A 72089-nucleotide genomic window follows, 5' to 3' on the forward strand; every position below is an offset into this window, starting at 1 on the left:
TGCCTATGATTTGGGAGGCGACGTTATGGTTATGCTTTTGGAAACTTGTCATGTTTAAGCTTTTGCTTTTGTGGTTTTGTTATGCTTACAATTTTGCTAATCTATACTCACTTGCTCTTTAGTGTAAACTGTAGGTGGAGTGTGATTGCTTGTGCACTATTCCTTTGGGTAGAGAGGGATGTTCCCTGGTGCTGCAATACATGCAATATCAGTTCCCAGCTGAGTGCATATACTGCCGTGTGTTTCATTGCCTGTTTCGACGGTGACTATACCGGTGCCTATATCGATGGTACGATGCCGACGGTTATTCCGATGCTTATTCCAAGGCTTTCTACTTTTAAAACAAGCTTTGGGTCGTGGGTATCCGCGTCATTTTCACGCGGCGTGTTGTAGTGATGGTTGCTATGCCCACGATGGATATGATGCACTTGTGAAGAACGATACTTGGTCTTTATGTGACTTGCCTCCTAGTAAGAAGCCCATTGGTACAAAGTGTGTTTATAAGTTGAAACACAAGCTTGATGTTTGTATCCCATTTGTATTGATCGTTACAAAGCAAGGCTTGTTTCAAAAGGTTATGGTCAGCAAAAGAGCATTTATTTATGAAGAAACTTTTGCTCCTACTTGTCATAAGACTACTATTTGTTCATTTGTGCATGAGCAGCTTGCTTTGGATGGAATCTATATCAATCACACATTAATATTTCTTTCTTGAATGGTGACATGTATGAGGAAGTGTATGCAATGCAACTTTGTGGTGTTGTCAAGAAAGGGCATGGAAGAAAGTGTGTAGATGTAATAAAGCATTGTATGGTCTAAAGCAGTCTTCTTGTGACTGGTATGTGGACAACCATTTGACTGCATGTGGCTTTCGAAATAGTCCAATTGAGAGCAGTGTTTATGTAAAAAGTGTCGATGGTGTGTATCTTATCGTCGTTGTATATGTGGATGATGTAATGCTTACTGGTTTGAATGCGACACATTTTGCTGAATTTAAAGCTAATTTGAATGCCACATTTGAGATGCCAAATTTGGGGCTTTTGCATCATTATTTGGGCATTTGCTTTAATCATTGTGATGAGGGTATTGCATTATGTTAGGCAAAGTATGTGCAAAATGTGCTAAGTAGATATGGACTAGAAAATGGCAAGCCACTTGCCACTCCTATGAAGACAAGTTTGAAGTTGAGTCCATATGAAGCTGGAGATCCTACAGATGGTACCCTCTACCAGACAATTGTTGGTTGCCTCATTTATGTATGCAATACAAGGTTGGACATTCAATTTGCAGTCTCGCAAGTGAGCAAATTTATGCATAACTGAGGGTCTAAGCATTGATAGGCATTTAAGAGGATCTTTTGCTACTTGGATGGCGCTAGATACATCTTGAATTGTTTTATCCCAAGTAGGGATCGTTGCCGCCATATTTACATGCTTTCTTTAACTCGGAATTCGCTGGTTTCTGTGACACACAAGTATCTACGAGTGGTTTTTGTTTCATGCTGGGTAGTTCTAGCATATGGGTTGAGCAAGAAGCAACATACTGTGTCCATCTCAAGTTGTGAGGCCGAGTACAGTGTAGCTTTCAAACCTACTGTTGACCTCATGTAGCTTAGATGCCTTATGGCTGATTTGAGAGTTGAACAAGATTCTAACACTCTAATCTACACTGACAATCAGAACACGCATTATCTATGTCAAGGAGAGACTCTCAACTAGAGAGATGATTAGCTTGGCCTATGTGCCAACACATGACAACCTTGTAGATCTATACATAAAAGCATTGCTTTGCGAGAAGTTCAAAGCTTTGGCTTGTTTCCTTTTGTGGATTGATCATATCCATAGGTCATGGCACTACCTTATACTCTATGTGCTAACTTTCATTCACCGCATCATTTTCAGGGGGGTCTGTTGTCATGTATACGGTAGTGATGTATGTGAACATCCTTCAGACTATCAAGGACACTTTTTTCTTCCTCATTAGGAGGTTTTTTCCCAGTGTTTTGTATATACCCCCATCACTTTAAAGCTATTTTATCTTGTATTTGCACACTTGGTAATTGACTCTCCTTTTGTGTGCCTTGAGATTCTTCTCCATCTCCAAGCTATGTGTGCATTTCTACAACCCCCACTCCAATAACAACATACACAACTCCCTTGATTTCTTGCACATACTGGCTCAATTCTTATATAATTATTTCTTTATAATAAGATGCCGCCAAAATTTGAATCCCATCATCTCCTTCCAAGGATCACCTTACCATCCTTCCTACCATAAAAAAATAGCTACGGATTCGAACTTGATCCTGTTCACAAACATGATTCTCATAACCACTCTAGCTACCACATCAATCTACAAGGGTCTGCAATCCTTAACACTAAAAAAATAATGCTCACACGGTTCCACGACCTTTGTGCCTGCCAGCTCCTCGACAACTCCAAGGCACCTTGATAGACAATCCCCCCCCCCCCCCCCCCCAACGGAGTCTACGCACCCCTGCTACTCTTTTCCCTACTTACTCAGCACATCTCACTTTATTCACATTTTTTTCCCCAATAAAACTCAGCCGGTACCCCTTACTTGGTCACCCTTACCCTCCCAAGGTGGGGGCGTTGTCCAACTGTGTTGCACCCCACACGACCATGCCCCCCCCCCCCCCCCCCCCCCCCCCCCCCCCAACGGAGTCTACGCACCCCTGCTACTCTTTTCCCTGCTTACTCAGCACATCTCACTTTATTCACATTTTTTCCCCCAATAAAACTCAGCCGGTACCCCTTACTTGGTCACCCTTACCCTCCCAAGGTGGGGGCGTTGTCCAATTGTGTTGCACCCCACACGACCATGCGCTCACACCATTTCCAGGTTGAAGCCCTTTGTCTCGTGTGTGTGCACCTGCATAGCCAAAAGTTTGCACCTCTGGCCTTAGCCACCTTTAATTGTGGCTACAACGTAGCCTCATCCTCACTATCTAGCATTGCCCACCATCTTTGTTGGCCCCTTTCTTGCAAACTCCTCTCCAACAACCCCTTGGCATACTTCGTTATACAATACGAATCCCACAAGATCGGACTTGACCAAGCCCTGTCGGTCACAACCCACCTGCACCCACCTCTGCATGTAACCTCGGCCTGTAGAGCCCTACGAAAACCCTCCACAATGCACAATGTTTCCATCGCAAACCCTCCGTATTGGATGTCTTGGGCGCACTGCCTACCTACTAGCGGACCTAGATGTTGGAACCATAGAGAGAGGTCTCTTCACACACACACACACACACACACACACACACACACACACACACACACACACACACACACACACACACACACACAGAGAGAGAGAGAGAGAGAGAGAGAGAGAGAGAGAGAGAGAGAGAGAGAGAGAGATAGATAGATTTTATTATCGTCCTCGGAGGTCAAATATGACCTATGGGACCAAAGTTACATGTGATGTAGTATGTGTATGGCTGATGAGTGACTCTCGATGCTCCAAAATTGTAGTGATGAGAGTCGCAATGGAGAGCCCACTTTTTGGCTGGGAGAGGAAAGTGTGTAGGTCTAAGTTATGGCTGAAAATGTGAGAGAAGCAAGTTCGGATGTGATCAAAAGCTGAGCACTCTAGTAGTGTGTGGTACTCAGACTCTCGAACTTGCAGTGAGCATAATGTGCACAATCGATTTGACTCTTCTCCATTGCCCCAACGCCCTATCTCGCATCGAAGGAAATGGGAGCTAAGCCGAATTGCTGCGATAGTGCGTATCGCGGACAAGGGAATAGGCTCAAGCATGTAAGTGTGAGTACGGTTTCCTCTCTCAGCGAAGAACATGGTTTTGTAGTTGGGGGCAATATAGGTGGTGTAATGTATGAAGCGTGACCCACCGGATTTCTCCCAAGCCGTAATACATTGGCGTTGTAGAAAAGCTTCATTCACTTGAGAGTCAATTGAAGCATCATGTAGCAAGTGTAATGCATCCCATCTCCCAAACCACTTCTTTATGTCTTGCATCCATCCCGTGCTCAAGATCTTGCTTTTATGCGTCTTTTGAACTTTTTTGCTTGCTTCCCATGCAATTGTAGGAAGTCGATGTGAGGGGTTTTGACGCATCTTTATCATGTACTCCACAACCCTTTCCATGTCCATAACCTCAATTGGAAGAGATCCCGACTCAAGAAGTAGGAGCATATATGGTGTTTGTGTCTTAACTTGGAGAAAGTTTGTAAGAAAACGCTTTTGGACATTCTCAAACTCTTTCCAAGTAGACTTTGAGATGCTCCCGCCCCACACTTCAACTCCATAAAGAAGAACCGGTGTCACCAATGCATCAAAAAGATACTTCTTGAGAACCCAACACTTGATGTTTCCCGCATTACACATGTTCTCAAATGCATAATATGCTCTCTTTCCCGTTTCCAAACGACGCATAGCACATTCATGCCACTTGTGATTGGATGGAACCTCAAGGCCAAGGTACTTAAAGCTCTCAACAACTTCAAGTGTCTCGTTGTTGTACACAATGCATGGCTTCTCCTTATGGTTGGTTTTCACAAGCATAACCTTTGTTTTGGATTCATTTACAATCAGCCCACTATGCAAGCAAAAGTTCTCAAGGACAACCATAAGCTTTTGTGCATCTTCTAAAGTGTGTGCTAGAAGCACTACATCATCCGCATACAACAAAAGCATGATTACCGCATTGCAAATAGTGACCTCTTCAATGCCTTCTTCTTACATAAAGTCAAGTACCATTTGTTCCAATTGATGGATGCATAGACCAAAGAGAGTTGGTGACAATGGACATCCTTGTTTAACCCCAATAGTGCTTACAAAAATTTCTGAAATTTCTCTTCCCATGCGCAATTGACAAATCACCTTCTCATAGATTCGAGAAACCGCAAGCATAAACTCACTTGGCACTTGGAGTTCTTCCATCCTTCTCCACAAATTGTTACGTGGAATCATATCAAAGGCTTTCTTAAAGTCCACAAAACAACAATACAATCTCTTGCCTTTCAACTGACTTTCCTCCATGAGAACACGAAGAGTGACAAGATGATCAATGGTGCTATGGCATCGACGAAAACCCGCTTGTCCCTTTGCACGCTTGTCATTCTCTTCAGCCCAATCACTCAATTTCATCTCCATTATGCACCCAAACAACTTTGCCATAAGAGACCCAATCATTATAGTCCGATAGTTGCTTACATTCTTTACATCCCCTCCTTTATGCAAAGGCTTAACCCAATTAGTACTCCAATCATAAGGCATACCATGTTGAAGTGCAAGGTTGAACATATCACACATCCACTCATTGGTAAAATCTCCCGTCCATTTGATCATCTCCGGCTTGATACCTTGAAGATCTCCCGCTTTGTGAGTGGCCAACTTTTCAAGCCCACCGCATACATCCTCAATAGTAAAAAAAGACGGCATACATGGGAGTGAACCATAAAATGACATTTTTTCAGTATTTTCTTGCTCATATAGATGCCTACAATGTGTGTACATATCCACTAGACTCAAGTTACCAAAATTCTCAACCCGCTTGCCTCTTAAGTTTCTCCAAAATCTTCCACATGCATGTGCCTTTTCTTGCACTTGAAATTCTTGTACTTCCCATCTTCTTCTCTTCTTTTGAATCAATGCCTTGTATGTATGCAAATGACTTTGATAGTTGTCTTTGTCCATAGTTGCATCAAGCTTTATCAAGGACTTTCGAGCATCTTGACATTCTTTATCAAACCACCTTTTGCGTGATCTATCTTTGTTGATACCATGGAGATGCTTTATGGCAAAGCATTCTTCCACACAAGAACAAATAGCTTTCTTGAAAGCTTCCCATTTAGTTTCCAATGGTGCATCACATTGAAGCTTTGTCATCCATAATTTTTGCTCAACCATTTCAATGTACATTGGTGCCCGTTTGAAATCCATACATAGTGATAACTTCTCTTTCTTTTGGCTGAGATTATCATGCTTAGTTGCTTCTCCACATGAAAGGTCAATACATAAGGTGCGATGGTCGGATTCCGGGGTCCATTGACCAAACATAAAACTCTTTATGTGATACATGATGGCTTCAGAGAGTAGCATATAGTCAATCACACTATCCCCATTATGTCTCCTACATGTAAATCCATTGGTTCCACTCCACAAAGATACACCATTGGCAATGAGCATACCCGTGCTATTACACATGTGTAAAAGTAACTTTCCATAGTGATCCGGCTCTTTCTCATCCATTGAAGTACGATCATACAAGTGAACTTCCTCCAACTCCCTTGAAATGTATGGCATATCAAATTGTTGAGTATCATGTTGCAATGTTTTTGTGCGAGCATTCATATCCCCAAATACAATAACATCACCTTCACCTTTGAAATAAGCAATGTCCTCTTCCAAATCAGAAAATGGTTGATCTCTATCCATGCAAGCATAAAAGGGAGAATCATGATGAGGAATGTAGCAACCGGCTACAAAAATGGGTGCTCTTTTTGGTGTCATAATTTTCAGCCATACATAACGTTTGTACTTGTCATCTTTCACAATTGATACAAAATCTTCCAATCCTTTCTTAACCATACATGCTAACCCTCGTTGTCCTCTTCGTTGCTTGAGATTCTTTGACCACATCAATGAATGTACATTGTAATCCTCCAAGCCGTTAATCCTTTGTGTATCATGCTCCCAAGTTTCAACAAGAAGTACAAGATCGGCTTTGCTTGTTAGTTCATCAATGCCAACCCCCGCATTCCATGGGTATCCATTACAATTCCAAAAGCATATTTTCAATTGTAACTCGGTCTCATAGGTCACACATCCCTATTTGCTTGAGAGACTTGCCTCCTCCTTGGGCACATTTTCTTCATGAGAGATCTCCTTGTTTTTATTATTCTTTTCCTCATATGCCTTGCGACGCATATTTTGTTGCTTAATAGTGCGATCTTCACATACAAAACATTTTGTATCCCTCAAATAGATCCAACTATTATCAAGGATAATCTTTCGCTTGGTCTCATCCGGCATGGTGCATACAATTGGCCGTTCTCCCGAGCGAGGAGCTCCTTGCTTCCCCACTCTATGTGCTCCATAGACCATAACTCCGGACATGCCAAAGTGGGTTTTGAAGAAATCTTCAATAACAATGGCAAGAGAAGGAGGTGTCTCTAACTTCTCTTCGGGAATTCCACGAATAACAATGTTCTTGGAACGTCGCTCCCGTTCCTTCAACTCCTCCACATCCACATTCTCAACATTCTTTGTTTGAATCATAGCTTGCATGAGTGAGGAATTAGAAACCACATTGCTACCACATACATCAGCCCAAGACTTGTTTGTGCATACATTTTTCATGTCGCATACATCCCGGCTCATAGTGTCAAATTTCTCCTCTTTCAATACATGGTCATGCTCTACTTTGCTCATCCGCTCCTTCAAAGCATTCAAGTCCACAAGAGAGCGTTTACATTCCTTGACTTCCTCTTCAAGTTGCATCAAACGTGTTGTTTGCATCTCAAGTGTCCTCTTGAGATTCTCATTCTCAACCACAAGTACCCTTAGTGTGCCATTCTCCATTGCAAGTGCTCGTAAGTCTTCGCCTTGTTTGTTTACGGTCTCTTGCAACGATACCAAGTACGCCATGATCATGGTTTCCGATGTTGTTGGTTGGGTGGTTGTGTTGCTATCTCCACACTTAGGAGATTTTGGATCATTTTCCACAATGGTTGTGGACCTTGTTGAAGAAGAAGAACCCTTGCGAGTGCCGGAAGACATTGTATGTAAGATAGGAGATGAGAATCAATTTTGTTGAACCTATTCACTTCGGAAATGCTACTACAGAAATGCCTTCCAGAACTCTGAAAATTTCTGTCTTTACATCAATGCGTAGAGGACTTCGTGCTCTTCGATTGAGGCTATAGATCACCCAAATCGGAGTTCGGATGAAGAAGTTATGATCAAAAGAGTGGACTGCTGTCTACTAGGTCAAAAAACGGCTGCACTGAGAGAGAGAGAGAGAGAGAGAGAGAGAGAGAGAGAGGGAGAGAGAGAGCTCAATCTGCCGTTTCGAATTTGGCAGGCCAGTGTAACCTTCCCCTTTTCTACCCTTCCACTAACGTTTTCTTTTTGCCACCCTTTCACTAATGAGATATTTTTTGGATATTTTATAGCTAATACCTAATGGCTCTACTGTTATTAAAATACAATAACTAGGAATATTCTGTGTCCCCCACCTTTGGTTGTGTCACCTCCTACAACAGACTCGTTGTGCAACAAGTTTCTCCTCCTTCACCATGCATTTGCCATATGACATCCCATATGAGAGAGAGAGAGAGAGAGAGAGAGAGAGAGAGAGAGAGAGAGAGAGAGAGAGAGAGTCGCATGCACATCCTCCCACTGATCAGCCTTCTTCATCTAAATCTCCTCCCAACATAGTTCACCTTCTCCATCTCCTCAACCCCTCGCCATCTTTCATGTCTACCACCAACTGAAGGCCCACCTAGAGTCACAACCCCAATCCCTCTGTTCTCAAGCCTCCCATGCCTCCAGTCTACTACAATTTTTTGAGAAAGGCACATGCTGGCTCTCCTCACTTTCTTTTCCTCTCTAGCAAGCTTTTCCTGACGCAGCATACCATGATTCCCCTCTCATGCAAGCCTTCCCTCACATAGGCCTCTCACTGGACTTCCCTTTCGGGTCTCGTGAAAGCAGCAATACTCAGCCGCAAATTTGCATTGGTAGAGAGAGAGAGAGAGAGAGAGAGAGAGAGAGAGAGAGAGAGAGAGAGAGAGAGAAGAAGAAGAAGAAGAAGAAGAGTATTTTAATGCCGTAGGAAACTATCCCAAGAGACCTTAAAGATCTATCCGACGAGGAGAGTTGAACTCAAGACTTGTTATTCAAGAGGAAAATGGCATAACCAATCTACGACACTTGGGTGATAGAAAGGTTATACCATTTTCCTCTTTTTAGTAGCGCACACACACACACCCGAGAAGAAGAGTATTTTAATGTCGTAGGAAACTATCCCAAGAGACCTTAAAGATCTATCCGACGAGGAGAGTTGAACTCGAGATCTGTTATGAGAGAGAGAGAGAGAGAGAGAGAGAGAGAGAGAGAGAGAGAGTTCATGTTGCATTTTAAGTGATGTTTCATTTTGCTGGCGGGAGGGAGAGGGAGAGGGGGACAGAGAGAGAGAGAGAGAGAGAGAGAGAGAATCTGCGTTGATTCTATGCTCTTTTTCTTTTTCAAAATGGAAAACACCCGTGATCTTTACCTTGTTCAGCATGCCAAAAATATGGATCTTTGCAGGCACTTCAAATCCTCCAAACGGTAGGCCTCAACAAACAAGCTGCATTATCATGATTAAGGGGAACGAATGCTTTCCTGGAGCTGCAACAGGGCCGCGGTGAGGGTGCCCGCATGGTTGGAGGCGTCCTCAGCTGGCAAGCATCAGCTGGAGTCGCTGAGCGGTCACCTGCCTCGGATTTCGCAGGGCAAGCTGCTAAGGGAGGTGAGCAGTTGGGGCGTTGGCGGTCCTGCTAAACTCTTCTGCGAAGTGCACCACGAGTTACAGCTTGCCTCTGCCTTAAGGTCCCTTTTTGAGCAAAATGCATGCCTTCATTTAACTTTCACTTCAAGGTTTCCATGGATAGGGTATTGTAATAAGCAAAGCATACCCTTTCTTGTTTTTCTGCAGCTATTGCAATGAGCAAAGCATACCCTTTCTTGTTATTGGCAAAGGCTCCAATTGCCTCTTCGATGATAGAGGTTTTGATGGCTGCATCATTCTCAATCGGCTTTCTTTTCTCAAAAGGCTTGCCTCTGGTGTATACCAAGTGGGGAGTGGTTACCCCTTCAATGTTTTGGGAGTGCAAACCGCTAATGATGGATTCACAGGGCTTGAGTTTGCCTCTGGTATACCTGGAACTGTCGGCGGAGCAGTCTATATGAATGCAGGTGCTGATGGTCAGGTAGAGTGGTGTCAATTGCTTCCATTAGTGCCTTCTCTTCACCTTGAATATCTATGTTACCTAGTTTGTTCAGTGGTTGCTATCTTTAATGCAAAAACCCAACCAAAACTTTGGTTGATTCGGAGCAGGCTTTTTCTGATTCCCTATGAGGAAATAAGGTTTGAGTTGGAGGTTGATTGTAAAGCAATCTTAGCTGCCAACACTCGGCCTTGAAAAGACAGCAAACCTTGTGTCAAAATACTAGTGCCCGAGAATTATATGGCAATTTACTACTGATACAAACACATGGCTTTAATCATGGCAAGATGAAAACTATTGCTGGTGGTTATTGCGGAAATAGCCAAGACCAACGGCTTCCGGGACAAAGCTTCTGCCACCAAGTTCTTATGTCCCTGTACATGGACAACCTGAAAGTGAAACTCTGACAAGATGTTAGCCCACCGCTTTTGCTTTTCCGATAGCTGCTTCTGTGACAAGAAGTAACGTAAACTCTGATGATTAGTGAAGACTATAAAATCGGCCCCGAGTAGGTAATGTCTCCACTGAGTAAGAGCATGGATAACTGCCAAAAGCTCTTTCTCATATATCTGTGCTGTCAATTTTGGCCTTGAAAACAATCAGCTCTCATAGGCATTAAGACCGCACCCAAACTACGACCACAAGCATCACAATATACTTCGAATGACTTTTGCAAATCCGGCAAAGTCAAAACTGATCCTGTAGTCAATTTCTCTTTCAAAGTTTGAATGGCAGTTACCTCTGGGGGTTCACGAGAAAGGGACTCCTTTCTGTGTCAAGATATGTAAAGAGGAAATCTCTGCAAATTTTCTAATGAACCGCCGGTAATGAGAACATAAGCCCAAGAAGCTTCTAACTTCATGGACATTCTTCAAATCGGGCCAATGACGTATAATCTCAATCTTGGCCGGGTCCATATGCACTCCTGCTGGCTGAGACAATGTGTCCCAAAAAGTGTGTCTCTGATAAGAAAAATTCACTTTTCTTTGCATTGATCACCAACTTGTGATCTCGCAATGCCTGAAAGACCTGTAGCAAATGTTCTCTATGTTTTGCCTCATCCTTGGAGAAGACAATAATGTCATCAAAGAAAGTGCCAACAAAAAGATTTGTACTCTGAAAATCCTGTCCACCATCATTCGGTTAAAGGTCACTGGAGCGTTGGTAAGGCCAAAAGGCATCACCAAAAATTCAAATAAACCGAAGGTCATCCAAAAAGCTGTCTTGTAGACATCTCCCGGCGCGATTCGGATCTGATGATATCCGCTTTTCAAATCGATCCTGCTGAAACAAGAGGATCCCTGTAATCTGTCAAGAATATCATCGATCCCCGGAATCAGAAATATATTCTTGATGGTAATTTTTTTGAAAGCTCTATAATCAATGCACATTCTTCAAGATCCGTCTTTCTTCAAAACCAACACCACCGGAGAGCAGTAAGGTGAAGTACTCGGCTGGATAAGACCCTTTTCCAAGAGGTCTTTCACTTGGTTCATAATCTCTTCATTCTGGGCTCTCGGCTCACACGATAAGGTGGCCGGTTCGGTGGTGTGCTTCTAGGTATCAGATCAATGGTATGATCCTCAGGACGAGTTGGTGGGAACTCGCGTGGCAGGCCCTCAAAAAAGCAATTGGCATGAGTGAGGAGAAAATCTGGGCGTTCTTTATCAAGTCAGACATATTTGTCCTATGGTCATCATTCAACTCTTTCAAAAAGATCAAGTAAACAAACAGACTGGATTTCATTAATTTCGAAACGGCCGAAGCCGATACAATAGGGATAGACTTGCCCTTCAATTTCACATCAAGTACAATGTTGCGGCCCTTTCAGTAGTCAATGTCGCTTTCTTCGCCCTATAATCGACCACGCCGTTGTTCTTATGGTACCAAGGGACTCCCAAGAGGACATCACAACCTTCCAAGGGCATTATGTAAAAGTCCTCGTGCCCCAAATACCCCTGACAATGCAATCAAAGTTTGCCAATGACAGGTGTAATGGCCACGTCCCTGCCGGGTGCCGTTAGAACTGCCTCTGCTTGTGGTCCCATCCGATCGGGTGTAATCTCGAGCCGTGCCGCCAATTTAGGTGAAATGAAGTTGGCCTTGGCTCCTCCATCAAAGAAAATCAAGGCTTCTTGATCTTTCACTTTGCTCCTCCATCAATCGTGCTTGGGTCAGTACCCATGCAATCTGGAACCAGTCCTGCTTTCATCTGGCCTTTTCGTCCACGTTCCTTAGCTTCTTTCGAACTCTTCGTGAGAATCTTCTTCGTAATCTCTTCCCGCATCCCCAGATGCAGGAGTCGACTGTTCTATGTTGGAATCCATAAGTGTGGCGAGAGAAGGATCGGATTTCTCGGTAGAAGATTGGACACTCCAAGTCAAGATTTACCGCGACACAATAGAGATTCACTTCATAACAATTCACAATTCGCACTTGATTCAACACGGCCCGGCGTAGTTCCGTGCCTAGAGATATTGGCCCCAAAGACTTGCGCCCCTTCAATATTTCTTTTCTTATTAATCTGTGTTCAAAGTACAAGAGAGTGGGTAGGTGCTCACTCTCAGACTCTGTGTCCAGATGCTCTGAGAAGTGAGGGCTTGACCCACGTGAGGCTGTCACAAAGTGATGACGTGGCGGACAGCAGAAACCCTAATTTCTGCCAGAAACCCTAAAATTCTTGCAAACCCTAATTTTTGCCAAAAACCCTAATTTCCGGAAATCGCGAAGGCTAAAAATAAAAATTATTATTATTATTATTATTATTTTTTGGAAATGATGAGCGACGCGAATTTTGCTTTTTTTTATATAAAAAAAGAAAAGACTCTCTAAAGAGAGAGAGAGGACTACTGCTTTTGATTTTAAAAGCTTTTGGGGCTCTGCTTTTGGGCATCCCTTGTAACCTTTAAATTAGTGGTGAGGGCCTCACTTCTCAGAGCGTCTGGACGCAGAGTCTGAGAGTGAAACCCTAACCGCTCTCTTGTACTTTGATGATTGATTAATACAAAAAGAAATACCGAAAGGGGCGCTAGTCTTTGGGGCCAATATCTCTAGGCACGGAACTCCGTCGGGCCAGTGCAAATCTATTGTGATCTGTGAATTGTTTTGAAGTGGTTATTTGGTGCTGTCGCGGTTGATTCTTGACTTGGAGTGTCCAAGTCTGTTATAGTGGTATCAGAGCACGGCCGATTTCTCTTCTACGGGAAATCCGATCCCCGAATTTTTTTTCCGCGGCACCTATGGCTTCAGGCAATGATCAGTCGACTCCCTCTGCATCTGGAGATGCGGGCTGGGATCACAACGAAGATTCCGGCAGAGAGTATGGCCCGCCTTGGCCTACTCAAGCGGAGTGGCGAGAGATGGAGCGTCGCCAGTTGATCGGCGATGCAACAAAGATGATGCTCAATTTTGCCAAGGATCGGAAGATGGCAAAATATATGAACCAGACCTCTTTGGAAGATGGCAAAATATATGAACCAGACCTCTTTGGAAGAGGTACAGACGGAGTGGCAGAGAACCACAACACCACTCCCGAAACCCGCTCTCAAGAAACCTTCTGCCTCCAAGAAATATACGGAGAAGGAACTGGAGAACGTGGTTGATGCACGGATTGCTCAGCTTTTCGACGTGCAAAAGAAGGACAAAAAGCACGGCAAAAAGCAGAAGAAAGGCACTGACTTCCCGGGATATTTGGGTCGTCAATCGACTTTTGACAAGGCAAAGAAATTGAAGAAGCGCGTCAAGTTTGAAGACCTACCCAGTTCTTCTTCTTCTTCTTCTTCTGATAGTTCTTCTAGCTCCTCGGATTCGAGCGAAGAAGACAGAAAAGGTAAAAAGAGAAGCAAGAAACAAAGCTTCGGAAAGGGCAAGAAAAAGGCAAAGAAGGCTATATCTCGCCCAGAGACTGACAGTTCTATTGAGGACTCGTCTACAGACAACTCAGATTCCGATGATGGAAACTTTTATGCGAACAAGAAGAATTTTTTTACAAAGCCAACCAGTATGACTTTCTCGAAGATGAAAGCAAGAAAGTCCGACAGTTTAAGGAAGGTGGCTACTCGATCAAGTTTGATACTTTTTCAGGATACTTAGATGCTTTGAAGGCTTTGTCTTTTATACGACAGTTTGACATCGCTTTCGCGGGAGGACGCTATTCAGAGCACTCCAAGATTCGGAGAGCGACCTCTTACCTTAAGGGGAATGCTCGTACTTGGTGGTCCACGCTTCTTTTAAACAAGAGTGCGCCAGTTAAATGGCTGAAATTTGAAAAGCTTTTTATTTCTTCTTGGTTGACGCAAGAATATGAACGAGATATACGAGTTGCTTGGAACCATCTGCGGATGACCAAGAAAGATACAATCAATGCTTATTGTGAAAGATTCTGGAGCTCTTTTCTACCCGTCTCTTCATTCAAGAAGATCTCGTACAGAGAACAGATTGAGCGGTTTACCTTGGGTCTACCTACAGAGATTCGAGATCACTGCTTGGAACAAAAGTCAGCTTCTATTCAGGAGTTGACGAGTCATGCGAAGCGGGGCTTTGCCATTCACTCTGGCAATTTGACCTACCCCACAAATAAGGCCATGACACAACGAGCCGAACAGACTTCTGGGAATGAAAGTAGAAAGAAAAAGAGCAACCCAGAGAAAAAGTATGCACGACCCAAGCTTACTCCTGAGGAGAGAGCTCGCTTCATCAAAGAGGGGAAGTGCTTTGGATGCAGGCAACTTGGACATATCTCCGCGAAGTGCCCTAATAAGGCACAAAAAGAACAGAATGATAAAGACGACGACAGGCCTGAGAGTTTGAGAGCAGCTGATGAATGTGGCAGAAAAGGCAGATAGAAAAGCAGAACTGGTACCACATGGCGTGGGACCTGCACCGAATCTAATGAATGAAAGTACAAACTTTGCCGCTTTTGGGGCAAAGTGAAGGATCAGGAAGCTCTTTTGAAGGAGCCAAGGCCAACTTCTTTTCACTTGTAATTGGCGGCTCGATTTGGAAATTACGCCCAACAGACTGACGCCATAGGCGGAGGTAGTTCGATTGGCACCTGGATGGGATGTTGCCATTACACCGAGCATTGGCAAACTTTGTTTGCAATGACAGGGGTGTTCAGGACACGCGAGTGACGTTCTACTCGGGATCCCTTGGTACCACAAGAACTACGCCGTGGTTGACTACCGGGCCGAGAAAGCGACTTTGATAAATGAAGGGCTTAGAGATTGTACTTGATGAACTTCAGTTTCTTACTCATTCTTTGGGAGAGAACTGAACGTTGGATAAAGGTTGAATATGTTTTGACCTGATCAAAAGAACGCCAAGATTTTTCTCCACACTCATGCCGATTGCTTTTCAGAGGGCCTGAAGATCAAACCATTGATCTGATACCTGGAAGCACGCCACCGAATCGGCCACCTTACCGTGTGAGCTGAGTACAAAATGAAAAGATTATGAGCCCGGTGAAAGACCTCTTGGAAAAGGGTTTTGTCCAGCCTAGTACTTCACCGTATTGCTCTCCAGTGTTGTTGGTTTTGAAGAAAGACGGATCTTGGAGAATGTGCATCGATTATAGCACTCTCAACGAAATCACCATCAAGAACTGATTTCCGATCCCCACGATCGATGATATACTCGACAGGTTACAGGGATCCTCGTGCTTTAGGAGGATTGACTTGAAGAGTGGATATCATCAGATCAGGATAGCGCCAGTAGATGTCTACAAGACAACTTTTCGGACGACTTTTGGGTTATTTGAGTTTTTAGTGATGCCTTTTGGCTTAACCAATGCTCCTGCGACATTTAACCGGATGATGGACAGGATTTTTCGAGAGTACATGCTATTTGTTGGCACTTTCTTTGACGACATTATTGTTTTCTCCAAGAATGAGGCAGAACACAGAGATAATCTGCTTCAAGTCTTTCAGGCATTACGAGATCACACGTTAGTGATTAATGCAAAGAAAAGTGAATTTTTCCTACCAGAGATACACTTTTTGGGACACATTGTGTCAGCAGCAGGAGTGCAAATGGACCCGGCCAAGATAGAGACTATCCGTGATTGGCCCGATTTGAGGAATGTCCATGAAGTTAGAAGCTTCTTGGGACTGTGTTCGTACTATAGGCGGTTCATACGAAAGTTTGCAGAGGTTGCTTCCCCTTTGCATACCTTGACACAGAAAGGAGTACCTTTTTCGTGGGGACCCACAGAGGTGACTGCCTTTCGGACATTGAAAGAGAAATTGACTACGGGACCTATTTCGACTTTGCCGGACTTGCAGAAGTCATTTGAAGTATACTGTGATGCTTGTGGTCGTAGTCTGGGTGCGGTCTTGATGCAAGAAGGCCATGTCATAGCTTACGAGAGCCGTTTGTTCTCTAGGCCGGAGATGACAACACAGATTTATGAGAAAGAGCTTTTGGTGGTTATCCATGCTCTTACTCAGTGGCGGCATTACCTACTTGGAGCGGATTTTACTGTCTTTACAGACCATCAGAGTTTGCGCTACTTCTTGTCACAGAAGCAGCTTTCGGAAAAGCAGATGCGGTGGGCGAACATGTCGTCACAGTTCCACTTCCAGATTGTCCATGTGCAGGGACAGAAGAATGTGGTAGCAGATGCTTTGTCTCGGAAACCGTTGGTTCTGGCTATTTCCGCGATACATCATAGGAGCTTCGAGGATATGGTCGATCAGTATGCCACAGATACAGATTTTGCAGATATTTTCACACGGATACGGGATGGGGAGACAATAGCTCGATACTCCCTTCGGGAAGGCTACTTGATGCGAAAGACTATGTTGTGCGTTACACAGCTGTTGAGGGATAAGGTTATGACTGAATGCCACTGTCCACCTTTTACGGGTCACCGCGGCATTGCTACCACCATGAAAGGGATAGAGAGATATTTCTTTTGGTCGAGACTCAAGAAAGATGTGGAAGAGTTTGTGCGCACTTGCTTGGTATGCCAGAAGGTCAAGTTTGACAGGCATAAAGCACAGGGATTGTTACAGCCTTTACCCATACCCACCCGCCTCTGGAAAAGTATTGAAATGGATTTCATTTTTGATCTCCCGAGAACACTGAATGATCACGATGATTTTCCGATTACATGGCACGTCTGAGACGATTGTCTCCGACAGAGACCCCAGATTTATGAGTTTGTTTGGAAGGCAATTTGGGAGAACATTGGCACGCAGTTGCAATTCTCCTCATCGTTCCACTTGCAGACTGACGGGCAATTTGAGATTGCCAATTCAGTGGTTTTAGATTTTTATTGAAGTCTTGTATCTCGGATGAGAAGACTCAATGGGAAAAGAACTTACCTTTGGTGGAATTTGCCTACAATAACACGATACACTCTTCGACGGGGAAGACGCCATGTGAGATTGTTGAAAGTGCTACGAAGGTTCCATCCTTCCTGAGCACGAAAGATTAGATATTTGAAGCGGATGAATATTCGCGAGATTTGGATACGGCTTTTGCCAAGGTTCGCGAGACTTTGCAGGAGTCTCAAGAACGACTGAAAAAGGCAGCGGATCGCCATCGTCGCGACTTGAAACTGAAGGAGGATGATTAGGTGCTCTTACTTTTGAGAAGGCACGCCTAAGAAAGAAAAAGGGAAAGGAGAGGCTTTTTCCAAAGCTTAGTATGTGATACTACGGACCTTTCTAGATCACCGACAAGATACATGATGTCTCCTTCCGATTGAAACTGCCAAATACTTGGAGGATTCATAATGCATTGCATGTGAATCTCTTGAACCCTGTTAAGGGTGATGTGCCTGATGATGGGGAGCCTGATGAGCAACCCGAAGTGGAAGAAAACGAGGAGATCCTTGTTCCTGAACAGATTTTGGCACATAACGATACGAAGAAAGGTAAAGTCCGAAGGCGGTTCTTGGTTTAGTTCAAGAACTTTCCCAAGGTAGGATCCGTACGTACGTACAGATCCATACGGTACCGTACGTACGTCCATACAGTACGGTACGGTACGGTACCGTACTGTTACAAAAAAAAAAAAGAATTTCTCCTTCGCGTTTTCGGATTTAATTTCGCCTCTGTTTTGGGGGTTTGGCCACCTGGTTATTGAGACAGAGTGAGTTTGGGCGCCTGTTTATTGCAAACTATTGACTACAGAGTACTACAGAGAGAGTTTGGGCGCCTGTTTATTGCAGACAGAGCTCTGCAAACTCACCTGCAGAGCAACCTTGTGCGCGGTAAAGATAAGTGCTCATGATTCATCTTGGTATTTTGATGAGATTACGGTCTACCATCTATGATTCTGTGTCATTTCAGTACTTTATGAATTGTATTGCCTCTCAAGTTTCAAGTCTCGTTTGTCGAATACTATACAGTGTGCAAATCATGATGAATATGAAGTTCTCTGTAGTTTGAAGTTTGAAGTTTGTTGAAGTATATTTGAGAGAGAATTGAAGCTTTGAATTGTATTTGTTTGTGAATATTGAATGTCGAGAAAGTGGTCATGACTCGCCTTGGATTGTCTATTTATGACAGCCTTGGATAGTAGAACAGTGAGCTAATATCCTAGAAGTGATACTTATGAATTTATTATCAAGTACGGACCGTATTGTAGGTTTTTGAGGTTTTCGAAAAAAAACGTACCTTACCACTCAATCCATTCGGTACTACGTACAGTACGTACCGAACACGTACCGTACCTTACGTACCTTTCCACCTTGAACTTTCTTGCATTTGATGCAAAGTGGATGGAGGAGGAGGACCTAGCAGATACTCCTCGGATTGTGAGACTTTACCTCGATGTTTTGGTTTAGCATAGTCTACTCCAAACGGAACCCAGAAACTCAGCTTGGCCGAAGATCTGGTGCAGTGGGATGCACAAGAGGGGAGTTACTCCGCTCCTTTGTCAACAGATGCCTTGATTTTGATACTAAAGTCACTGATGTCTCTATGAGCTTCAGGGATACTGAGAGCTGACAGTATTCTATTGGATGACTTTATGAAATGGAATTCCTGATAATGATACTGATTTGTTCTTGACTTCTTGTGAGTGCAGGAACTGATAGACGAAATGACTACAGCATTTTGGTTTGATTGATCTCGAATAGACATGGTTGCAATAGGGGTTAGTCAATCGGACATCGATGAGGTCCCGATTGGACCTAGATGTGATTGCTAGCTACATTGCCGATAAATCATGGTCTAAGATCCGAATGAATGTTGAATGTCATGTGATGTCCTGTGATGTCGTGTGATGTGACTGTCGATTTTGTACATGTGCTAGATGTGTGTTCCTAGTATGTAGGTACTAACAGTTAGTGTCTGCTAAGACGGTTTATGGCTTTTGTCGGTTTTGCAAGCGTAATCGCGGTCGATTACAATGCTTTCAAGAGGGGGGTATGTCACAAAGTGATGACGTGGCGGACAACAGAAACCCTAATTTCTGCCAGAAACCCTAAAATTCCTACAAACCCTAATTTCTGCCAAAAACCCTAATTTCCGGAAATCGTGGAGGCTTTTTTTTTTGGAAATGATGAGCGACGCGAATTTTGCTTTTTTTTATATAAAAAAAGAAAAGACTCTCTAAAGAGAGAGAGAGGACTACTGCTTTTGATTTTAAAAGCTTTTGGGGCTCTGCTTTTGGGCATCCCTTGTAACCTTTAAATTAGTGGTGAGGGCCTCACTTCTCAGAGCATCTGGACGCAGAGTCTGAGAGTGAAACCCTAACCGCTCTCTTGTACTTTGATGATTGATTAATACAAAAAGAAATACCGAAAGGGGGGCCAGTCTTTGGGGCCAATATCTCTAGGCACAGAACTCCGCCGGGCCAGTGCAAATCTATTGTGATCTGTGAATTGTTTTGAAGTGGTTATTTGGTGCTGTCGCGGTTGATTCTTGACTTGGAGTGTCCAAGTCTGTTACAGAGGCTGTCATCGGGAATCACGTCGGAAATTGCGGAAATGCCGTACTGTCTGCCACGTGTACATTCTGAGCTTGTACCTTGCTGCCAGTCGATGTGAGTGTGTCCGGGCATGCCACGTCACCAGTTTGTGACAACTGCCAACTCATGGCTTTTTACTGTCGACTTTGTTGGTATAAACTTTGCCATTTTTGTGAGTCTATCGACCACAACCCAAATGGCGTCATTGCCCCGACTAGTATTTGGCAAACCAACGATGAAGTCCATGGAAATACTTTGCCACTTGGCATCAGGGATTTCCAATTGATGTAGCAGGCCAGCTTTCCTAAGGCGCTCTGCCTTATTGACCTGACACTGAGCGCATCTCTTCACATACTCTTTATGTAAGAGCGCATCCTTGGCCAATAGAAATATTGCTTGACCAAAGCTAAAGTTCTCTGGATGCCTAGGTGCTCAACGTTAGGAACATCGTGGCGTTCGAACAAAATCTTTTGTCGAACCTCATCGATTTTCGGCACGCAAACCTTTCCGTTTTGAACAGTAGTCCACCTCTAATGGAATATTGTTGTTGTCTCGTCTCTCCAGCACGACTCACTTGGGTCTCCGGACTACCCAAGCCTGTACACGAGTCATGCCTAGCTTCGACTTCGTTCCATATCTTGCCAAAATAGCTATTGGAACGACATAGCCCTCGGAGAGAGTAGAAATCTGTCGAGATTTCAGCCATAGACAAGGCATTAACTTCGGCAACTCGATTACTGGATCCTTTTCTGTAACGGATCTCAAAGTCAAACTCTTACATAAGTTCAACCCGATCCTGACTTTGTAGACATCTTTCACCGGATACAAGATGGGCAGCTAGTTCGATACAGGACGGCTATTTGATGCGGAAAACCATGTTGTGTGTTACACAGCCCTTGAGGGACAAGGTTTTGACAGAGTGGCATTGTCCACTTTTTGTTTCCGGCCACCGTGGTATATATACCACCTTGAAGGGTGTTGACCATTACTTTTACTGGTCAGAGGTTCTAAAAGGATGTGGACGTGTTTGTTGGTAGTTGCTTAGTATGCCAAAAGGTCAAGTTTGATAGGCATAAGGCACCTGGATTTTTATAGCCTTTACCCATACCCTCCCATCCTCGGGAAAGCATTGCCATGGATTTTATTTTTTATCTTCCCAAGACTCAAAGTGGGCAAGATGGCATTTGGATAGTTATCGACAAATTCAGTAAACAAGCCCACTTCATTCCGAAAACGGTTAAGCCGATCATTTGGCGTACTGTTTGTCTCACAGATTGTCACGTGCACATCTAACCTTATGTGCATGTGGACAAGCTTTTTCAGGTCTAGGGTTCAGATTAACTTAGGAAGTGTTCTGGCACCTTTGTGAGCCTGTGCGCAGGCCGTGCATGTCCAGGCACTTAGATTAGTTGCATATCCTCCAATTGCACAATCATTAGCATGACATTCAATACCCATCATGAGCATTTTATAGAGCATAGACCCCTTTTTCCCAAAACAGACATTTTTCACTTATTTATTAATAAGTGACTTTTGTTGGAAAAGTAAGTAGGGCAAATTGCTAAGGAAATATAAAAGAAACCCAATGGTAACTCAGTAAGATTGGCAGAAGACCCTAGCGTTTTCAGCCAACAAAAGCAGCCAACGTTTTTGGATCCTACTCCATAACGTTTTCTGCAGCAGAACCTCCCTAGCATTTCCATCAACAGCAGATCAAGCCTAGCTTTTCTACACTTGCAGATTGATCATCGTTTTCAGTTTTCAGCCCTTCGCATTTGCAGATTTAGCCATAGCCTCGCAGATCTCACATACCCGCAGCAGATCTTCGCCGTACCGCCGAGTCAGCCAGCTTTTACAGTTTCAGCCCGTTGTTTTCAGATTTCAGCATCTGCGTTTTCAGCGCATCGTCGTCGAGTCGTCATCATCGCCATCCTCGTCGACACAATATCATTATCTAGCATGGCGGCCGAAGAAAGGCGAGCGGCCTTGGAGTTAGAGCGTGAGGCGTAGAGAGACCAACGCATGCAAGAGTTGGTCCTACAGGTACTCACCTCGAAATCCGAGTTGGTCAAAGATGTGGGTAGTTCATTAGGTAGCACAAGTAGAGATGCGGACTCCAACAATCCAGTCACTGAGAAGTTGATGTTCAGTAAGTATGACGGTAAGATGGATGCTAATGTTATTCATTCTTGGTTGCATCAATTTAATGCTTACTTTGCGACAACTAAGAAAACAGGGAATAGCAAAGTTTTGATGGAAGCCATGTATCTTGCCGGTGATGCCATTAATTGGTATCAAGCGTGGCAAGAGGCACAGTTGGCCACACACCTAGAGGAAGCCGAGGAAGGCATGCCCTTTTCTTTCAATTTGCCCGACTGCCAAGACAAGCTCAAGGCACGGTTTATGCCACCTCAGTAAGTAGCGCGGTTGAAAGAAGATTGGCGCAGTCTCAAGCAAAATGGTATGCCGGTTATGTCTTTCTCTAACCGTGTTTTCAAGCTCGGCACCCAATTATGCAAATCGGATGATGAGCTCAAAGAGGCATTCCTTTTCGGGTTGGACGACTATATCAAGTTTGATTTCGAAGTACTCGACCCTGTGGATCTCAACAAGGCGGTAGCGATTGCTCTCGCATAGGAGATTAAGCACAACAAAGGAAAGCCTAAGGAGAACATGTAACCGGCCCGTAGGGCGGTAGGCGTTGGCTTTCACCCGAAATTCTTTACTTTAGACACACACACAAAGCATTTTGCAAAGAGAACGTGCGACAGGAATTAACACTTGAACACACACACGGCTCGGAAGCCAAAATGCTCCGAGCAGACGCCGACAACCTGTAGGCCCCAAAATTGGCACCCCTTTCGGTATTTCTTTATTCTTTAGGAGGGTAAATTACAAGGTAAGGTCCTGGGAATCCTTCACGTGTATCCACCTAGATACCATTTGATTTGGCCAAATTTCGGCAGCATAACAGCCCCAAAACTTGCGCGAAACCAATTCCCTTGCTAGAACTCACTTGCACGGGCGTATACCCTCTGATTCCTGCCCAAAAACAGTAAATTCAGCATGCTGTATTTACTGGTTTTTGCCCTGTTTTCAGCCCCAAACAGTCCCCTAACTGTCCTCTGCGAGTGGGGCACGATTCCCAAAGGTTCTGGCGTCCGTATGGCTGAAAAACAGTAAAATTACAGCGCATACACAGCGCTGATTTTGCACCTGTGTGGTGAGGTTATGACCCTCACCAGTGCCTGCTTTGGAGTAGCAACTAGCTACCCCTGTTCCTGCTCAAGGAGGCTCTTGCCTTAGCACAAGAGCATGAACCCACACAGGTGTACATCAGTCAAATGAGGAGCCCTCTTGTGGGGCATCACATAACTGCACGTAGGGGAGAGAGAGAGCAGTGTGTAGTGTGCAGGGCATCACTCCTAGCACCACACTGTACATGAGAGGGAAAGGAAGCACTCCATAGCTCTTAACCTGTGACAGATTGCATAATGAGGCCTTCCTAGCTTAAAAATTCAGCGCCCATTTTTCTGGAAGAGGCAAGTGCATAAAAATGTGACACTTGGCGCATTTACAAGCATTTTCCCGTTTCGGGTTCGCCGCTTAAAAATATCCCAACCGACGCGTCAGTTGACTTCGCGGCAGAGTTATAAAATGTTCCCCTAGTCATACCGGAGGTAATGACGCGAACACATTTCACGGCCCAAAATAGCAGTTCCCTAAATTTTAGGAGATGCTTCCGTTGGGCTCCCACTGGTCTTCTGACCATCTATCCTCATTGGGACCGCATCCAAAAGTGCAATGTGGCCCAAGTATTGGATACTTTCAGTTGGTAGTCACACCTTGACTTTACGCCTTAATTGAGTTCACTTCCTAGTATCCACCAACTTGCTAAGTGCGACGGGGGAACCTATATGATCTTGCTCTGAGCCTAGACATCCTCTTACCATACGAATTCCAGTGCCGACCACTTCCCGTCTGCGGATGAATGTACCGTTCACATTGGCCATACAATGTCCGACCGTTTGCTACTTCAAAAAGAGGGTCTCAAAACAAATAAAATAAACCCCATTGAAAAGAAACCAACAACCAAGGTTAGTAGTTGCCACATCTCTGTGACATGGTTAATAACTGCCACGTCCTCGTGATAGAACAAGTCTTCTCATAGTACCTCTCTGACTCCTCAAAACCCACAGAACGGTAAGAACGGGAAGAATGGTAACTCTTCTAGCCCATCTTCCTCTAATCCTTCGGAAAAGAACTCTCAAAAATTGAATATGAGGGTAAAGCTAAAACACCTGCTAAACCTAAGCTAACCCCATGTGAAAAAGCTGCACAAGGAATTATAGGAGGATACATAACGCCAGAAGAACAAGTCATTTATGCTAAGGAAGGTCGATGTTATCAATGTCACCTCGAGGGTCATATTAAGAAGGCTTGTCCTAAGATAGCACCACCTAGAGAACCCAAAGCACCGACAGCTACCACAAGCACTTTAGTGAACAATTTGAGTCTCCACATGTTTCTGACACACACGTTGATGAGTCTCTCTTTAAATGTTATGGTCATGTGAAGGGTCAGCGTTTTGTCATATTGTTTGATTCAGGCAGTATGCATGATGTGATTGGTGACTCTCTTGTAGAGAGAGCCCCTCTGGAGGTTAGCCAGACAACTCCTCTCGAGGTGTCGGGCTTCGCTCCTGGTATGGACTCTCTCATTACGCAAGAGTGTCTTGGTGTGTTATGTCACAAACTAGTGATGTGGTAGTGTTCCCGGATACACACACAGCCCCTGCTGACGTGGCAACAACCACCGAAAAATGCGCTGACAAGATGATGTCACAAGACGGGCACCACTTGCCAATAGAAATGAACAGACTTTTAGCCCCAGAGAGTATTGGCCCCAGTTCTTTGGTAGGACCGGTATGCTTTGAGAAAAGCACACGCTTGATGCTCTGATACCACTGTCACAAGAGGGGCACCACGTGCCAATAGAAAAGAACAGACTGGATAGACTTTTAGCACTTCAATAACAACTGAACTGAGAGAGAGAGATGACACGCGACATGGAGTGGTGGAATTCCACCCCAGAGAGTATTGGCCCCAAACCTTGCCTCCCCTTTCAGTATTTCTTTATATTGCATCAACACAGTACAAGCCGGCACTCTGTAGTACAAGCCCCGACCTGAAGATACTGCAAGTAAAATTCTAGTAGCTCTGTCTGCTCTTTGGTAGGACCGGTATGCTTTGAGAAAAGCACACGTCTGATGCTCTGATACCACTGTCACAAGAGGGGCACCACGTGCCAATATAAAAGAACAGACTGAACAAACTTTTAGCACTTCAATAACAACTGAATTGAGAGAGAGAGAAGACACGCAACACGGAGTGGTAGAATTTCACCCCCCAAACCTTGGCGCCCCTTTCGAATTTCTTTATATTGCATCAACACGGTACAAGCCGGTACTCCAGACTTTGCACCTTCTCCAGAAAGCATGCTAGAGAATGAGCCCTAACCTCATATTTAAAGGCCCTAGGCCCCAAAAGCAGTTTTACATGAAAAGCCTTCAAACTCAAAAGGTTATGGTCCAAAAGCAATGCCAAAAAGCTGCCAGCGTAATTTACGGAAATCCGTACAGCTGCCACGTCAGCAGTCAGCGCAAAACGCGGAAATCCGTATAGCCTGCCACGTTAGCACTGTCAGTGTAATTTTCGAAAACTGCCACGTCAGCAGTTGTTATGCGGGTCCTGCTTTATTTTAATCCTTTGCCACTTGGGGCCATGTCACAAATTGCTTACGTGTCAAAGCCTAAGGAATGGAGCCAACTTATAGATGTGGGCCGAGGGGCCTAAACCCGAAGAAGAACAAGTAACAGAAGAAGTCCTACCAACTTATGGGGACCCCGTCCGATGGGGCCCCAAGTGACATAAAGGATTAAAATAAAGCAGGATCCGGACACACGCCAAAACTGATGACGTGGCAGATTTCAAAAAATTGCGATGGCATGATGACGTGGCAGGTTGTACGGATTTCCGCGTTTTGCGTTGGTTGATGACGTGGTAGGCTGTGCGGATTTCCGTGATTTACGCTAGCAGCTTTTTGGCTTTGCTTTTGGACTAGAAGCTTTTGAGTTTTAAAGGCTTTCCACTATAAGTGCTTTTCAAGCCAATGGCCTTTAAATATGAGGTTAGGGCTGCATGCTTCCTGGAGAAGGTGCAGAGTCTGGAGTACCGGCTTGTACTGTGTTGATGCAATATAAAGAAATACCGAAAGGGGCACCAAGGTTTGGGGCCAATACTCTCTAGGGTGGAATTCTGCCACTCCGTGTCGCGTGTCGTCTCTCTCTCTCTCTATTCAATTGTTATTGAAGTGCTAAAATTCTGTTCAGTCTGTTCTTTTCTATTGGCACGTGGTGCCCATCTTGTGACAGTGGTATCAAAGCATCAGGCGTGTGCTTTTCTGAAAGCATACCAGTCTTACAAAAGAGCAGACAGAGCTATTGGATTTTGATTTAAGGTATCTTCGCCTTCCAACCTGGACTTATTAGCCACTCCCACCCTTACTTCATCGCGCATTAGACGCGCTCCCGTCTTCATCGCTCATGTCTTATAGGGCATAAGCCATTAAGATCACTTGCAAAAGAAGGATCCAAGATTTGTTTCGAGTCACTGTTTTTCTCAGAGGCCACTAGTGCCATGCAGATGTTGATAGCTACCAAGCAGCATACTCCAAGTACTTGGGCAAGCTTTCAAGAAAATTTTGCTCGAAGTTATATGGTTTTTGACATCTTCCTTTGGAGTGCAACTTTTGGCAGAGTTGGGTATCTTGAAATGCTTCCATGGAAACCATAGCATATTATAACTTGAAGTTTCTCGACATCTCCCAGTAGATGTCTCTTCACGATCAGAGTTCCATTGCGATTGCTATCTTGGGACTACCATCGCCGCCAAAGAAACACTCTTTGTCTAAGAGCTGATGGACCATGTTGTGCTCGGCTACGACCTTATGGAAGAAACCTAACCCTAATTTTTGGTACAGGTTTCGGGATGGAAAGTCAGTCGACTTTTCGAGCTCGACTGATGTCGAGATTTCTTTTTAAGTTTGAATTTTGTCTGAGAATCTGTTTGAGAACTTGTTTGGTGATCCTGTTTGGAATTTGTTTGAAATGGATGGTATCTGTTTTGAACTTGTTTTGGTGCCGATTTAAATTGTTTGACTTTGGTTTGGTATTGGTTTCAATGATTGGTGATTTTACTCCCGGGTGGAGAAGTGAGAAATACTGTTTTGGTATTGTCTGAACCTCGCAACGATGCAGGCTGATGCGTGGGGAGCGTTCGTTGTATGTTTGAAAACCTCGGAACGACGCAGGCCGATGTGTGGGGAGCGTTCCGTTGTATGCTAGAAAACCTCCGAACGACGCAAGCCGATGCATGGGGAGCGTTTGGTTGTATTCTTAAACCTCCAAGCGACGCAAACTGTGGTCTGGGGAGCGTTTGGTTGTACAGTTCTCTGAGCTCATGGCCCGGGCCTTTTTAGGTTATTTGCGGGGGGAGTGACGAGGTAGTCGTTGAGTAGCTTCATACCGCAGACCGTTTGTCTCGGGGGAGTGCTCAGCGACGCTGTTTGTTGTGTCTTGTAACATGCATATGTAAGCATTTGTGTTGCATTGTGATGTGCCAATTACTGAATATTCCTAATTGGATGACATTGCCTGGGTATGTAATTTTTCAGTGTATCAAGACACTCGTGGAAGATCGGTACGGTCTAGGTGTGATGGCTAATTTTACTACGCCGGAATATCAAGAGTTCCGATCTGGAAGAAAGGAGAAGCTAACTCCTTGATCAAAACAGCCGAAAGGAGAAGCTAACTCCTTGATCAAAAGAGTAGAAAGGAGAAGCTAACTCCTTGATCAAAACAATCGAAAGGAGAAGCTAACTCCTTAATAAAAAGAGCAAACTGATTGTCCCTCGGAATGTCCGTGACATAAAAACACGTTTCATGCGGATGAAACCCCGAAACCTATGAAACGTTTTGCCGAAACGCATGAAACAGACAGGCATTTTTTATGAAACGTTTGAAATTGGGGCTTTTTTTCCAGAAACTTTGCTCAATAGAAGTACTTTGTTAAATGAATCAATGATGCATCAGTTATGATTCATGAAACTAGTGGCTGTGTTTTAACTTTCATCAATACTGAACATCTCTTTGATCGTGCTCGCTTGAAGTCGCTTCTAAGCAGTGAGCACGTCTCTCTCTCTCTCTCTTGTGGACATTAAATATATATATACCTAAATGAATCCAGGATAAGCCCAGATTCACCCTTGAAGGAAAGTGCAAGGTATAGCCCCATGGTAGTCACCCACAAGACAATATAACCATCAGCTCCATCATGCATAGTATTGACTAAATACCACGACATCCCCACTAACGTCGTCAGTGCCCAATAGTGGGTGTAGAACTAGGTACTAACATATGCTCCCCAACACAACACACACCACATGCACACACACGAGCATACATCAACACAAAGTTCAGCGTGCTGAGTTTCTGTCATGACTCCGGAGATCAAGGGCAGACTCAGCCATAATGAAGCCTAGCACTAAAAGAAGCATTAAATCGGAAAAATTAGCACAAAAATGAGGTAGTTGATAGGGCATACGCACCACAAAAGATGGAAAGAATTAGCACAATATCAAATGGTCTAGAGTCATGTGTGCTACATTATATACATATTTATCATATTTTATTAATATATAATTTAATGTCGTTTATGAAACCTGTTTCATGTTTTTGACGCTATGAAACAAAACGTTTCAAAACCTCGAAACCCCGAAACGACCGAAACCATGAAACGTTTCATGTCACACTGCTCGGAATGACCTTCGGAAATTTTTGAGCTAACTTGAGTTGTTTTGCAGATTTGCTGTAATCGCGGACGATTACTCTCTTTCAAGAAGGGGAGATGTAACAAATCGCTGACGTGTCAAAGCCTAAGGAATTGAGCCAACTTATAGATGTGGGCTGAGGGGCCTAAACCCTAAGAAGAACAAGTAACAGAAGAAGTCCTACCAACTTATGGGGACCCCGTTCGATGGGGTCCCAAGTGACATAAAGGATTAAAATAAAGCAGGATCCGGACACACGCCAACACTGATGATGTGGCTGATTTTCAAAAATTGCGTTGGCATGATGACGTGGCATGCTGTACAGATTTCCGGTTTTGCGTTGGCTGATGACATGGTAGGCTGTGCGGACTTCCGTGATTTATGTTGGCAGCTTTTTGGCTTTGCTTTTGGACTAGAAGCTTTTGAGTTTAAAGGCTTTTCACTATAACTGCTTTTCAGGCCAAGGGCCTTTAAATGTGAGGTTAGGGCTCATTCTCTGGCATGCTTCCTGGAGAAGGTGCAGAGTTTGGAGTACCGGCTTGTACTGTGTTGATGCAATATAAAGAAATACCAAAAGGGGCGCCAAGGTTTGGGGCCAATACTCTCTGGGGTGGAATTCCGCCACTCCGTGTCGCGTGTCGTCTCTCTCTCTCTCTCTCTCTCTCTCTATTCAATTGTTATTGAAGTGCTAAAAGTTTGTTCAGTCTGTTCTTTTCTATTGGCACGTGGTGCCCGTCTTGTGTGACAGGCCCCATCGGACGGGGTCCCCATAAGTTGGTAGGACTTCTTCTTCTGTTACTTGTTCTTCTTAGGGTTTAGGCCCCTCGGCCGTATCTGCAAGTTGGCTCCATTCTTCAGGGCTTTGACATGTCAGTAGTTTGTGACAGATGACACGTGGCCGGCCATACGGATCTCCGTTGACATGCTGACGTGGCAGTGTACGGATGCTCGTAATTTACACTGGCTGTTTTTGGCTGGCTGATTTTGGAGTAAAAGCTTTTGGGCATGATGCTTTTGAGTTATTTTGGGGCTCTGCTTTTGGGCATCCCCTGTAACAAGAAATAAGTTTGTTGGGGCCTCATTACTCAGAGCATCTGGACGCAGAGTTTGAGTGAGTCCCCGCAGACTCCCTTGTACTTTGCACAAAGATTAATATAAAAAGGAATATCGAAAGGGGCGCCAGTCTTTGGGGCCAATACCTCTTGGCACGGAACTACGTCGGGCCGTGTCGTCTTTTGTGAACTGTTTTAACTGAATCTTCAATCTCTGTTGTGTTGCGCTAGAATCTAGACTTGGGGTCTCCATGTCACGTGACACATCCAACCCTATGTGTCCGTGGACAAGCTACAACATGACCAGGGTTTAGTTCAGTCAAGTCAGTCTAGAATAGGAAGTGATCTGGCACTTTTGTGAGTCTGTTCGCAGACCATGCATGTCCAGACACTTAGAGTAGATGCATATCCTTTGGTTGCACACAACATGAACATCAGATTTCCATCAGAACCCATCAGGAGCATTTTTACAAGGCATAGACCTATTTTCCCTATTTTTGACATTTTCACTTATTATTTTTAAGTGACTTTTGTTGGAAAGTAGGTAGGGCAAATTTACTAAGTTTGTATATATAGAAACCTAGCGCTAGCACTTTCTAGCAGAAGAGGCAACATGAACCAAGGGTTCGGTAGGTATCTTCTCAGCAAGACCACCCTCGGCAGCAAAACCCAGTGTTTTCAGCCACAAGAAACCAGGGCTTTTCAGCAATGCAAATCAGCCAGCGTTTTGCAATTGCAGATCTTCTGGCGACAGCAGACCAAGCAAAAGCCATAGCGTTTTTGTAGCAGATTTTCCACAGCAAGACCAGATCAGCCCTAGCGTTTTTGGAGCTGCAGGCACCCTAGCGTTTTGCAGTTTCTCCGCGACGGAATCAGCAGTAGCACCAGCGTTTTTTATTTTCAGCAGTCAAAACATCGCAGGAGCACTCCCGAACCTCGCAAATCTCACCTTCCCGCTGTAGATCCTCGCCGCACGGTCAGATCCAGCATAGTTTGCAGTTTCAGCACGGAAAACGCAGATTCAGAATTCAGCAGATAAAGATTGCAGATTTCAGCCCTTAGCGTTTTCAGACTTCAGCCCGTCTCGTCGTCCTCCTCATCGTCGTCGACATCGTCGGCGAGTCCAAGCATTGTAGAGATTTGTGCAATCATAAGTAGACCGCTTTCGCCATAGAGAGTGGGGCCTGCGGAGGAGGGTTTTTGACCTGGTGTCGTATTCTTCTCTCTCTATCTCTCAGTCTTAGCACCTTTATTCATAGTGTTTATCCACTTTGTTTGTGACCACTTGCACTCTCTCACTAAAGGAACGGAAGGCTCTCCCTTTCGTAAGAAAAAGGAACCTTGAGCACAATTCGGAGCACTCGTCTTGAGCAAAGTTCAACATTCACTCATCTTACACTCCAAGTTTGTTACATTGGTATCAAAGAATAGAAAGATTCTTCTTCTACGGAGGATCCGATCCTTTTTGCAGTGCACACAGTTTTTGGGAAAGAATCTTCGTGTCCCCGGACGTATTAGCCATTCCCACCCTTCATACATCTATCTTCATCGCTCTGTCTTACAGGGCATAAAGCCATAAAGAATCCCATATTACATGTGGGTTCTCGTGGAGAATCTGACAGAGATGACATGTCTCAGTGGGAAGGCAAAGAAAAGTTGAAAATCCGGCGCAGGAACTGAAGAAAAGAATGAAGATTTGCGCAAAAAAAAATTCGGACACGTTTGCCAGAACGGAGTACAAACGTCAACTGCAGATTGGCATATGTGTGAACAAATTGATCAAGTACTCCAGGGACCCGAGATTGGTGAGACACCTGAAGAATTACCCGATTGATAAAATTTATTCTAGATGGCATGTAGCCATTGCTTCACCCCTCAGGTAGGGAGGAAAGCCGAAAGGACAGACGAGTGCAGATAAGCGGAACCTTTACACGCAAAAAGAGATGGACGAGAACTCAAAGGACCACCAGAAGGTAAACTTGAGAGTTATAGAGCCAGAGCCGAGTGTGGAAGAAAAGGAACGATGAAAGCAGGATTGGTACCACATTGAGTGGGGCCCGAACCGAATCAGATGAACGAAAGTACAAAACTTTGCCGCCCTTGGGGCAAAGTGAAAGATCAAGAAGCCCTCAATTCGTTGATGGAGGAGCCAAGGCCAACTTCTTGAATTGGTGGCTTGACTTAGAATTACGCTCGACAGGCTGAGGCCACATGCGGAGCAGTTCTAGCGGCACCCGGACGGGATATTGCCATTACACCGATCATTGGCAAATTTCGTTTGCAATGTCAGGGGTATTTAGGGCACGAGGACTTCTACGTAATGCCCTCAGGAAGGTTGTGATGTCCTGCTCGAAATTCCTTGGTACCACAAGAACGCTGTGGTTGACTATACGGCTGAGAAAGGACTTTAACAAATGAAGGGCGAAGAGATTGTACTTGATGAAATTCAGATTCTTTCCTCAATTTTCTTGAGAGAAGTGAATGATGATTGAAGGTCGAATATGTTTTGACCTCAAAAAAGAATGACAACATTTTCTGCATTAGGAACTAATTGTTTCTTTGAAGGCGTACAAAGCGACTTACCTCCTTTACGTCGTGAAGATCACATGGTTGATTTGTGGTAGTACACCACCGAATCGGCCACCTTACAACGTTAGCCGAGGCCAAGATAAAGAAACAATGAACCAGAACAGATTTCCACATTACGAGGATCGATGGTATACTTGACAGACTTCAAAATTCTACTTGCCGAATTGATATGAAGAGTGATTATCATCAGATCTGTATTGCTCCTGAAGATGTCTACATAGCAGCTTTCAGGACGACTTTTTGGATTTTTCAAAGAGTACCGACCATTTGTGGGTTTTCCAGACACTGAGGAAGCATACATTGCTTATAAATGTAAAAAAAAGAGCGAGTTTTTCTTGCCTGAGATACATTTCTTGAGATACATCGTCTCAGTAGAAAGGGTACAGATAGACCCGGCCATATACAGTTTGATGTTGCCTTCTCTGCAGAGTTGATCTCAGAACATTCCAGGGAGCGACAAACGGCATATTACTTAAAAGGAACCGTGCGGATGAATGTCATCACCGCTTGGCATCACTGGAAAATGACTGAGAGTGATACATTGGATGATTATTGCCAGAGATTTTGTCATGTGCACATCTAACCCTATGTGCATGTGGACAAGCTATCTCAGGTCTAGGGTTCAGGTCAGCTTAGGAAGTGTAATGGCACCTTTGTGAGCTTGTGCGCAGGTCGTGCATGCCCAGGCACTTAGAGTAGTTGCATATCCTCTGGTTGCACACAACATGATCATCAGCATGACAGTCAGTATCCATCATGAGCATTTCGCAGTGCACAAAACCCATTTTCCCTATTTTGTCCAATTTTCACTTATTATTAATAAGTGACTTTGTTGGGAAACTGGGTAGGGAAATTTTGCTAAGCATCTATTAAAGAAACCTAGCGCTAGCACTTTCTGGCAGAAGAGGCGGCAGAAATCCACCAACTTATAGTGCACCTTCTCAGCAAGGCCGACAGGTGACCTAGCGTTTCCAGCCAACAACATATCAAGACCACCGTTTTGGCTACAGTTTCAGCCTAGCGTTTTCAGCAGCACTAGATCAGCCTTGGCGTTAGCAGATTCTAGATTCAACCTCGCGTTTTTGCAGATTGCAGATTGCTCTAGCGTTTTGCAGATTCTCGGTGTCAGATCAGCCCTAGCATCAGTGTTTTCAGTTTTCAGCACTTACACAGCAGATCCCGCCCCTAGCCTCGCAGATCTCACCTACCCGCAACAGATCCTCGTTGCACCGTCAGATCAGCCAGCATTTTCAGATTCAGCCCGCTGTTAGCAGATTTCAGCACCTGTGTTTTCAGCCCGTTGTCGTCGTGTGGTTGCCATAGCCATCCTCGTCGACACAGTGTCAGAATTCAGTAGTTAGCAGATTTGCAGAATTCAGCCCCTAGCGTTTTTAGATTTCAAACCCGTCCTCGTCGTTGTCATCATTGTCGTTGACATCGTTGGCCAGTCCATTGCATCTGTACCAGATTTGTGCAATCAATAGCATAGACCTCTCTCGCCATAGAGAGGGGGGCCCTTGGAGGAGGGTTTGAGAATTGTCTGGTGTCGTATTCCTCTCTCTCTCTCTCAGTCTAAGCACCTTCATTCATAGTGTCATTCACTTTGTTTGTGATCATTGCACTCTCTCACTAAAGGAACGGAAGGCTCTCCCTTCCGTAAGTAAAAGGAACCCTTGAGCACAATTCGGAGCACTCATCTTGAGCAAAGTTCAACATTCACTTCCGTTGCACCTTACAGATTTTGGGATACTTGTTTACCAGCATCTTCGTTTCGGAAGATTACTTTGAAAGACCAGATTGAGTGGTTTTGCTGTGGTTTACTAAAGAGATTCAAGACTATGCTTTAAACCAGAAGTCCGACTCCATTCAAAGACTTATGGGACATGATTAAGCAACGATTTGGAATGCATGCCGGCTCATTGACTTCTGCGAAGGCCAGGATAGTATCCACCTCAAAAAGGCAAGAGTCTGCCAGTGAAGAGAATGAATCAAGGGAACCAGATGATAGCTCATCACAGCAATCTAGAGAATCAGAGGGTTCCGACGAACAAAGGGAACCAGAGCAAGTTCATCAAAGGATTTCAGAGAAAGTGGAAATCAGATGATAGTGCGTCTTAGGGTTCCGATGATTGACTCTGACGTGCCAATGGACAGGGGAGTGAAAGACGCTACCCACAGGTCCCATGTGTCACGTGACACATCCAACCCTATGTGTCCGTGGACAAGCTACAACATGATCAGGGTTCAGTTCAGTCAAGTCAGTCTAGAATAGGAAGTGATCTGTCATTTTTGTGAGTCTGTTCGCAGACCGTGCATGGCCAGTCACTTAGTGTAGATGCATATCCTCTGGTTGCACACAACATGATCATAAGCATTCCCATCAGAATCCATCAGAATCCTTCAGGGGAATTTTCCAGTGCATTTAGCCTATTTTCCTTATTTTTGACATTTTTTACTTATTATTTTTAAGTGACTTTTGTTGGAAAGTAGGTAGGGCAAATTGGGTAAGATAATATATAAGCAAACCAAGGTTAGCACTATTTGGCAGATGAGCAAGGAGAACACATGCCTCGGCAACAGGTTCCCCTCTCTCTCAGCAAGACTCCCCACCTTGGGCGATTTCCCTCCAACAAGCTCCCTAGCGTTTTTCATCAACATCGCTCTAGCCTCCCATTGATTGGCGTTTTCATCAAGCTACCATCGCCCTGTAGTCACAAGACCTAGTGTTTTCAGCAGAACCTCCATCGCCAAGCTTCATCAAGCCTAGCGTTTTTCATCCAAGCATTGTCCGCTACAGATTTCAGCCTTTGGGCGATTTGCAACAGTCCATTTTCAGCCTCTTTTCCATAGCCATTTCAGCTCCACAATAGTAGCAGATTTTCAGCCATAAGGAACAGCAAAATCAGCGTTTTCCCATAGCGTTTTCAGCAGTAGTAGCAGAATTCAGCCTATCAACATTTTTGGACAACAGATAGGAAGCGTCAGATTTCAGCCATTTGCGTCTTTGGACAGCATTACAAAGGTGTCAGTTTTCAGCCCTTAGATCGGTCTTGCCATCCCCGTCGTCGTCATCGATCTAGCATAGACTTGCATCAGTCACCATGCATCCACTTTGTACTAGTTTGTGCAATCAATCGTAGACTACTCTCGCCAACGAGAGTGGGGCCTTCGGAGGAGGGTTTTACATCATCCTTGGTGTGGTATTTCTCTTCTCTCCCTATCTCTCAGTCTCATACACTTGAACGCACATTGTCCATTCACTGGAGCACTCATCTTGAGCAAAGTTCAAACACTCAAGGAAAGAACCACAATTTTTTTTTTGCTTGTTGCGGTCGCACGAACCCAAGTTCGCTTGGGCGTGTAGATTCCTAATCATGTTTTTGAATAGTGACAAGAATTCCAGGAAAGAAGGGCTTGTCCAGCCTCCCCTTTGCCTCTTTTCACTCATTGAGAGCGGACTGTGCACTTAGCGGCAATCGATGTGAGGTGGGAAAAAGAAACCTTGGTGTGAGCGCAAGGCCGCCGAGGGGTGCGCCCGCGGAAAAGAGCAGAACTCGGGTGAGGAGAAGATTCTTCTCAAACACAGATTGGAAGCAAAAGAAGACCCTCAAGAACCTCAAGAACCCAAGACCCTCAAGAACGTAAGAACCCAAGACCCACAAGAACCCAAGTTCCTCGTGAACTTAAGAACCCAAGATCATAGTGCATGGTCATCACCCAAAGCGGAATGGATACTTCGCATACAGGTGATGAGCATGAGAGAGGCGACGAAGAATTTTTCCCACTAGGAGGTTTTTTCGACCCTTCCCCTTCTCCATCTACGCCACGAATTGTATCAAATCCTATGGAGGCGATGGTCAAGTCAATGATGGACATGATGGCCAAACAAGAAGCGACTCGCATTGCCTTGGAACGCGAGCGCGACGAACGAAAAGAAAGAAAAGCACAAAGAAAATAGGAAGCTGAAGCACGACGAGCGGCCTTGGAGGCCGATCGTGAGGTTCAAAGAGACCTCCGTACTCAAGAATTGGTTCGACAAGTACTTGCCTCGAAGTCCGAACCAGCCAAAGATGTTGGGAGTTCATCAAGTGGCGCAAGCCGAGATTCGGACTCCAACAACCGAGTCACAGAGAAGATCCAGTTCAGTAAGTATGATGGTAAGATGGATGCTACGGTTATTCATTTTTGGTTGCATCAATTTAATGCTTATTCAGCGACAACTAAGAAGACAGGGAATAGCAAGGTTTTGACCGCAACTATGTACCTTGTCGGTAATGCCATCAATTGATACCACGCATGGCAAGAGGCACAGTTAGCCGCGCACCTAGAGGAAGCCGACGAATTCACGCCCCTTTCCTTCAATTGGGTTGATTTCCAAGATAACCTCAAGGCGCGGTTTATGCCACCTTAGTACCTCGCATGATTGACACAATCTCAAGCAAAATGGTATGCCAGTTATGTCTTTCTCTAATTTGTTTTGCAGCTAGGTACCCAATTACGCAAGTCGGATGATGAGCGCAAAGAGGCATTCCTTTACGGATTGGACGAGTATATCAAGTATCATGTCGAGGTGCTCGACCCAATCGATCTCAACAAGGTGGTAGCGATTGCTCTCGCACAGGAGATGAAGCACAACAAGGGAAAGCCTAAGGAGAACAAGACTTCCACAAGTACCTCTCAGACTTCTCAGAACCCTCAGAATGGTAAGAACGGTAACTCTTCTAACCAATCTTCCAATAGTCTCTCAAAAAAGAACTCTCAAAGTGAACCTAAGGGTAAAGCTAACACAATTGCTAAACCTAAGCTCACTCCAGATGAAAAGGTAGCACAAGGAATTTTAGAAGGATACATCACGTCGGAAGAGCAAAACACTTATTCTAAGGAAGGTCGTTGTTTTCATTGTCACATTCAACTTCCTCTGTCAATGCAATTAATGATAACACGAGTGTGCCCCAAGTTTCTCATGACCCTCCCATTGATGAGTCTCTCATTAAATGTTATGGTCATATGACGGGGCATCGTTTTGTCATATTGTTTGACCCAGGTAGTATGCATGATGTGATCAGTCCCGCTCTTGTTGAGAAAGCCCGCCTAGAGGTTAGTCAGAAATCTCCTCTCGAGGTTTCTGGCATTGCTCTCGGTATGGACTCTCTCATCACGAAAGAGTGCATTGATGTGTTGTTTACAGTTCAACAAGCTGCTTTCCGAAGAAAATTTTTGGTCTCTCCTCTCTCAGGATGTGATATGATTTTGGGCATTTGATGGTTTCGTGAGCATAACCTTCTCATTGATTGGGCGGAAAATACGTTCACTTTCAATGCCAAAAGTGACTCTACCATTGTCATTCCTGGAGAGGAAGTTGTTCATTCTCTCTCTCTCTCTCTCTCTCATTGCAAAGGTGCAGGCGAAGATTGAACGGATTCAGGAGAAGGAGACTCTCTCAGTCTCTTCTTCTCCAAAGCATGACACAGGATTTGCATGATGATTTGAATGATAATGATGAGCATGATGATTTGAATGACAATGACAAGCATGATGATTTGCATGATCAAGATGTGATTTCTCACAAGCATGATGATTTGCATAAAGATGACACGATTGTTCACAAGGATGATGAGTTAGTTGATGTTTTTTCTAGCGAAGCTAACCTCGTTGCAGATTCGATCAATCACGAAGGACCGATCTTGGCTCTCGAGCCTAGGTCCAAAGAACCCCCTCAGGAAGATTCGATCCCTCACGAAGAACCGATCTTGGCTCTTGAGCCTAGGTCCAAAGAACCTTTACAGGAAGTGTTACACAACCGTTGAGGGAAAAGGTTTTGATCGAGTGTCATTGTCCACCTTTTATGGGTCACTGCGGTATTGACACCACCTTGAAAGGTGTGGAGCGTTACTTCTGTTGGTCGAGACTCAAGAAGGATATGGATGAATTTGTACGCAGTTGCTTGTTATGCCATAAGGTCAAGTTTGACAAGCATAAAGCACAGGGATTGTTACAGCCTTTATCCATTCCCACCCGCCCCTAGGAAAGTATTGCTATGGATTTCATTTTTGATCTCCTGAAGACACAGAGTGGGTCTGATGGCATTTGGACTGTCATCGACAGATTTAGCAAGCAAACTCACTTCATTCCAGTGAAGAAAACAGTCAAGCCAGATCATTTAGCGAGATTGTTCATTGCCCAGATTTTCAGATTACATGGCATGCCTGAGACAATAGTCTCTGACAGAGATCCCCGATTCACGAGTTTGTTTTGGAAGGCTATTTGGGAGAACATTGGCACATGGTTGCCGTTCTCGTGATCATTCCATCCGCAGGCAAATGGGCAATCTGAGATTGCAAATTCAGTCAAATTGGATTTATTGAAGTCTTACATTTCTGATCAGAAGACTCAATGGGAAAAAAAATTGCCCTTGGTGGAATTTCCCTATAATAACACGATCCACTCTTCGACGGGGAAGGTGCCATTTGAGATCATTGAAGGTGCTGCGAAGGTTCCACCCTTCCTTAGCACGAAAGATAAGATTTTTGAAGCCGACCAGTACACGAGGGATCTGGACACTGCTGTTGCCAAGATCCGAGAGGCTTTAGCAAAATCTTAGGAAAGACACAAGAAGGCAGCAGATCGACATCGTCGCGATTTGAAATTAAAGGAAGACGATTGGGTGCTCTTACGTTTTGAGAAGGCACGCGTAAGAAAGAAAAAGGGAAAGGAGCGGCTTTTTCCAAAGGTTAGCATGAGGTACCATGGCCCTTTCCAGATAAAAGAAAAGATAAATGATATCTCCTTTAGACTGAAGCTACCTGATACTTGGAAGATTGACAATGCTTTTCTTGTGAGTGTGTTGAAGTCTTTCAAAGACGATGTGCCCGATGATGGGGAGCCAGATGAGCAACCCGATGTAGAGGAAAGTGAGGAGATACTCGTTCTAGAACAAATATTGGCACACAAGGACAGAACGATTAAAGGTAAAGTGATTAGGCGGTTCTTGGTTAAATTCAAGAACTATCCTGCATTGGATGCGAAGTGGATGGAGGAGGAGGAGGACCTAGCAGATACTCCTGAGATTTTGGAACTTTACTTTGAAGCATTCGGTTTAGCATAGTCTACTCCAATAGAACCCCGATTTCAGCATGGGTGAATCTAGTGCAGCGGGTTTGCACAAGAGGAGAGTCAGTGGTCACTCCGCTCCTTTGTCACGGATTACCCCGATTTTGAATAGAGTCACTAATGTCCCCCTTTGGGTTTCAGGGATATTGGTGGGTTGACAATATTTTGCTGAATGACTTTATGAACTGGAATTCCCGAAAATGAAAATGAGTTGCACTTGACTTGTTTGAGTGCTTGAACTGAAAGACGAAATGACTGCAGCAATTCGGTCTCATATTCTCTATAGACATGATTGCAATAAGGAATTATTAATCGGGCATCCGTGAGGTCCCGAATGGATCTAGATGCGATTATGTCAGGTGCAGCGGATGTGAATGTTGAACTTTGCTCAAGATGAGTGCTCCGAACTGTGCTCAAGGATTCCTTTTACTTATGGAAGGGAGAGCCTTCCGTTCCTTTAGTGAGAGAGTGCAAATGATCACAAACAAAGTGGCAAACACTGTGAATGAAGGTGCTGAGATTGAGAGATAGAGAGAGAAGAGAATACAACACCAGAATGTTGTCAAACCCTCCTCCGAAGGCCCCCCTCTATGGCGAGAGCGGTCTACTATTGATTGCACAAATCTCTACAATGCTTTGGACTTGCCGACAATGAGGACGATGACGAGACGGGCTGAAATCTGAAAACGCTAATGGCTGAAATCTGCAAATCTTTATCTGCTGAATTTTGACTCTATGTCGGTGACGACGGCGATGACGACGACGCGCTGAAAACGCAGATGCTGAAATCTGCATTTTTTGGGCTGAAACTGCAAATGCTCGCTGATCTGACCATGTGGCAAGGATCTGCTGCAGAGAGGTGAGATCTGTGAGGTTTGGGGCTCCTACTGTGGAGTCAATGTGCTGAAAACTGAAAACGCTGATGCTTCTGGGTGTTTTTTTGTGAAGGATCTGCAAAACGCTGAGTGGTCCTGCTGATCCAAAAACACTAGGGCTGATTCTGTGCTGATGCAAAAACGCTATGGATCTGGTGTGTCTTGTTGTCGCCGGGGCTGATCTACCATGCAAAACGCCAAGGGCTGGATTGATGCAAAAAACGCTAGGCTGTCTGTAGGCTGAAAACGCTAGGTTTACCGCCGTGGGAGGTCTTGCTGAGAAGGTGCCTGTTGGATGTCTGGTCCTGTTGCCTCTTCTGCCAAAAAGTGCTAGCGCTAGGGTTTCTTATATACTGGCTGAGTCAAATTGCCCTACCCAGTTCCCAACAAAAGTCACTTGAAAATAATAAGTGAAAATTGGCTAAAATAGCGAAAACAGGTCTTGCATTGTAAAAATGCTCCTGATGGGTTCTGATGGTAATCTGATGATCATGCTGTGTGCAACCAGAGGATATGCATCTACTCTAAGTGCCTGATCATGCACGGTCTGCGAAGAGACTCACAAAAGTGCCAGAACACTTCTTAAGCTAGGCGAACTGAACTGAACCCATGTCATGAAGTAGCTTGTCCACGTACACATAGGGTTAGATGTGCACGTGACAAATTACTAAATACGTTGCCGATTAATCATGGTCTGAGATTTGGAATGAATTATTTGATTTGTCCTGTGATGTCAAGTTATGTCCTGTGATGTCCGGTGATGTGACTGTCGATTTAAACTAGTGTTAGATGTGTTGTGTCTAGTGCGTCGGGACTTGGTACTAACAGTCAGTGTCTACTAAGACAGTTTATGGCCTCTGTCGGTTTTGCAGGCGTAATCAAGGGCGATTACATTCTTTCAAGAGGGGGGTATGTCACAAACTAGTGACGTGGCAATGCCCCTGGATACACACACACACACACACAGCCCGTGCAAACGTGGCAGCAGCGGCTGGAAAATGCGTCTTAAATCCCACCGGAAAACGCGCTGACAAGATGACACATGGCAGGAAATCTCTGCTGTGTCCGGTAGAATCTAGACTTGGGGTCTCTAAGTTTGCTACATGTTATTCATTGTTCAGCAAGCTTCCTTTGTAGAAAATTTATCGTGTCTCCTCTTTCAGGATGTGATATGATTTTGGGCATTTGATGGTTTCGTGAACATAACCCTCTCATTGATTGGGCAGACAATATGCTCACTCTAAATGCCAAAAGTGACTCTCCCATTATCATTCATGGTGAGGATTGTTCGCAAGGATTATGGTTTGAATGATGATGTTTCTCGTGAAGCTAACCTCATTGCAGATACGATCAGTCACGGAGAACCGATCTTGGCTCTCGAGTTGAGGTACAAAGAACTCACTCAGGAAGTATGCGTGTTCGCACGATTAGTCAGGACGCATTGTTTGAGTTTCTCATTCGTGACGGTTTCTTGTATTTTCGTCACCGTCTTTATGTGTTCCCTTTCCATAGGTATGCTGTATCGTACGATGCACATGATTCACTTACGGATGAGCACGGATTTATGCGGATCACTCTCGAAAAGAAAAAAAATTGCATTGAAGAAATTCACATTGTTTTCCGATTGTCCGTTTTGTCAATCTCTTTTACATGTTTCTTCCTTGGCATGACACAATCTTAGAGAGAGCACGAGCAAGATTGTCCATCAAGCATCGGCATTTCCGTTGTGATTTGCCACAGTTGATAGGTTTAGGTCGAAAAGTCAAGTTTTGATCCCACTCACTTTGTTCATCTACATTGCATGCACAGTCATTTAGGAAGAATAGTATTTTCTCAGTTGCTCTACATAGAATGGGTATGTTTATGGTTTTGCGTTGGACATTGTTTCAGGAATTTTCCTCCTCGGAGATTCTTGAAGAAGGTGGACCCACGACCATAGATGCAGTTGGAGCATTGAAGCCGCAACAGATCATTTTGTGTCTCTTTCGGCGCGGCCCAAAGAAGCAAGCATTGGAGACCTTCATGAAGTTCAAGTATCGCACGACCAACACATCAGAATGGGCCGACGAATCGTTCTTTGCTGGATTTTAGGAGTTGTTGGCGCACTCCCTCGACGCCATACAGCTCGGTACCAGTACTTCACTTTGAAAAGGAGGGGATGTCACGTGTACATCCAACCCTATGTGCATGTGGACAAGCTATCTCAGGTCTAGGGTTTAGGTTAGCTTAGGAAGTGTTCTGGCACCTTTGTGAGCCTGTGTGCAGGCCGTGCATGTCTAGGCACTTAGATTAGTTACATATCCTCTGATTGCACAGAGCAGGATCATTAGCATGACATTCAGTATCCATCATGAGCATTTTACAGAGCATAGACCCCTTTTTCCCAAAACACACATTTTTCACTTATTTATTAATAAGTGACTTTTGTTGGAAAAGTAAGTAGGGCAAATTGTTAAGGAAATATAAAAGAAACCCAATGGTCACTCAGTAGAAGCAGAAGAGGCAGCAAAAGAAGCTCAGGCGACTTGCAGTGCACCTTCTTGGCAAGACCGGCAGAAGGCCCTAGCGTTCTTGGATCCCACTCCATAGCGTTTTGTGCAGCAGAAACTCCCTAGCGTTTCCATCAACAACAGATGAGCCTGGCGTTTTTCAGTAGCAGATCAAGCCTGGCGTTTTTTACACTTGCAGATTGATCAGCGTTTTCAGTTTTCAGCCCTTTGCATTTGCAGATTTAGCCATAGCTTGACAGATCTCACCTACCCGCTGTAGATCCTTGCCGTACCGTCGAGCCAGTGTTTACAGTTTCAGCCCGCGGTTTTCAGATTTCAGCATCTGCGTTTTCAGCGCATCGTCGTCATCGCCATCCTCGTCGACACAGTATCAGTATCCAGTAGGAAATCAGCGTTTCAGCCCTAGCGTTTTCAGTTTTCAGCCCCTCCTTGTCGTCGTCGTCGTCGGCAAGTCCATTGCATCTAGACCATTGTATGAGATTTGTGTCATCTAGCATAGACCTCTCTCGCCATAGAGAGGGGGGGGGGGGGGGGGGGGGGGGGGGGTCTTGGAGGAGGGTTTGAGAATTGTCTGGTGTCGTATTCTTCTCTCTCTCTTTCACAGTAGCATTCACTTTGTTTGCAATCATTGCACTCTCTCTGTAAAGGAACGGAAAGCTCTCCCTTGCGTAAGTAAAAGGAACCCTTGAGCACAGTTCGGGGCACTCATCTTGAGCATTATCAACATTCACTTCCGCTGCACCTTACACAGATTTTCCGATTACATGGCATGCTTGAGTCCCTTGTTTCGGACACAGACCCCGGTTTACTACTTTGTTTTGGCGGGCAATCTAGGAGAACATTGGTACGCAGTTGCAGTTCTCACCCTCGTTCCACCCGTAGACAGATTGGCAATTTGAGATAGCTAATTCAATGGTTTTGGATTTGTTGAAGTTTTATATTTTGGATCAGAAGACTTAGTGGGAAAAGTATTTGCCCTTGGTGGAGTTTGCCTACAACAACACACAGGGAAGGTGCCATTTGAAGTATTCGAGGGTGCTAAGAAGTTTCTCAATTTCTAAGCACATTTTTGAAAAAGTCTAGAAGGCATGGAAGGCCATCTAGCCGTTTAGAGGAGGAGAGCTCGCCCTTTTTTTGACAGTGACCAGATCAACAAGAAAATCAAGGATTTCAAGGAAGGGAGTCAGGTCGTTGGATTTGAGACGTTTTCAGGCTACCGGGACACCCATCGAGCACTTGAGTTTGTATTACAGTTTGACGTCTCCTTCTTTGGAGGATGGTTCTCAAAACATTCCAAGGTGCGAAAGGCGGCATCTTACTTGAAAGGAACTGTATAGACATGGTGGTCTACTCTGTTGTTACGCAGAGAAGCACCTGCGACGTGATTAAAATTCAAGACAATCTTCATGTCAACTTGGATATCAGATGAATATGCAACAAATGTCATCACGGCTTGGCATCATCACTTGAAAATGACTGAGAAAGATGACTACTGCCAGAGGTTTTGGGCGACTTATTTGCCAGTGTTTTCATTTCGGAAGATTACTTTGGAAGACCAGATTGAGCGGTTTTGCTGCGGTTTGCTAAAAGAGATTTGAGACTATTGTCTAAACCAAAAGTCTGACTCTATTCAGAGACTTATGCAATGTGCTAAGGAACGATTTGAAATCCATGCGCATTGACTTATTTTACGGACATGATAGTACCCAATCTCAACAAGAGAAGAGTCCCCCAGATTGAAAAGAATGAATCAGGGGAATCGGATGCCACCTCATCACAGGATTCTGGAGAATCAGATGGTAGCACATCTGAAGGTTCCGATGAACTAAGGGAACCGGATGCAAGCTCATCAAAGGATTCGAGAGCAAAGGGGATCAGATGATAGTGCGTCTTAGGGTTCCGATTATTGAGATTGATGTGCCAATGGAAAGGGGAAGCTAAAGAAGCTATCCACAAGTCCTAGGGCACAAGGAAAGAAAGGAAAAAGGGAATCAACTGGTAGCTCAGAGAATTCCCCAGACCCAAGATAAGATTTTGAAGCAGATCAGTAAGATCTAGATTTGGATATTGCTTTTGCCAAGGTGCACGAGGCTCTTGAGAAGTCTCAAGCACGGCATAAGAAGGCAACCGACAAGATTGGACGCGACTTGTAGTTGAAGGAAGGTGATTGGGTGCTCTTATTGTTTGAGAAGGCATGTCACAGGACGGGGCACCACATGCCAATAGAAAAGAACAGATTGAATAGACTTTTAGCACTTCAATAACAACTGAACTAAAAGAGAGAGACGACACGTGACACGGAGTGTGGCGGAATTCCACCCCAGAGAGTATTGGCCCCAAACCTTGGCGTCCCTTTCGGTATTTCTTTATATTGCATTAACATAGTACAAGCCGGTACTCCACACTTTGCACCTTCTCTCAGAAGAGTATCTGAGAATGAGCCCATGGCCTCATATTTGAAGGCCCTAGGCCCAAAAGCAGTTTACATGAAAACCTTCAAACTTAAAAGCAATTGGCCCAAAAAGCTGGCGCTTGAAATTAGCCAGCGTAAATCACAGAAATCCATACAGGTTTCCACGTCATCACTATCAACGTGAAACGTGGACATACAATGTGTCACAAGCTGATGACGTGGCAGCAATACGGATTTCCGCGTTTTGCGCGACATGCCACATGGCATGCTGTACGGATTTCCGCAATTTCCGTTGGCTTCTTTTGGGCTAGTGCTTTTGAGTTAGCAGCTTTTCATGTAATTGCTTTTGATTTTGAGGCCTAGGGCCTTTAAATTAGAACCCAAGGCCACTCTTTTATTGAGTGTGCTGACGAGCAACTGAGCAAAGAGGGCCCACGGGAGTTGTAACTTTTGCTCGAGTGTTAAAAAAAAAAACCAAAAGGGGCGCCAGATTTTGGGGCCAACACCTCTAGGCATGGAAATAATTTGATAAAATAGTATTTTAAGTGATTCTCTTTTGTGTCATATCAGATTAACGACTTGGGGTTCCCAAGTCTGTAATAGTGGTATCAAAGCTTCAGGCGTGTGCTTTTCTTAAAATATACAGGTCCTCCAAAAGTTTACTAGAAATTCTATCAAAGAATCTTTGTGTCTTGACCCCGGACTTCTTAGCCACTCCAACCCTTACTTCATTGCGCATCGGGCACGTTCTTGTCTTCATCGTTCTGTCTTACAAGGCATAAGCCATAAAGAATCCTAGTTTACACATGGATTCAAACGATGAATCCCGCAAGAATCGGACGAACCCACCCGACAATTCCGGATCGGGTGAAAGTGGAAATTCAAATGGGCAATCAAACAGTAGTACGGGTCTCCACGGCCTACGGAGTATGAATGAATGGAGATGTAGCGTCAACAGTAGGTTGATGCTTGTGCCAAGCAGATGCTACAGTATTCAAAGGCAAAATGTAGAGCTTCCAGAATTTTTTCTATGCAAACACTAGAGGTCCAACTAGTACTACTTCCCCACTGATTTATCCTATGATAGATGAGTAGCTTTGGATAGGGCCATTGCCGTTTCTAGAGTGAGACTTCCACCACCATGAGGACCTTGCTTACAACTTCCTCACAATCAGCAGATGTGAGCCATGTCTGCCATTTGAGGAGTACTGCACGATGACTTCACGGTGTTCCTCTCGAGGCATGCTTGATGGAGATACTGTGTGGGAGGAGAGATTACTCCTATGACTTTGCAGTTGCAGCCTACAGCTTCAGAAGCTTTAGGAGATTTTTATTTTCTATTCTAGCTAGGGATTTAGTTAGGATTATGCTTCAATCTGTTGCAACACCTTAGGATGAGAGATATCATCATTGATTGTACTTTCTCCTAGTCTCATGGGCCACTTTGGCCTTTAAAAAAGAGATGATTATTTATTTCTAAGTTTCTTCCTTTCTCTTATGCCCCTTTTTGTGTTTATTCAATAAAAAAGAGAATACTTTTTTATTCATCATTGATTGTACTTTCTCCTAGTCTCATGGGCCACTTTGGCCTTTAAAAAAGAGATGATTATTTATTTCTAAGTTTCTTCCTTTCTCTTATGCCCCTTTTTGTGTTTATTCTTTTTTATATATGTGTACTGTCCAGGAAACTGCAAGCGCTCTGAAGTCTGTGGAAGTCATCACCGTTTTTGGTATGAAGTGCAAAATTTCAAGGGAAGAACTTGTATTTGGTTACCGCAGTTCACCGTTCCAGAATGCACAAGGGTTTGCTGCAATTTCTAGTGCAACATTTGCCTTAACATCATCTGCCAATTCAAGGGAAGAGCAGAGGAAATTCCTGAATAGGTAAATGAATTTCACTAACTTTTAATCGTGCTCTTGAAAACATAGAGTTTCATTTTTCAATTGGCTGAATCATTTTCCAGGAGGAAACAGACTCAGCCTCTTGGTGAGCGATCAGCTGGATGTGTATTTAAAAATCCTGGATCTGGCTGTCAATCAGCAGGCTCTTTCATTGATAAGGCAGGGTTGAAGGGCATGTCGATAGGAGGAGCAAAAGTTTCTGAGGTCCACGCCAATTTCATCACGAATGCTTGCAACTCCTCTGCCAAGGATATGATGGAGCTAATTTCTTTAGTGAAAGAGCAAGTGAGGTCCAAGTTTGGGGTAGAACTTGAAGAAGAATTCATCTACATTCCCTTTAGATGAGGTATATCAAGCCAACATTTTGGTCTCCACATGCAGAGTTTTTAATTAATGCCCCAAGAGAGGTCATTTTCTTGCAAGGTATACTGGATAGGTCATTTGTTGTAACAGGGCTTTAATTTTAATGTCATGGCTCTATATAATCATTTCAATCTGTTAGACAATTTCATTTTTGGTAGCATGTCACTGAAGCTCCAAGTCACATGAGCACCTGTTTTAAAAAGCCACATGCCCAATTTGGACATGATTGCTAAGAGGGTCTGCATGCTCTTTAAGTGAAAAACCCACTTGATACATAGGATGACACTTACTATAGCAGTGAAACATGTAGGTAATGTGCACCTTTGAACGCCCGAAACTGCCTTCGAGCGGTAGTACTAAGCCCGAAGTCCCCACATTGCAAGATGCCAAACAAAAAAGAGACAGACGAGGTGTACGTGGTAGATGTCGTGGTTTTCCAAATACCATTTAAGTAGGTGGTATGTGATAAGTAGGTGGTATGTGCTCATAGCAATGCCTGAATATTGCTAGCTACGTACTGCCTTGTTAAACATAAAAATGGTTCAAGTACCATGTTAGTCTTTCTAGAAGGACTAACAGATCTGCAAAGAAAGATTTCACAATATGGGCAATCCACCGATGCTACATTGTCTCTATGCTCATGACGAGATAGATTGTGTGCAATTTGCATGTTTGAGCATCATGATCTCGTAGATGTTTGAGAGCTTTTGCACTGAGTCTTTCATTACCCATGTAGTTGTAGTCCATTTAATATTGTGATTGAGAAAGTTCATGAGTGTATGGCGTGCTGCTAGAATTAATTTCTTGCATAAATCAAACAATGCTACACTAAATAGATTTAATTATGTTTACAGAAAGCTAGAGGAGCTAACTGCAATGATGTTATGACTTGAATCTGGTGAATTCAGCGAAGCACACAGGCATTGCTCAAGGCTAGTGAAAGAAATAAGGCCCATTGTGAACTTTCTAGAGCATTCCTCATGATATACATGTATGCTTCGTTAAACCAAGAACGCATTAAAATCATTCCTAAGAAACAAGGCTTGACAAATACTTTTTTTTTTCAATAAAAGATCCCTTGCATATTCCCTTGTATCATTATAAAAAGAAAATGACTATTTAGATTAGCCATTTCTGACCTTCGGCTCATCTGAACTGACAGCTCAACCAAAGGCCTTGGGTGGTCACTCACGTTGGAGGGTCCACCAAAACATTTTTTCTAACCAGAAAGGAAAAGGACACTTAAAACCCTCCAACTTTTTAGATCAAAATTTGAAGAATTTGTCATTTGTCACACTAAATTGCGTAAAATTTTGTCATTTTCTTCAAAGGAAGCTTGCAATCTAAAAGGGATTTTGCAATGTAAGCTGGTGAGAAATACATTGATGGCTGGTATTTTGTGAACACTTCGATTTTCTACTATTGTTCTCAAATATCAATGGAGTTGCATGCGTACAATGTGCATGTTGGACCCTTGTGCCTCTAGATGGACATGGTTGGACTTCAAGATTGTGGTGATTGGGGTCTCTTGTTCTCATAGTTGGTTTTATCTCATGCGTATAGCTCCAATAGAAAGCCCATTTCCTTTGATTTACACATATTTGTACCCACTGCCAAGGATGATTTTATCTCATAGGTTAATCTCACCTATGTGATAAAGGGGGCTTTGTTAGGCTCAAAAGGAATGATTACCGCCACATAAGACCAGCCATATCCTACTGGTTCTCTAGATCTATCATATCCTATCCCCCCTTGTGTATAAATAGCTCCATCTCCGCTCTAAGTGTGAGTATCTAGAGCATCTAGTGCATCTATGCATCTTGTGCTACTATTTCTTAGTTGTACTCATTAATTTGGTTTCCATCTAAATCTTGTCTCTAAAATCTAATGCAGCTTGACTCTTAGAGATCACCCCTACAATGGTCGGAATTGTAGATGTGGCAATGTTGTGCTTTTCTTCAAAACAACCTGATTCGATTCCAGTGGTCTTGTTCTGCCATAACTATTGACGTAATATCTTAACCTATTTCTTTAAAATAGTGCACTGCCAAAGGTATCTTTGTATATCATCATTGACAAAATCATTATCTACTTTAAATTTGGCAGCATGTGCACTTGTGCCTCCAGTGCTTTGTCTTTCTACATATCGAGAAAAGTTGGCGTTAGGGCTTGAAAATATGTGCCATCAGGCTGCCGCCTTCACCAACTGCTTTATGTATCCCATATGAGCCAATCCCTAAAGCCAATTTTCCTAGCATCAAACAGGCATGTGCATTGAACAAGAGCAATGTGGATCTTGCCTTTAGGGATTTGTTTTTTGAATGCCGACCAATAAATTTTCTTCTTTGAGCTGCACAATACCATTGACCACTTGGGAATGGATGCGATCTTCATCAAGCCCCAAAACTTTTTGCAATCTATATGCCTGGACTCATCATATAACAATCTTTCACTGGCTACAATTGTAAGGCTCGGAACAACATCCTCCATCGACATCATTACTTCTTTGTCATAAGTTGTACTTGATTTATAAATTGTGCAAAAGGCCCACAAAGCCGTACGAAGCTTCTACTCCCAGTCGGGTCACTTCAGAATGTTTTCCAATATTCTATGGGTCACTTTTGCTTGCCCATTTTCCTCACGGTAGTACACAACAGACCTTCTGTGTATTATCATGTGCATCTAGACCAATTTTCTTATCACCTAATGCTCTCTCTCTCTCTCTCTCTCTCTCTCTCTCTCTCTCTCTCTGTGCGCGCCTGCGTTGCAGACACAAACCGCTGTGCTGCCCTCTCTCGCTCTCTCCGTAGCTCTAGCCTCTTGCTGCTCAGCTATCACCTCAAAATATCAACTTTGTGAGGCCATTGTTTTCCTTTGATCCTTGATGAATGCCTATGGGATTACGCCAATTTGCATGAATGCTACTATGTCTTCATACTAGTCCATCGACTAAACAGTAATGACAAAAAGAGTAGCATTGAGCAAGTCATGTTCAATTCCTTTGCCTTGAACAGCTACAGCTAAGTCTCCGGTTTAAAGCTGAGATAAATAATTAACAACCGCATGTTGCTTATCGGGCGCATGAATCGCTGTAAATACAAACTTGGTGAGGGTTAGCATCCACCTTGCAAACTTGCTGTGTAGAGTTTGATTTGGTGAGTTTGCTTTGGACAATATCTACTTAAGGGATCGAAAAGGAGCATGCAGGACACTATGATTGGACACATACAGGATGCTCACACCTCAAAGGAATCTTGGGACACCTTAATGTAGTTGGATGTGATTGATACAAAAGCAAGGAAGATGCAGTTGAAGACTAAGCTAAAAACTATGCAGAAGAAAAACCTATCTATGAATGACCAGGTTTTGAAGATAAGAACATATGTGAGTCATTTGCATCAATTGGTGTTACAATTGCTAATGATGATAAGGTGGAAGTATGTCTCTGATGTTTAGATCCATAATACAAACAACTTAAAATTGGTATCCATTTTTGAAAGAATATTCCCGCATATACACATTTAGAGTCTTTGCTGATTCTAGAAGAGAAAGACGTTGAGGAAGAGTCATCTACACAAGATAATAAATAATTATAAACAGGCATTCTTAAATAATAGAGGAAGAGGAAGAGGACCTAGTAGAGGTCATGGAGGTGGTCGTGGAAGAGGCAACCACCAACCACAATAGCAGAATACTTTTCAGAGATGAAACATAGGTGGTTGAGGAAATTTTTGAGGCAGGAGGAGTCCAAGAGGCGGTGGAAAAGCTGTGTAACAATACAGGTCAACATGCTAATGCTGTATGTTGAGGTTGTGGGAAACATGGCCCTTTGAATGTGATTGTCCAAATAGGAGACAAAAAAATATGCAACCACTAGCGGGAATGTAAATGAGCCTACGAGACTATTTGTGGTGCATCACATGGTTAATATTATTTGTGAAAATGTGGAAAAGTCTGGTGATAATATGTACTTAGTTTGCCAAATTTTTATGAGCCATATGACAAGAGGACCGGATTTTGGCCATTGACAAAGTATAAAGGAATTTTTTTGTAAATTGAACCTAAGTTTTGGATAAATAAAATAAGTATTTTGTCATTCTGAAGTAGGCATGCATGTTTACACATGGTCCACATGTGCAAGATGTTGAGATAACATCTAGTAGACAGTCCTCTAGCAATGAGGCTATGATGCAAGGTGTTCAGATATAGTGGGAGTATGCCATGGTTGTGGTTTACTCACACTTTGCTTTCGTTAACGGGCTCAGTGGACCGACGTATTATTGATGAAGAACAAAGACATCAAGAAGGGTGGCATGGTTCTATGTTACAATAGCAAGCTTGATAATACCTTTCAAAAGAAATTTCAATCAAATGGCAAGATCCTTTTTATATGTTCACTCTGTGGCAATGTTCACCCCAAAACCAGGGTTTAATGTATTTTAAACTAGTCAAAAATTCAAAATTGTGGCTAGATTTTGAGCTTACCTTAAAAAAAGCTAGTGAAGTTTACGAGTTTTAGTGTAAATATCAAAATATGCTTCAACTCTTCTACATTTGGCCGAGAAGGTTTGTACCTCTTTTGGGGGGGGGGGGGGGGGGGGGGGGGGGGGGGGGTCAATACATTTTTTATCAAATCACATGACCAGTCATGGTGAGTGGTTCAAGGAAATGGCTATGTAGAGACTGAGGGTGATAGTGCACATCCCATTAACATACAAGAAATGTACCATTGTTTATGGCAGATGGTAAAGTAAAGTACTTGATTTGATGTACTGCATGTACCTAATATCACAAAGAGTTTGGTTTTTGTTGGGCAGATGGCTGAGCAGGGTCTACAGGTGCGGTTTAATTCAAATGGTCTCTTTGTCGAAGAGCATAAGAAGAATGGAAGGTTGGCTACACAAGGAAAGAAAGTGGGTAGATTGTTTAAGTTGTGGATGTAAATGTGTCTGAGGTGGACGCTGCCATGTTTGCACAAGGTGCAAGATTTGTTGCAGATATTGAGATCTAGCACAAATGTATTGGTCATGTAAATCTGCAAAGGCTGAAGATGATGCAAAATAACGAGATAATAACAGGTTTGCCAGTTTTAAAATGATTGATATGCAAAAAAATTGTGAAGCTTGTGAGTTTGGAAACTAGGCAAAAGCATCATTTCCTCATGACTAGCATGTAAGCAGGAATGTGTTAGAATTAGTACAATCATATTTATGGGGTCCGACAAAGACTATGTCTATGGGTAGATGCAGGTACTATGTGAGCATCGTTGATGACCATAAAAGGAAGAAATGGGTGTATTTTATGAAGCAAAAAAGTGATTATGCACTTTTAGAATTTCAAATCTATGGCAGGAAAACACTGGGAAGCATATAATGTGCCTGAGGTCAGATGAAGGGGGAGAATACTTCTAAAATGAGTTTGGAAATTTTCTAAAAAAGCATGGAATTCAAACCCAATTTTCATGTAGGTATATGCCACAACAAAATGGTGTTGAGGAGCGGAAGAACACACACATAGTAGAAGTTGCTAGAGCTATGATGAATGAACATGCCTCATTGTTATTGAGATGAGGCTATTTTTCGACAGGTGTTTACATAATGAACAAGATCTCTACTGCTTCCATACATGGTATGACACGAGAAGTTTTATGGTGAAAATTTATATGTGTCGGATTTTAAAGTATTCCAATGTATTGCTTCTGTGTATGTGCCAAATGACTTGAGAAGCAAGCTTGACCCAAAGGCTAAAAATGTGTGTTCATTGTTTATTATCTTGAGTAGACAGTATATAAGTGTTACAATCCTTTCACGAGTAAAGTGAGGCTGAGCAAAGATGCTATTACAATCCTTTCACATAATTAAGGCCAACGATAGAGTGTGGGAGAAAGCATGGAAATATTTATGCACACATACACACACACATAGCAAAAGTCTTTTTGATGTGCAGCAGCGTGGGAGCATACTTGAGAAACCCATAGGCCACGCGGAGCATTGTATGCCTAAGAGAGAAATCCACTATGTATGTAACGCGAGCATCAGCCACAACATTGCATAAGGTTGGAAAAGGGTCTGCATAGGCAATAAGTACATCAGGCAAGAGGTTGCAAGGCCTGATGGAAGGAGCTCATGAATTTCTCATAGAGAAAAGTATGAGTGCTAGGAATGGTTGGGGGTGGCTTATACAACCACACATAAGCAATAGGAAGCATGGGGCAGCCATACAAACAACCCACAAGAGAGAGAGAGAGAGAGAGAGAGAGAGAGAGAGAGAGAGAGAGAGAGAGAGAGAGAGAGAGAGAGAGAGAGAGAGAGAGAGAGAGAGAGAGAGAGAGAGAGAGAGATTCTCTCCAAGAAGTAGCCATCACATATATAGAGAGTGAGAGTGACTCTCCCTAGCTTTGGCATTTCCCTCAAGAATCATATTCAGATTGCATGGTAACCATCCAATTTTCTGAATTCTATGCTTCATTAAAAGATAGAGGCTCCTCAACATCATGTAAGCTAGACACGGCCAAAGCATAACAATCTGATGCATAATATGCCTAACGCGAACCTGAACGAGTACCACTAGACAAAGGTGCATCCAATTTATTGTCACGCAAAGTATGCACCAGCTTCAAGTTTTGACATGGGTCGCAAGGATCATGGAAGAGCTACCACATAGGCCATGTGATTAGCAAGGTAAGTCGGCACAAGTCAGTAATTAGGTATGCATTTGTTTTTGAAGTTGTTTGGCAAATTTGTTCCAACATGATGAGTGATTCTTATCCCTGCAAGGTTGTTGTACAAGTTATCAATCTCCATTCATTTGCATGGTTTTGCTAGCATGAATGATCATCACTTGCACATGCAACTGAATTATGCCTATAATGTGTATGTTGCATTGCTACTTTGAAGTTCATAACATTTCGGGCAAGCAAGGCTTGCATTGCCTTCTAGCAAGGCTCGCATGCAATCGAGGGGAGTGCACTTTAGGCACTCCAAGCACAAGCATGGCTTGTGACAGTTGTTTTAAGCATTACAATTTTGTTGGCATCGAACCAATGCTTAACTGGTCAACACGACTCAAGCATGGCTTGAGTACCTGCAGCCCTGATCTGTTTCACGGATCAATAGCACTTCAATTTTGATGCCCATGGAATCTCAAGGAGATCAGCACACCCTGTGGCTCGCACCCTATGGCTTGACTTCATGAAGGGTGCACAAAGCTCGGAATGGCCGACTTCTTGTCATTGTTTCCAAAAGCCGACAAAGATGCTCGCCACACAGCACTAGCCAATTTCAATTGAAATTGCTTGACAAGGTCAATTCTCGTTTTCCATGATCTTTGTACATTAGTACCATCATCTGGTGGCTACAATTTGGGCATCTTGCATTGAAGATTCCCGCATTTGGACTATGCTATGAGCATACAAAGGTGGTGGTGGAATTGGCAATATACTTGCAGGTTATTTCATTACATACCAGACGGGCGTATATGATATACGAGGGTGTATATGATACACACGATAATTCTCTCTCGCGCAACAGATAGGCATTAGGAAGAGAATGGGGTCTAGGAGGGCCTCTTTATTTGGCAGTTTAAGGAAGTCAAACCTTTAGTATTAAGAAAGTAATCAAAGGACAGCTTTTGAATTCAAACAGGAAAAACGGCTAGTTTATTTGAATTCAAAGTTTCCCCCCAAAACGGAATTGAAAATCTAGCGGGTAAAACCATATCATGTAGCATATCTGTGGAAAGAGCTTGACGTGTAGATTGCAGATCTATGATCTCTGCTCGAATCAAAGATCATATGTGGGAGTTATGGAAGGCTAAAAATCATAAAATTGTCCACCTCCTTTTTGGGGAAAAAGTGCATCCTTTGACCACTCTTACGCATCTCTTACACACCCACCATCTTGCACACATGGCATACACCTATTCGTCAAAATGTTAATCACCTCCATAAGCTCATGGAAAATAAAGAGGCCCTCCTACACCCCATCCTATTCCTAATGGGATATGAGCTGCATTTGAGCGAGTTTTTCCTTGACATCTCAAGACAACTGGTTACAGCAGGATGACCAGGTTAGACCATGTTCAGTTTTGTTCATTTTTCCATGTTTACACCTTTGATTGGAAATGACTTCTTTTGTGCAAAGCAAAGTGCTTTGACAATTTTCCAGGAAGCAAGGCTTCTCCCAATGACTTGGCATCAAGGGCATTGGCACACAAGTTTAAGACACTAGTAAAATAGGGAATCTCAGCTCACAGAATCCCTACTAGTCTAAACTGTGCAAGGCACTTATGGTTTTCGCTTTCATTTTTGAGGCCATCACTTTTGCCAAGGGCTTGAGATTATGTATGCATGGCATGCTAGCTAGGTGGATTCAATTCTACCGCCTCCTTAAACACACTTCCTCTATAACACCAGACACATTGTCAAGGACAAGCTAAGTCACTTGGATTGTTTCACATAATTTTGGTTGCTGTCAACGCACAACAACACTAAAAAGAACCTAAATCAAGGGCTTAATTCAAAGGCAAAGTGCTATCATTAAGTCACACTGGTGTCATCACAACCACATACACGATAGGTGGGTCAGTCTGTGAGTTGTTTGTGTTTTTTTGTTACCTCTCTTGATGAGCAAGTCATAGCAAAAATCTGTTGCACGCTTATGTGATAGGCTGCATGCTATTCATAAGATGCACACGAGCATGGGCACAACATATACAAAGTAGTCACTTAAGGAAAGTTGCTCAGCCCAACATTCTCTCTCTCTCTCTCTCTCTCTCTCTCTCTCTTTCTTATTTCTCTCAAAGAATAAAGAAAACTTTTTAAGAATCTTTTGATACATGTTTTGCTCATGAGTCAGCCTGAGCCAAGGTGCTCTAACTCTTAGCTAGAAATTGGGCAAGATGCCATCCAAATTAGTCTTCATCGGTTCGTCGATTGACCAATAATTTCCATGAGGGCTATGAGCCACACACGATGGCTAAGAGTTCTTGTCAGATCTCGGGTAAGACCCAACTGTTAGCATTCCTTGGGTGATTGTTTTTAAGATCAAACATATCTACCCAATGGCGTACACATTGACGTTAATGGTGTTTAGGGTGTCATTTATGCACTACATGTTTTCAGTGCGACGGTCGCATTGAGTTTTTGATAACCATAAACTCACATCAGCTGCTCTCTCCCACGGAGTCTAGATGTAGCAAACTGTTGTGATAGCATGGCTGTCCCCATAAGAGCTAGGCATTTCACTTGTGTTGATATCATGCTCTCTCTATAGCACTCCGAGTGTCTATGGAAGCACAGTTTTGGGGTAAGACCCAGCGGGTGCTTACTCAATCATCCCATAGGCATTGAGGATAACAGTTTGATCTATTCACGTTATACTTTCCCGGAAAGAATTCCACAATCTACCACGCGATAGAAGACAAATTCAACTTTTCAAGTTGATTCCTCTCATTCTCTACATGGTTGACTATGTTGGTTACCGTTACCTATTAGTTGAGCAATTTCTACAAAGGGTCTTACCAAGGGGTTTGACTACGTAGATTATAACCAACGGGTTTGGATTGTGAAGGCAACACCCAAAATTTCCAATGCAATGTTGCTTGTTTTTTTCACAGATGGGCGACGTGCCTCCTCTACATTTGAATACGGGTAACTGAACATTAAGTTCAACTCTCCAGGTACGAATCTATTGATTTGGTGTTATTCCATTTTTTAGTATGTTTTGCTTGGGTTTTTCAAGTCGTATAAATATGCTTGAATGTTTCAGAGAATGCCAAGGGCATGTCAAAACAAAGCATTTTGGGCCGTCATGTCCCATATACTTTTTTGCATTATGCTGTCATGAATCTACATGTAGGGTTCAATTTGGCACATGTTGTCACATGGGATACAACATGGTCTAGGTACTCAAGGAGTTTGGTTTAGCCAGTGTGGAGTAATGATACTGAGGGTCTCTCTCACTCACGCCGTGGAGTGTTCATGGTTCCCTCTACACAAAAGTACAATTTGTGCTTGATGGATGCCGCTTTCTCTGCCATCCTTACTTGAGCATTAGGAGAAATATGAACCTTGCATGGGCCTTGTAAGGAATCCTAATTTTTAGGGATTAAAGCTAATGGTGTGTAGGGAAAAAGCTAAACATTGTATTATGCCATGCATAAAAAAAAATCTTGTACTTGTCATTTTAGGGCCCCAGGGACCCTCAACATGAGGGGCCACAAGGCCGCGCAAATAATTTTGGGATGGCCAATTTGCGCGGCCTTGTGGCCCCTCATGTTGAGGGTCCCTGGGGCCCTAAAATGACAAGTACAGGATTTTTCTGATGCATAGCCATAAGATAGAACTGGGCAAATTAATGTATTCATAGCAAACTCCCCCCTCCCCCCCCCCCAAATGGCAAATAGCTAAACATTGTATCATGCCATGCATTAACAAAAAGATTGTACTTGTCATTTTAGGGCCCAGGGACCCTCAACAAGAGGGGCCACAAGGGCGCGCAAACTGGCCATCCAAAAATTTTGGATGGCCAGTTTGCGCGCCCTTGTGGCCCCTCTTGTTGAGGGTCCCTGGGCCCTAAAATGACAAGTACAAGGTTTTTTTAATGCATGGCCATGAGATAGAACTGGGCAGTTTAATGTGTTCATAGCAACCCCTCCCCCCCCCAAATGGCACATACCTAAACCTTGTATCATACTTATCAACCATTTTTTACTTGTGTCCATTCCCTGTTCTTGGAAATATCTTGGTCCCTATTTGTGCCTGGATGGGCATTCTACGCACCGTTGTGGTCCCTCTTGTTGAGGGTCCTTGGGGCTTCAAAATGACAAATAGGGGCTTTGTTTTAATGTATGGCCATGAGATAGAGTTGTAGTGTTTGATGTCCGGAGTATTCACTATGTGCGTTCACCACAATGGATTGAAAGTAGCCCTTATAGGCCTTACCTACACATGTTTCTGTAACTTTACAAGAATATAAATTCCCTTTTTTTGAACACATGTGCTATGTTACATATACTTTAGTGAACTCCCAAGGTCAAAGGCCTCACAAATTTTGTGCACTCAGAACATTTAGCACTAGAAATCAACCAAACAAGGAGCCAATTTTTACTTCCTTGTGTTCACCTCGTGTTCTTGGGAATGTTTTGGTTAAGCCATTTCTTTGGTATTTAAAACCACATGTGAACCCTATTGTTATAGTATCCAACCAAAGGTTTCTTGATTAGCAGTTATATAGGTTCGAGTGAAACATATCTTCTATGTTAACAATGCATGTATCTATAATTTATATTTACACTTTCTCTATCCAAATGAGCTACATAGTAAAAATCAAATCCGCAATTCAACAATTAAGTTCACAAGGTGATAGCTATTGGTATGATCTTTAGCAATACCAAATAAATAGCTACCAATAGCTATTTATTGGTATGATCTTTACCAATACCAAATAAATAGCTACCAATAGCGAACGAATAGGGATATTTAAGAAGGTTTGATACCAAAAACTTCTCAACACTACTCAAAAAGGTGGAAACTCAAAGGCTTTATAATATATATGATGAAACAAGGTGATAGCTATTGGTATGATCTTTACCAATACCAAATAAATAGCTACCAATAGCGAACGAATAGGGATATTTAAGAAGGTTTGATACCAAAAACTTCTGAACACTACTTAAAAAGGTGGAAACTTAAAGGATTTATAATATATATGATGAAACAAGAATCAATAATAAGTCACCCCTATATATCTACACCTCCATCTCAAGTTGTCATTTCTCTAAGTCAAGCTTGGCATAGGCATAGTATGGAAACAATAACATTTTGGAAAGCAAGAATTTAGCTTTCTCAACTTTTGAAATGTTGCTATTGATATATATTCAACATCCCCAAATGAGGACATCTTGACAAAGGTTATGATCCACTTAATAAGAATAACCATTAGTGGTTAAACTGAAATCAAAATATTGCATGAATTTCTTCATGGTGGAATGATTAAGACTTGAAACTTCAAACATCTTACAGGAAAATCAGAATATCCATAAAAATCAACAATATTTCTCAAATATGTATGAAACTCCAGTAATCTAAATAAAATACTCTCACTCAGTGCGACACCATTTAACAAAAAGAAATATTTATATTGCATTTATAGAGGAATCCAGCCTCATAAAAATAATTACAAATGGAGACAATGTTGTTGCTGTTAGGCTTCTCTTACGAGTATTTGTCTTTCTCATATAGAGATTCATATACACGAGTATTTGTGTGTCTATGACACTAGGGAAGATAGTAGTACTATAGGGATGGCTTTTCTAAGAGCTCCTAGAGAGTACCTATTGGTTCAAGATTCTACAAAAATCCTACTATTCTTATCAAAATCTTTTAACACGGTAGTGAAAGGTTCCTCACGGAACAAAAATAGGGTGATTTCCATCTCTGCACATGGTTGCTTGCTCATGTCCTCCCAAAACAAGTTGACTCTGTAAGTAAACAACAGATTATGTGAGCACAAAGTTATAAAGTACAAAATGATATCATTCTAATAATCTAATGACAACTATACAAAGCATAAATTATAAGAAAAATCTTTGATGACTCTCCATAGATAACACAACTTACTTACATTGTGAGACTCAATCACATGCTACAAAACTATAGATGGCGCACCAAAGCCATCAACAAAATAGCACCACCCAATGTTATGAGGTGTGAAGCCTAAACATTGAAAGCCATAAAGAGGTTAATTCCCTCCAGCATGATAAACTTAAAGATGGAGATGATCTTAAGCTCTGAATGTAAGCTACAAGGGTAGTTTTCTCACCATTCTATCTTCATGTTGGAGATGAATCCCTGCAATGCCCATGCATTATTCACACCTCCTGTTCTTGTGGTATGCAAGTCATGTGAGTTGATGCTTTTTCCACCTTCGGGAGTAGAGGTTTCCATGTAGTGCGAGTGAATGAAAGTAGAAGGAGGAGAATCTTGTTTCATGCTGTAATGGAGGTGAGAGAAGGGAGAAGAGCTAGCTTGGTGTGGAACTATGTGGTGGGCAAGGGGAAGAGATGGGGGAGAAGCTTGCTTGGTGCTACAATGGAGATGGGAGAAAGCTAGTAGAGAGATAATGTTGGACTATAGGGGGTGCATGTGGTTGTTGCAGCCATGGAGAGCTTGGAAAAGGGTTTGTAGAGAGAGAAAATCACTTTTTAGCTATAGAATAGGTTTGGAAAGACTTTGGAGGGTGGAAAATGATGTTTTGAATTTTTTTGGAAAAATTTAATTTTTTGGAATTTTTTAGTGTACGTTTTTTACTTTTGGAGGTCAAAAATACTTTTTTGACCATGAAATAGGTTAGGGGACCTTTTAAGGAGGGAAAACTTGAAATTTGAAATTTTTTGAAATTTTAAAATTTTTAGTGTATTTTTAAATCCGGGCCAAAAAGTGGGGGAAAAAAGGTCAAAGTGGTCCCCCCCCCCCCCCTCCCCCTCCCTTTCCCCTAGCCACCTCCCTTACCTTCTCACTAGGTAAGAGGCCATTAAAAGGTGTAAGGCTACCTTGTCCCTCTACTTTTTTGAGGGTATAGAGTGTGTCCACCACCCTCTTCCTATTGGCTAGCCTCTAATTAACCTTAATCCCAAAGGGCCCCTAGAGGGTTCATATTTTTCCTGATGGACATATTCCACATGTGGCAAATATGAGACTTTGGGACTGACACTGGCGCCTAATTCCTAATGATGTTTCGCGACAAAGTCCCTACGTGGTACTAGTCGTATCCATTTATTAGACCATTTTGGAGCACACCGTATCAGGAACAATTTCAGTGGTGGCAAAAAATTGTCGGGTACTAAGTACAGACTTGTTGCCATTACAAGTGATGTGAAACCACCTTAATGGAGGGTCGTTTCTATAGATAGCCAAGTATGCCACGTTCATGAGAATGTCTAACGGTTGGTACCTAGGTGTGACTGAGCTTTCACATTCTGTTATGGTCCACCCTTGTTGCAAGGCTTTCACGTACGTGCCGTGGAAAGTCTCGTCATGGAATTGTGGTTCGGATTTGTTTGTGTTAAATGCATGCACACTAGGTGTAATGGGCCCTGGTGTTTAACACAGATCTGTTCAGAGTGGCATGCAAATTCATGGACTTTCTTGTTTGCGTAATTTTTTGCACTTCAAGTGCAACTTTTCTAGCAACTTTATTATGAGTATACACCCTACCATACAAGGTAATGGCGCAGGATGGGTGTCTGTGGTTGGATGGTCTAAACTCTATGAGCTTACTCCACTCCAACCCGCTTTCAACCTAGTTGGTTGTCTCCATTTCATATCGAGTATATGGCTGGATACTCAATGGTTGAGTCATAGTTTATCGTCAGTCATGGAAGCCTGTCTGTAAGTAGTTGGGGGAAAGCACCTCACTCTTACTGCTGCTATTCATTTTGTGTTGGATGGGCAGCTACACATATTCTTTGCTAAAGGATCTGCTAAGCGCATACGTTAGCACAACGCATTCTGAATGGGTGATTCTCTCCCTATTCTAGAATTTGCTTAGGTTGGGTTTTCAGCTTTGAACACCTGTTGTGGTGGGTTGGATACCGTTGCAATAGTTTCATAAGTCAAGGACTTAGTAGGTGTGCTAAGAAAGTATGTTAGCATGTAACCTACATTAGGGGTGAGTAGGTAGTTCTGTGTGTTCCAAAATGTTCAAAAGACTGACATGAGGATACTCCCTATTCTATCCCTCAGTAGCTATGAGCTTTTCAAGATACTCACGTTGGAAATCTGGCTCACAACTGCATGGAAAGCTGCACTAAGGTTTTCTTGCATTTTTTGTATTTTCAGAAAGTCTGAAACCTGGGTTTGTAATTAGACACCTCTTAGTTGTGATAACTCGTTTATAATTCTCAAGTGTCTACAAGTGGTTTTTGTTTCATGCTTGGCAGTTCATGTATATCATGGTTGAGCAAGAAGCAACCTACTGTGGCCACTTCTAGTTGTGAGTCTGAGTACAGGTCAGTCTTCACAGCTACGGTTGAGTGTGTATGGATGAGACGCCTTATGGTTGATTTGGGTGTTGGACAGGACACTTCCAACACTATCTACACTGATAATCAGAGTGCATTGGTAGCTGTGAGGAACCCAGTTTTTCATGCTCATACAAAGCACATTGAGGTGCATTACCACTATGTCAGGGAGAGGCTCTCAGCAGGAGAGATCAGCTTGGCTAATGTGGCAACACAGGACAACCCTGTAGATCTTTTCACAAAGGCATTGTGTCGTAAGAAGTTTGGAGCTTTACGCAAAACTTTGGGCTTACTCCCCTTTGTGATTTGATCATGTTCTCACGGCATGGCACTTCTCTTTACTCATGTGCCAGCTCTCATTCACTGCATCACTCCAGGGGGGATTTGTTACCATATACATGTGGTAGTGATGTGTGTGAACACACTTAGGACCGCCGGGGAATTTTTTCCCTCTTTAGGAGGTTTTTTCCCTGGTGCATTGTATATATGTCCATTCATTCTAGGGCTATCTATCTTTCCATAGCACACTAAGTTATTCACTCTCGTTTGTGTGCCTTGAGCTTCCTTCGTCTTCTCCAAGCTGTGTGTGTTTTCCTCCAACCCTAATTCCAACACAAGCATGGTTCTACGGAGATTTTCAAGTGCAAAGCATTAAGTTCCATCCTTGCTAAAGATTCCCTTCACCTTAATGCTCACAAGTGTATCTTGGTGTACCGGGAGAGGCGGCATTGTATGCCTTTATAGGAAAGCACCCTCGGTCAATCCTCTTCCATTGTGCCTTAAGATTAGGTCAAGGGGTGACAAACCCAGAGGATATTGTAAAAACCCTTGGTGTCAAGTCTACCATTCACCCTATACCCACAAATGTAATTTACAAGAAAACCAACAAGCCATGATGTAATATCCAAAGCAATATACAATAATTTGGTCTTTTTTTTTTTGGTCACTTCCTGTACTTTCTTTTTTCAATTGCACATATTGGCCAATTTATTTATTTTTGCAACGCGTTCACACCTCTTTGACCATCCAAGCACCTGCCGGACGTGAGATGCCTATTGGTGAACATTTTGGTCAAAATTGGCCCATGCGCGTCGTGGTGCACAAGGCCTTTTTTTGGAACGTGTAGCGCTGTTGGGCTTTGTCGTGCAATTTGGCGGTCCCACAGCCTCCCTACACACCCGAAATGGCTCCGTTTTACAAAATGTTAGCTTTCTCTTGGGTGGTGAGAGAGATAATGGATTGTTACATTCAGATTCGGTTACATGTATCCAACGTGCAGCTCTATTGGCCTTACTGGATGCCACCCAGGACATTCTATTGCTGCAGTTGTTTCAAGATGGCGTATCTTGTATGGTGCATGCTAAGCGAGTTACTCTAAAAAATACAGATCTGGATCTAGCGATCAATCTGAGGAATGAAAGCTGCTTCCACAAGAATTAGTTTCCCCATGTAACCTCTGTTTATGAGATTTGTAATCTTTCTATATAATATGAATGACTCAATTTTCTACCATTCGGTGTAACTGTAATAGTTAATTGTGTACTTTCTGTTGTTGAAGTATTTGAATTAATCAAGTTGTTAAATTCCACCTCCTCGACCATCCAAGCACCCGTCAGACGTGGGACGCCCAACGGTGAGTGTAAAGGGACCAAGGGCTTCCAAATTTGTAACTTTATGCAGTTCTTAAGCCTTCTCATTGAGCCCAATTAGCTAGGAATCCGTTTTTAAACCTTGGCTAAGGTATAATAGCCAAATTTTGTGATTTTGAACCTAAGTTTTTGGATAATAAAAGTGAGCATACACTGCAGAAGCTTATTGTGAGTCTATTTTTTTCTTCAACCCTTTGTGTCTCTCTCGTACGGTGTTGCATTGCTATTTGGAGTTTACCAATGTGTTTGCAAGTGAAATATCTCTCATTTAACGTAAGTTTCTTGCAATGAAAATGTATTTCTACTCGGGCCTATCTACGAGTTGTTTTTCCTCCCTATGCACAATACACGCACCAAAATTGGTTTTTGACCTTAGGATTAGATAGAGCATGTCTAGAGGAATCCATAGAGTGCTTCAAATGTCCAAATCTACAGAACTAAAATTTCTTGTATATTTTATGCACAATTTTGTCCGAGTGTTGGAATGAAATTTGAGCACGTGAGAGTGTTAAGGATACTTTGCTCATGCCACGCATGAAGTTTTGTTGCATTTTGAGTCTCATAGCTACACAATTTTTTTTTGGATAAGCTCACGGTAAGGAAAGTATCTTTTGATGTCTGACACACATTTAAGACCGAGGTAGGTAGAAACCACTTAGACTTGGGTTTTCTGAGAGATTAGATATATTTTATAGCCTCCATACACTAGTCAAGTGTCCCATGGATTGACAATTTTTATGTATGTGGTTCTTGCTTTGCTAGCATCAATATGATGAGGCTTGGCAAATATAGAAGGTGAGAACCAACCTTAAGTAGATGTGGTGGGAGAAGGAAGAACGAGTTACCATAATAACTGAAAATGTACAATTAGTTAGACACCATTCCATAGCATATAAATAGGACTCATTACTCATTTTGTATAGCTTTTGACTCTTTAGAATCTTTAGTAGTCTACATCCGGAGCTACTTGTACTCTTGTAATCATTTCGGTGCGCTCTCTCTCTTTTGTAATGACAAAGCCATCTCCTGGGATATTGAATACTCTCTAGTGTATTATGCATATTTGAAATACAATCCCAGCTCCAATTTCATTAATATTATCTTGTCTTTTAGTTCTAGTGTTTCATCTTTCGTCCCTAGTGTTTCTTCTTTCAATTTAACACTAGAATGGTAAACAGGACGCTTTTATGTCCTTGGACACTTTTGTGTCCTGTTAAGTGACCATTTTGCTTGAATTATTTGAAGAGTATGAAAATGAATTTCTAGGTGCTATATATCCACAAAGTTGTCTTATGAGCTGAAAAAAACTTAGCATTTTTTTTGGAGTATGGATCTCACCATTAACCTTACTCTTGCACAACATTTTTGAACCTAAATTGTGTGAAAAAACGGGTCCTGTTTTTGGCTTTTTTTCAATTTTTGGCAACTATACCACTCTAAACTTCATGTTTGTGAGGTTTCAATGGCTAGAGGTTAGGCCTTCATAGTTCTCAACATGTTTTGATGCTTGTAGGGAGAGCTAAGTGTTAAAATTGAAAGTTATGATCAATTTACAAGAATTGCATAATCCTGTTTTTTGGCCAAAATTAGCACTTTTATGATTTTTTTGGTGGCTTTCTTGATATCCAAATTCAATTTTGATTGTGTAAGTGTAATGTATAACATAAAGCTAATATTCCTTGAGTTTTGGGGGACCTAATATGCTATATAGCATAGTATATGATGATGGTTGAGTTTTTTTATTCCTGAAGAATACGATACATTTTAGAGTAGCAAGTATAACTTTCTCAATATTGCTAGTTTCTTAGGCCAATTGTGTGTATTTTGTAGGTAGTAACCATATCTAATCATAGACTACAAACTTGGCTAGATATTGAGTAGTTTCTATGGGTTTCTAGAGGTCATAATGCTAAACCCAGTTTTTTCATGTTTGCTGTATTTAGCACTTTATCGTTGCCCCCAAGGTTCCAATTGTAAGAGATCCATTATCCTTTTGACATGCTCCGTGGCTCCTTTTGAATCCAAAGGCCCAAAGGGAACCAAGAAAACATGTATATAGTATCTGTATTGAGCGTGACTGTAGAAACTTTGATGATAGGTCCACGGAATGGCAAAAATGTAACACATTTGTACCTATTTTTTTTGCCCAAAAACAAAATAGTGAGGTAAAAGCAACCATATGTTTTGGTCACGAACCCATTGAAGTTAACAGGGCATTTTATCTCATGTCCTACAAAAATCCCCACTCTTATTTATATGCAATCAATCGTAAGAAATTGCTGTTTTGGGCAAAATGCACTGGTCCATCAACTTTGGAGGCTTGTAGTGACCAAGGGATGAGAAAAATTACAAATTTCTCATTTTTTCCATATGTAGTAGCTATTGAACTATAAGCTCATGAAAGGATTTTTCAAAATGAGTAGATCTACTATGGTTTTGGAAATTTTTCCCAAAACCCTGAAAGGACACTTTTATGTCCTGTTAGGTTACCATTCTAGTGTTGTTTTTCAGTAATTGTTGACTCTTCTGAGTCTAACATCTTTAGTTCTAAGTACCAACATGGAATAGCTGTATGAATGCATCTAGCATATTCCATTTTGGCAATTATGATGGTTTAAGCTAAGTAGCTGTTGGACGGGTACGCCGCGACGGACGTCAGCACAACGAGAACTCACCTAACAAGTAATGTCGGCTAAGGATGAAGCTTGACCCGCAGGCACGTGGAAGCAAGCATAAGGTGTCAACCTACACTCGACCGACTCCTAACTAATTCCTACAGAGGTCTCTACCAATTGTCTAAGTCACAGCCTTCAAGAGTGCAAAAGAGGAAACTTCCTACAACGCTTGCTAGAGCCGAACACCCATCAAACACTTTCGAAACACCATAGAACTTGAAGGAGACCCTACTAATACCTATAGGCCACTCTCCCTAAGGTCTATGAACCAAAATCACGACCTAAAACACCCGGTGCAGAAACACGTAGGATGTCTGGCCGAAATCTGCAGGTCTTCGTTTCCAAAATCTAAAGTGCCTAATGTGTAGTTCTAGTCAATGTGAACGTGTGGATATGCTGCAATGCGAAATCAGATAACGTATATTCACCCAAACAACCGATGAATCTCGTAGAAGGAGCTCCCAAAGCTGGACCGTACGTGCGCAATGTTGGTATCGGCGCGTAGCTCTAGTCGGGGGCAACACGCTGCACTTCTCCGCACTCGATTCCGACCACCATAGCACACGTAGCATCAAGACGAAGCTCACACACTCTCTCTCGTACACAGTACGCTCACTCACAGACTTCAAACTTCTTTTTTAAAAATGACAAAAGGTCCTTCATTAAGGTCAAAAAGTGGTATATATACCTTACAACTTCTCAAACCCTAAAGTTCCAAAATCAACCATCTATTCAATCTAACTATCAAAACTGGAATACAATCTGGAAACTTCTGTAAGTCCCAATATTTACAAGGTGAAAAATCGGGTTTTCCTCAATGAATGAATTATTACAAAAATAATAGTCCGCTAAGTAGTTAGATGCCGTGGGGTGAGTCCAGCTTCTAACATCCCCCCCCTCCTCATTCATGTCGTCCCCGACATGGCCTTGATCCGGTGCTTCATCTTATGGTCTCCCGCATCTTTAACAGTGATTCGTACATTGCATGTAGATTCAACATTCTTGTGCCAAAGATATCTGTATGCATGGTGAAGAACCCCGTGTAGAATGCTTCTTCAAAAGCCATCTGTATGTATCCTGGAAGAAGAATATGCTGTCGGTCACCTGGGCTGGCTTGAAGGTCTCGAACACTGCTAGGATGGTTCTGCAGATTTTTCTCATCATAATGCATGTAAGGTCAGGTGAGCCAGTGAACAACTTTATGGCGCCCGTTAGGGTTTTCACCATGTATTGTACACTTATTCTCTCACCTGCCTTTACGCCTGGTAGCTTTGGGTAGTTCAACCAAGTGGGTTGGCTTCTTTGCAAGATTTCTTGTGCCTTCCACGTTCTAACCCTTGGTAGAGGACAGAAGCTCAGGTTGTCTCTGATGTGTTTAGGTGCCTCTACCAAGTGTATTAGGTATTGTGGGTACTTGGTAAGCCAAGCCTTCCTTCACTTTGGCTGAGAATCCACTATGAGCTTTACTCCTTCTGGCCTCGAGGTGTCTGCATTGTAGAGAGGTTCCGTTGGCTCTTCTCTTATTCGCTTGTTTATTGTTGCTGCCTCATATTTCAACAATGGATACGGGAGAGAGGGTTGAAGCCACTCGCGCATGAGATTGCTGGCGTTGATCTTCTGAATGGTCATAGATTTGAAGACCCTCTGCTCCCATTCCAAGGCTTCCTTTGTGCTTTCTCTGAGCTCAGCCTCTATTGCCTTACGCAAATTTTCCTCCTCTTCTTGTGTTAGATCGTGTGTCTCTTGAGAGGATCCTGCTATGCTTTCCTCTGGCATGGGTGTGTCCCCAGGATCTGCCACATTGTCGAGGTCGATGCCCTCATTGGCAGCTGGCCCTGAGCTTTCTGCTTCTACTTGTTGCCTGCCTTTCAACTCCTCAATTTGCTTGAGGAGTGTCTGCTTTTCCGCTTCGGCTTCTCCGCCCATAGTCACGAGGAGGTCATTAAGTTCAGCGTTTACTCTTTCCGCCTCCTCGAGATTTATCTTTATGCTCTCCATTTCTTCTTGTAGGGCTTTTTGGCTGTCCTCCATTCTTGTTTGCATTGCGATAGAACCTTTAGCCATCATCAGCCTTTGCTTCTTCTCGGCAGTTAGCTCCTTCTGAAGTTCCTGCATTTGCTCTTCATATATTTGACTCTCGGAAATGATTTGAGTCGAACTCGTAGCTCTAACTCAAATCAGGTGATGCCCGCAGCCTCTGGATGGTTTGATCTTTGACTTTTAATTGGTCCTTGAGCTCAAGGACTTCATCTAGGCTTGCTTCTTGTTCTATCTCTGCCTTTTCCTTGGCATTCCTCATGGCCTCTACTTCTTTTGTTTCTTCTGCCAGCTGGAGTGTCAGATTATCCCGTTCTTTTTCAGCATCTTGCAATGACTTGCTGAGCTACAGACACTCTTCTTCAGCTGCTTGTATTCTTTTTGCTGTTGCCTCATTTGCTTCTTCCTTTGCTTGGCATTTTTGTAGAGCCGTTGCCAAGCTGGCCTGGAGGTCATCTTCTCTCTCTTTTATCCCTTGGATTTGTACCTGCAGAGAATCCCTTTCCATCTTGGTCTTTTCTTCGGTGGCCTTTAGAGTTATCATTTCTTCGTCTGATGCCATAGATTGTGCTCGTATTCCAGCTAGCATGGTCATCACCACGTCCCAGTCATTAGAGGACGGTTGCTGGTCTTCAGTGTCTATAGCAATTTCTTTAAGTTCCACTAGCCGAATGCCTTGCATCTATTATTTATGCCCTGTCCTCGCCAAGTCGAATGTGACTGTGGCGGCTTCTTCCCTTGTATAGCGTGCAGCTAGCAGGTCCAAAAATGCATAATAGGCCTCATCTAGTCCTTTTTGTTCAGACTCAGGCTTGGCCTCTTTCTTTGGCTCAGGTTCTTGCCTTTGTTGTTTCTCCTCAGCTTGGTTTTCTTCTTGTTTGTCCTCAGCCTCCTTATCCTCTGGTGGAGGGCTGCTAGGAGGTGGTGATGGCTGTGGGATGGGTTTAGGGCTATCTGGAAAAGTTGCCGGTTTGCCCTTTAAATCTCTGTCTGCTTTTGTTTTCCTTTCCCTTTCTTGGCTTTCTTACTCATCTAGCAATGTCTGCCTTATCTGCTCCACTTCCTCCTCGGTGAAAGGGACATGGGGAATGTTTTCCACTGCAGCATCAAGAATCTCGAAATTCTTGATGTAATCTTCAAAGCGGTCCCTCTGCACTCTTCTGGATGATCCGGACATAGACTCGAGAGATGGCTTCCAGAGTTTGTTTAAATCACCCTTGAGGGCTCTTTCTGCTCGAAAACTCTCCATCAGCCTCTCGAGTCTTGCCGCTTTTTGTGACCTTGTCTCTTTGGCCGGAACTTGAGCAGACTCCTTTTTTCCTTTCTTCTGCTCAGGTTGCTCCTCTGCAACTGGCTCTAGCCGTCTCTTCAACCTCGTAGCCACCCATGTTGCTATTTGTGGCTCATCTTCCTTGTCTTCTTTTACCCTTAGCCAATCATTTTGAGATGGGGGATCAGGCCACCTTCCTTTAGCGTGTAGTGCTGCATAAACCACCTTGGTTATCATTTCTCCTGGCACTATGTAGGTTGGCTTTTTGTTGCCCATTTTTACCAAGCTGTCATGTATGTAAGCCGCATAGTTGATTATCTTTGGGGTGCCTTTTGTCATTGCCCAAGTAAAAGTTGTGGCAATTGCACCTGGCGGCATCTTGTACTTCTGTGGCCTCTTCGTGCACATGTGGAAGTACTAGTTGTACAATTGGCTCATGATTTCCACCTTTGGGTTGGCAATGTCTTCAAAGGTGTAATTTGCCTTTTTCTCTTTGTACACCTTGACTTCATCCCTTCTTTTTGTCACACTGTCTCCCTGATTGGAGAGATCTGTGCATGGGCTACCACCCGCTCCGTGATTATGATCTCTGTATCTGGTCTGCCTTGCAAATCTGTCACCTTGGCCACTCCATCCTCTTTGATGCTGGTTACAAACTCCCATACTCTTTTGACGTCCACCCCTGCTGGTATTGCTTCGAAATAGTTATGGAGGTCAATGTTCTCCAAGTAGCTGGCCATTTTGCTTCGTACAAATTCATTGAGCTCTCTTGGCAGCATTGGTAGCTCTATTACATTGCCTTCATTGTGTGTGAACACTCCCTGGTAGATCCTTAGGTCGTTTGACTCTAACAGCTCCTCTTGTATCCATGTGCTGGTGGGCTTTAATGTTCCTTCTGGAATGACAAAGGGTTCCACCTCGTCCAGATAATCTTTGATTGTCATTCTTTTCTTCTTTGCCAGTGACTTCGAGGTTGCCATAGATCCTGTTGCACTCAGTAATCCAAAGTTAGCGTTTTTTCCATATTAGCTGCGAAACTGAGTTTTACTTATCCAAATGACTTGAAAATTGAAATTATAGCTTAAAAGGAACTTGTGAAGCTGTGCATGTGCTCACAGTGCAAATCTGGCCAAAAATTTCTTTTTAGACATCCTACGCGTAGGATGTCTTTTTTCTTCAGAATTGGTTCATACTTGACATGCAGGTAGTGTAAGGCTCATGGAGCATGGCTATAGGCTAGGATTTGAATTTGGATATCAAAAAGTGGATTTTTGGGCTGATTCAGGCTTTAGGTCACAATTTAGGTAGAATGTCCATCATAGGTAGCAATTGATGTCCAAATGGGTTGAAAATTGGTATATGGGCTCATTGCACCATGGTTTTGGCTTCTATGATGTCATTCCTTGCACAGAAGGCTAAATTTATGCTGAAGACATCCTACGCGTAGAATGTCTTTTTTATCAGAATTGCATGAAACTTGTTCTGTGGGTTGTCCTTGGCCTATGGAACATGGCCATGTTCTTGGATTTGAATTTGGATAAGATTTGATGCTTGTAGGGCTCTGTGAGGTGTTTTTGGGATCAAAAAGTGTATCTTGAAGGTGTTGGGGGTCAAAAGTGATTAGAATGGCTTCAAACTTGACATATGGGCTCTTGATGATGAGGTAATTAGATCTAAAATAACAAAACATCCCTTCCATGCCAAAAAGGTCCATTAGACATCCTACGCGTAGGATGTCTTTTTCATCATTTTGACTCCCTGACCACACAGATTGTTTGTTGATGTGTATGTGAATGTGTTGTGCAAGTTTCATGAGATTTGGACAAGATT

The 72089-nt window shown here is 43.1% G+C and overlaps 1 protein-coding gene across 1 annotated transcript; it reads left to right on the forward strand.

The window, feature by feature from the left end:
• The first annotated feature begins 9215 nt into the window (after positions 1-9215).
• On the forward strand, positions 9216-47734 carry LOC147443403 (uncharacterized). Its single transcript, XM_086529270.1, has 4 exons — positions 9216-9585; positions 9692-9965; positions 47027-47226; positions 47307-47734. The coding sequence occupies exons 1-4, from the start codon at positions 9371-9373 to the stop codon at positions 47587-47589; spliced, it is 972 nt and encodes a 323-aa protein (XP_086385396.1). The 5' UTR covers positions 9216-9370; the 3' UTR covers positions 47590-47734.
• Positions 47735-72089: the final 24355 nt, after the last annotated feature.

The sequence above is a fragment of the Adiantum capillus-veneris genome, chromosome 14, assembly GCF_014529385.1.
Source record: "Adiantum capillus-veneris isolate H3 chromosome 14, ASM1452938v2, whole genome shotgun sequence".
Taxonomy (NCBI): domain Eukaryota; kingdom Viridiplantae; phylum Streptophyta; class Polypodiopsida; order Polypodiales; family Pteridaceae; genus Adiantum; species Adiantum capillus-veneris.

Coding starts and splice junctions, on each gene's coding strand:
- LOC147443403 (XM_086529270.1), top strand. CDS start 9,371: ATGCTTTCCTGGAGCTGCAACAGGGCCGCGGTGAGGGTGCCCGCATGG. Junction 9,966..47,026: donor ATGCAGGTGCTGATGGTCAG/GTAGAGTGGTGT, acceptor TGTACTGTCCAG/GAAACTGCAAGCGCTCTGAA. Junction 47,227..47,306: donor CAGAGGAAATTCCTGAATAG/GTAAATGAATTT, acceptor ATCATTTTCCAG/GAGGAAACAGACTCAGCCTC.